The sequence below is a fragment of the Ipomoea triloba genome, chromosome 4 (assembly GCF_003576645.1).
Source record: "Ipomoea triloba cultivar NCNSP0323 chromosome 4, ASM357664v1".
NCBI classification, from domain to species: Eukaryota; Viridiplantae; Streptophyta; class Magnoliopsida; order Solanales; family Convolvulaceae; genus Ipomoea; species Ipomoea triloba.
The window spans coordinates 14,941,644-14,996,199 of record NC_044919.1 but is presented as its reverse complement, the minus strand read 5'-3'; the positions used below and the strand labels follow the sequence as shown (position 1 = coordinate 14,996,199).

Below are 54,556 nucleotides of genomic sequence, written 5' to 3'. Positions count from 1 at the left end.
TTTTTTTTTTTTTTTTTTTTTTTTTTTTTTTTTTTTTTTTTAAAGTAGAAAATTCGTGTGACTTGTTGTGACGTTGCAATTTGCACTTCGATTTATTTTTAATTAATTGACTAAAAAAATGTTAAACTTTACTTAGTTTAAAATATGTGAAATGTTTTACATAGCATCATTTTACTATATTTGAGAATATTGACTAAAAGTAAAATACTTTTTAAAGTTAAAGATTAAATGTAAAACAAATCAAGGACGAGACAAAAAAAATAAAAATATTAATGTAATTAGATATTTTAGAAAAAAAGCATTGATTAATTATTTAATTAAGGTTGCTCTCTATTAAAAAAATTGTCAATCACAAGTCACAACACCTCAAATCCTCATGTTCAATAATAGTTTAGTTTTTTTTTTTTTCTTTTTGTCCGCACGGGCTTAACTAACTGTTTTAGTAGACATTATTTGAAATTAAGACCAAAACTTGAAACTCGATGGCAGTGTGAGAATTATACCACAAGTGTTTAAAGTGGGCTGAACCTTTGTGTGCACTGACATTTGACACTGTCTGCTGAGCCACTAAATTATGATTTATATCTTTCTAAATGCTCTTTCATGCCAAAGACCTTGTGGTCTAGTGGCATTCGGTATCCCGTTAACACTCCCACATGGATGATGGGAGTGGGTGCTTCATTAGGTTGAGAAAGTAGCTATGAACATATACTACATTGTAACAGAATCAGTAGTACTAAAAAAAATCTCAGGTGTGTGGCCCTTGAGGTTCGTGATTCAATCTTTTGGAGAATAATAATATAGAGTAGTCTTTTTTTTTTTTTTTTTTTTTTTTTTATAAATTTGAAAAATAAACCAATAAGACAATAATTCAAACATTTCCCATGGCTTTTCGGTGTGGTGGGAAATGTATGTCTCAAAAAAATAATAACGTGGTAAAAACAGTGCTCATATAGTCATATTCATATGAGTTGTAAAAGTGACCACTCTCTCTCTGCTCTCTACTTCTCTAGTCTCTACTACCGGGCTGCCTATCCTGTAATGTGATGCTTTAGCTTCCTCTTGGCAAAGTTTGTGGCCTCTTTTATCTCTACTACTCAAAAGTAAAGTGGGGTTCTGCTCATTTCCTGCATTCTGCTTTAGATTCTGTCTTTTTCAGGGAATTCAAGCTTTCTCTCTCAACTTTCTGACTGACTGTGCTTACATTTTCCCCGTTTTGGGAACTTTTGTAGGGTTTTTCTTTTTGGAGCCTACCTGGGAATGATTTGAAGTGAGATCAGATACTCACTGTACAAGTAATGCATTTGGTTTAACTTATTTCTTGATCTTCTGTTTCTGGGTTTAGTGTTTAACAACTTTGCTGCTTCTGTAATGTGGATTCTACAAGTTGCCCAGTTATTGATTTGCTGTTTTACCTGATTCTGATGAGTGGTTCTTTTTATGTGGCTAGAATGTCAAGTTGATCTTTGTTTTGTTTTGAATTTTTATGTGAGCCTCAGTCCTTCAGTTGTTCCTTAATTTGGTTTTTGAAGTCTATTTGATGTTCTTGAAGCATTTCTGAGCAAAGTTACTTTCTTTGAGGATTAGAAGCAATGAATCTGAACCTACATTTTATAATTTTCTTGCAACTGATAACACTTTAGAATTAGACTTGAAAAGGTTTTGTGCTTGAATGCAAGAGAGGGGAGGTTTTAGGTTTGGCTAAAAAAATTGACATGCCTGTTGTATGATTATTCTCCATTATTAATAAATATCAAAATATTTTGTTAGTATTTTATTGAAAAATTGTAGTTCATAGAAAAAATTACTCATACCAACAAGCAACATAAGGATTGCCTATGACAATTAACTTAATAACCTAACTTTTCTCTTTGTGAAATACCATCCCGAGGATAAACTTTGCAACTTTCAAATACTTGAGTTGGATGAAAGATTTGACCTCAATGAAAAAAATCCATATGAGGTATTGAGGCGGACATGACTCCTCAGTCCTTACATGGCTCTTTTCCAGAGCCAAATAGCCAGAACTTGCAAAAGTACCGTCATTTATGTATGAATGATCAAGTGTTCTTTGAATTGCAGAATTGTAATGTTAAGTTTTTTATCTGTCACAATGTGCAGTTCTTTGGACATAGCTTTATAAATAAATATTCTAAAACACATCACCTGTAGAATTGGGAAACGTTTTAAAGCACTAGAAGTCTAGAAGTCTAGAAGTATACAGTATATCTACCAATATATTATTAGTCTAGAAGTCTTGAACTAAGCTTCAGCGTGCCTGATCAATGAACTTGAGCTCAAAACTTGAGTTTTTATTGAGTTCAAGTCGCTTCAAATGCTCTGCTTGGATGGATAACAACCCTAACTCTCAAGTGTATGAAAATTTCCATTATAAACATCGGCAATTTTACTTTGTTGCAGTTTTTATCTTTCTTGAACCATAACAGTAGATATTTTACTGATTGTTTTCATTATTCATCATGGCCATTTCTTAGTACTTGGTGACATCACATGCTGCTGCCTCTCTACTAATAATTCTAGACGTTCATTTATATTACTGTCCTTGTTAATCCATCCAATTGTTTGGCGGCTATTACTCAAGTAACTAACAACTAGTAATTTTGATTTTTGATACTTCCTACTCATTTTCATACAACCAGTGGCTATCTTACAGACTTACAGGGCTTTGAGAGTCCAGCCTAGCAAGAAGAAGAAACACGGGATATAGAGAGCTTGAATTTTCTTTGACAATTCAGGTTGAACAAAAGACGGTGCACTGGTTAAATTGAGGAGATACCAAATCAATTTCTTGTGCTTTGGTTGATGATGCTTAAACTATGGCCAGTAATTTCCCTGCTAATATGTGGGTTGTTGTCCAATATAGTAGGTAATGCAACTAAACTTTGTTGTCAATACTCATCGTATATGGAAAAAATGTTTAGTAGTAGATGGGATAACTAATTTCATTTAGCATTAGATTTCCGAGCTTCTAATTTGATGGTGTTATAAGAGTATTACCTGTCTTTTTAAAAATAAATTGTTAATATCTAATGATAATTTTTTCACCTTTTAGCAGTTTTAAAAAAATTATTTGGGGGGAGGAGGTGGTGATGACAGATTTTAACTTGTCTAGGTTTCTTTCAGGACATTTTTATTTAATTACTTTTATTACATAGTTTATCCTCAGTGGTTCAACTGGGGATGTTGAAGTTTACTTGAGTTGACTTTATTGTTCTTTATCAGTAGTATTCTTGTTCTTTTAGTAAAATGAATTGAAAGAGCTGCTCTGTGCTTTATTAAAACGTAGGTATTACGAGAAGCAACAATATTGTGTGCTTGTGGTTTTGGTTGTTCACGCGATATCGATGGATGTTGTTAAGAGTCCCACATAGAAAATATAAGAGAAAACACATGGGTTAGACTAGCTAATTGATTGGATTCAATCTTTTAGTGTGGTTTGGTCAAGATTGTAACATAGTATCAGTGTCACCATGAGTGACCTTGGCTCAATCTTAGATTACAACAGATGTCATAGCTAAATACCTAACACTATTTGGGACTACTTAAGAAAATAGAGGTGGGCAAAGTATTAAAAATAACAAAGGTGGCATAAATTTGGGGTCTTCAAATCTGATTTAAAGCCAAGGAAGTACATGTTTTGCAAGTTATTTTCTTATTGGGTATTCACTTACAGGTGCATTTGTGGGAATAAACATTGGGACTGATGTCTCAAACCCACCATCAGCATTGGATACGGTTGCACTCCTGAAAGCTCATCAGATAACGCATGTGCGCCTCTTTGATGCTGATGCTCATATGCTCAAAGCTCTATCAAATACTGGGATTGAAGTTATTGTTGGTGTCACGAATGATGAGGTGTTGGGGATCGGCGAATCCTCATCAACAGCAGCAGCTTGGGTGAACAATAACGTGGCTGCTTACATGCCATCAACTAATATTACAGCAATTGCGGTGGGAAGTGAAGTCCTAACTTCAATTCCAAATGCTGCATCGGTTCTAGTTCCTGCACTGAATTACCTGCATAAAGCCCTGGTTGCTGCTAACCTAAATGATCGAGTTAAAGTCTCAACGCCTCAATCAATGGACATAATTGCAAAGGCCTTTCCCCCATCCACCGCCGCTTTCAATTCGTCATGGAATTCCACGGTTTTTCAGATCCTTCAGTTTCTAAAAAGCACAAACTCGTACTATATGCTAAATGCTTATCCTTATTATGAGTATGTTCAGTCTGACGGTATCTTTCAGATTGATTATGCACTCTTCCAACCTCTTTCCCCAGTCAAACAAGTCGTTGATCCAAATACCCTTTTCCACTACAACAGCATGTTTGATGCCATGGTGGATGCTACATATAACGCTATTACGGCCTTCAACTTTTCAGATATCCCTGTCGTAGTGACAGAAACTGGTTGGCCATGGTTTGGCGGTACAAAAGAACCCGATGCTACTTTAGAAAATGCTGAAACTTTTATTAAAAATTTGGTTCAGCGTGTTTCAAATGATTCTGGACCGCCTAGTCAGCCTGGAATTCCCATTAATACTTATATATACGAGTTGTTTAATGAGGACAAAAGGCCTGGACCTGTCTCTGAGAGAAGCTGGGGTATATTTTTTCCAAATGGGAGTGCAGTTTATCCCCTAAATTTGGATGGTTCAGGCGACATTTCTGATAATTCTTCTGCAGTGTTCTGTATAGCAAAGCCTGGGGTGGAAACTAAGAAGCTGCAAAGTGGACTTAACTGGGCATGTGGGCAAGGGCATGCTAATTGCTCCGACATTCAACCAGGAAAAAGTTGTTATTTCCCCGATAGTTTGGAAAACCATGCTTCTTATGCCTACAATGACTATTATCAGAAAATGCATACTCTGGGAGGAACTTGTGACTTCGATGGCACAGCAACGACCACAACAAGGGATCCCAGTAAGTTTCTGTGATTATTTGATTTTTTATTTGATTTTTTTAATTTTTAATTTTTTTTACTTTGCACTTGCATGTTTGACGTTCTTTTGATGTTACCTGAACTCTGGAGAACACATTATTGCTGGCATTGCTCTTTATTTATTTATTTCATTATATTGACTTGAAACAATATTTGGAAGTCCAAAGTTCAAACCCTCTGCACATGTCTCTTAAAATTAGATGTCGTCTCCACTAGCTTGCTTCAAATGCCACTTTGAACATATTTCTTAGAGATATAAGGATTATGTCATAACTGAGAACAATTGTCATTAATTATTCTTTGAAATATGCCACTTAGAGAATTGCTACTCCGTTTTAAATAGGGATCACTACATATATTTCATTTAAATTTGTTACCTAATCTGTTAAAAAGTCTGATCATTTTCTTGTATGCGTTATGCTTATGCAGGTTATGGGTCTTGTAGCTTTACTGGAAGGTAAGAGGTTTTAGATGAAGTCTATTTGCATTGTGTTTTCTTGATCATGGATATAATTGTTGGGCAGAGGCCAGTGAAGAGCCAAGTCCAGCACCCTGCCTCTTGATAATGTGGTGGTAGTATGTAAGAAATAAAGTTGTACCTTCACTATGAGCTATAACCTATATGGTAAACGTTTATCCTAATAAATGGTATTAGAGCCAGGTCACAGACAGGTGCTGGGAAGGAAATTGTTGGGCAGAGGCCGGTGAAGGGCCAATTCCAACAATTGGTGGCTAGGGGAATTGTTGGGTGGAATGTTTTTGACGTAGTGGTAAGCGCTTGATCCTAACACTAATGTTGTCTTTTTTGGAACAGTTCAAATTCAAGTATAGTCGGTTTGTTCCCTTCCACTGCATTAGGGCCTGCAAGCCCAGTAACCGCTAAAGGTTGGAGGACTCTAGCTCCTGATCTCGGGAATATTTTGGCGATATTTCTTGCTGTGTTGTTGCTTGAGGTAAATGTAATGTCAAGATGTTGATTCCAATTGTGCTTTGGTATACTATCTTAGGGATTGATTTTAGATGATTGAAGTATTCTATTCTTTTGCCACTGAGTTTCTTTTCATTGAAATGGCTGTTTTGTGCACAGTTCCATCTTTGAAGATCATTAGCTTGCTTTGGTAGTTTGGTTGTGATTTCCATTTTCCTTTTTGTAATGGAGAAAAATCAAAATATTGTTCTTTAAATCTTCATTTAATCATTTCTTGCTGTCTGTTATTGAGTTTTGGGGAAGGGTTTCTGAGCCTTTGACATCAATTCCCATTATTTATTCCATCCCAAGATTATTATGATTCTTGTGCAATGGTTGTAAGGATTGTTGGGAATTACATATTTATCCATTAAAAGTGGACATCCACTTTTATTACAAAGCATACTTATTTTAAAATTAGAATGATTGTAATGAATCTTAAATAATATGCTCTACAATCCAGACTCCTCATTGAGTAATACTCCGCACTACATATATTCTCGCATTTTAAAAAATGTGAGTCACAATTTCTAGAGTTAATGCCATATAGGACCTTCTGAGTATAATAATTTTGTCACGTTTATTATTAAACTTTCAAATTGATCACTTGTGGTCATTCGACTTTCAAATTGTTACCATCCGTGTTCCTAGTTAACCACTTACGGTCCCCCAACTTTCAAAATGTGCCAATTGTGGTTCTCTTAGAAGGACCACGGTCGGTTAAAATTTGATAGTTGAATGATCATTGATGGTTAACTTGGACCACATGGTAACAATTTGAAAGTCGAAAGGTCACAAGTGGTACATTTGAAAATTTAGGACTAAACGTGTCAAAATCACCCTACTTGAAAGATTCAGATGATATTATTTCTATTTATTTCTTTTTATCCTTATCCAATAAAATCAAGATACATGGCGAGAGTTTTACTCCCTTAGAGTCCATTTATCATTTCCCTCATTTGATCCATTTATAAACATAAAAATATTATTTATATTTTCTAGCTAGAGTATATGCTTCCGCTTATTACACAATGTTTATTCCATACATGGCTACATACTCCCTTCCATCCAACTAGAGGTCCCTTGTCTTTGGTTGCAATTTTAAATTTAGTCTCATACTGTTATTTTTGTCATTTAATATCCCATACTATTGTTTTTTGGATACTTTTAGTCCTCATGACTTTTCCTATTTTTAGTAAAGGCATTTTTATCTTTTTATATTTTTCTTTTGTTATTTTTTCAGTTTCAACCGGTTTAATTGGTTTAGAACTTTAGATAACCTTTTATTTTAAGTAACCATATTTTTCAACCGGTTTTAGTAATGTTATTCCATTCCTTCCAATTGTTATCTTAACAATGAAAATTATGTTCACTGGAGTAGCATATTAACTTTTTTGGTTTGAGACGGTCAATTATAAGGATAATTTAGACTGGTTTACATAATTAGGGTCTTTTGGTAACTAATGTTATAAGGTAATGTTTACCTAGTGCACACTCAGTTGTTATGCCATGGACGCGGGTCCATATTCACAATTTAGAACTCTATGTTCATAATATTAGAACTCTGTATTCACAATATCGTAACTCTATATTCACAATTTCATAACTCTATATTCAACAGTATAACACAATTTTTAAATCTATATAACAAAATTGTAAACATAGAGTTCAAAAATTGTGAATATTGAGTAATGTAATTTTGTATATTAAGATATGAAATTGTGAATGCAGAGTTCTAAAATTGTGAAATAGTCAAATAGAGTTCTAAAATTGTAAATATGGACTCAGGTCGATAGCATAATTTGCCTTGCACACCCTCAGATAGTTGTTGCGGATTTCCCTCATCACAAATAAAGTAAAGAAAAAGAAAAAAAAATTATGTCAAGTATTTCATCAAAGATGCAGACAAATAAAGGATTCAACCTGAATAAGACTATATACTCTTAAAATGACCTTATCTATCAATGTAATATGAAGATCAATGTTTAGAGTTGTATTGGATTATACAATAATGGAAGTATTCCATTAAAAAGAAAACCGGTTGAGCATGTCTACTGTAATCTCTTCTCTGTCTTCCAGCGCTATTGTTTGGATTGAAGTGTTTATCTGGCCTTGGGTTTCCCATTTATGCTTTCTGAGACATATCATCAAACACTTGGTAACTGCGCTCGCTTATCTAACAAGTATTATGATCATTCTTTTCGTTTGATAATTATGACCGTTGGCAAATAGAGCCTTTGGTAAATTATTCGTGTTTGAAAAGTGTTTATTTTTATTCGTTTATTAAGGTAAATGAACATCAATGAATTTAGAACCCTTTAATAAATGAATGGAGTCTAAACATTGTATATATGCTCATTTGCTAATAGCCAATGAACGAGTTTGTTAGTGTTTGTTTAATAATGTTCATGAAAATACTCGCCTAATAATCATTTAATAATGTTCACGAATATGCTAGTTTAGTCTTCGTTTAAGATGATGGTTCACAAGCAGGCTCATTTAGGTACAATTTATTTTATTTTATTTTTATTTTTAATTTTAAAATACTACTTCAATTTAGGGTTATTATTTTTAATTTTAATTATATTTTTCCTACAACTCCTACAGTCCTACAATCCTACCAATTATTTTCTTCTCATTTAGTTTAGCCATTTAAGTTTTGATAAGTTATAATTCAGTCCCTAGAGAAAAAAGACCTAAAATCACTGCCAATGCCTAGTGCTCAAAACCTTCCAATCCACTGTCACTGACTCACCGTCGTTGCCATAGCTTCTCTGTCACCGTCTGATCGAGAATAGTCAACTAAATGAGGAACACTGCAGACATTCGTCATACTGGATGATAACTGTTGGGTTAGGGTAGCTCTCAGAAGTCAACGTTGAACGCAAAGATCGGAAGAATTGTTAATTTTTTTTTATTTAATATATATCATTTTATCTTCAATTGTTATATTTAATACAACAATATATGTCATTTACTGTACTTTACTGGAAATGTGAAGATGATATCACTAGATTAAACTTGGAGTTAAAGGTATTAAGTTTTGTGGGATGGAGAATCTAAATTTCTTATGTATTTATGTTTTTGGCTTCTAACGTGAACAAACAAATTTTTTTTTGGTACGTGGTATTTTGACTTTGATATTAGATGTTACTTTTGGGCTTATTTATATAATTTTTATAGTCGTTATTTTTATAGTTGTACTCAAGCAGACGCTAGGTGCCTTCTAAGCGCCCAATTTATATATATTTTTAACTTTTTGTTTTAAAGTTTGGTTGTCGTCCCTTCCCATTTTCCAAAACTCCAAAAGCAAAAAGCATTCTCAACTGACTTTTGACTACTGACTCACGTGATTCCATTTCTCAAGCAAAAACATTCTCCAAAAGTGATCGGACTACTGACTCCCATCCTCACATCTCTCTCTTCTTTTTGTTTTGAGACTTCCATAACACCCGGCCATGTCCCAAGTACCGGCCCAACAGAGAACCAAGACTCCCATAGCTCTAGGTTCTCTTAATACAACAGAGAACCAGATCTAGCTTGGGCGTGGCGGACGGCAGATGTGGAGGCGGAAGCGAACGGCGAAGGCGACCAGCGAAAGGGTTGAGACTGCTTTGGCGGTGGAGGCGGGCGTGGCGGACTGCAGATTGGCTGCTTCTAAATTCTGATGACTCATCTATATCTATATTATCATATATAATACTATATATAATTATATATACATCAATATCAGACTATTAGAGATGAGTTCACGAAAAGAAAAATAAAAAAAGAAAAAAAGGGGAGGGGGTTGAGACGGGGTGGCTGGCTAGGTAGTTTAGGCGCCGCCTTCCTCCTTCCTCGACGCGGCTGAGCGCCGCCTAGGCTGGATTTTTGTAACATTGATCAAAAGTCATTAACTATATAGCATAGGTCCATGTGTTTCTTAAAATGAAGTAATTGAATTTACAACTTGCAAGTACTTGCAAGGTTTTAAAAGGAAAAGACGTGTCTAAGTTGCATTTAATTAATAATTCTTTAATATAAATATGTGTTTTTATAATAATAATAATAATAATAATAATAATAATAATAATATATTTGTTAGAGAGATACATGGAGGTGGAGATATTCACTCCTAACCTAAGTTTTTTGAGCTTGAATATGTGGTTAACATCCCTCATTTTTCTATATAAATAGCTTAAGTAAATACAATTATATATTTTCACTGACAGTTCTCTCTTGTTAACACGCACGCACACACAAAAATATATATATATATATATATATATATATATATATATATATATATATATATAGGTTGAGAAATTATTATTATTATTATTATTATTTTTGGTATTATAGTACAAAAGCTATTCCCAAATACTTGGGAATAGCTAATACTAAGGGGTCCCAGGGATGGCTATTACCCCTACAAAGGGAATAACTCATTTCTGGAATGCTATTCCTAGCAATAGAATGACGAACCAAATAGTGGAACAGGTCTATTCCCGAGAATAGTATTCCATTCCCGACCTATTCTACGTACCAAACACGTTGTTAGACACTAGAAGCAAGGAAAATGTAGAGAGAAACACTGGTTTAAGACATACATAGGTACACAGAGGTTGTAGACATACATACACACACAGAGGCAAAAAGACGTTGTTTAGTAGTATGCCAAACCCGAATCCTAAATAATTTTTGATATTCGGGTGGATCGGATTTGAAAATATCCTCCCTCACCCAAAATTACAAAACCAACTATTTTAGGGCTGCAGGTCGGTTTTAGAAGCTCGGGTACGAATAAGTTTGGCCATGCTATGTTCGGATAGGTTTTTTGGGTGGGTCGAGTTTTGCACAATCCTAACCGTGGTTGATCTAAACTGAGTTTATCTCCTTGACTTGTTGATGGATTATCCTAGACTTTATTTTACTTTATTTGCACTTGAACTTATGTTACTTATTTTTCTTTTCTGTTTTTGTTTGTGTTATTTCTATTTTGACTCCTAGACTCATTGTTCTTATAGCCTGTAACAATTATTTAGTTCCTTACCTTATGCATTTTATGCATAACTCGTTGACTTGATGTATGTCTTTTAACTATAGTTTCATTTGACAATATATACTCAACATGTGAGACTTGTTATTTAGTTTCATTCTATATACACTGTAGTTTCATTACATCAACTCTATAGTATTAGTAGAAGTCAACTACAGTTTTATTTGACAATCTATACTAAAGTACTGCATAAATACAATATTTAACATACCTATCAAAAAGATCTTGTTCAATTCCACCATACGTTGTGGCATCTGGTTCTTGTTGTTCATTAGAAATGGTTCTTTCACTATCATATTCTCCTTCCTGTTCCAATTTTTTGTAGTAACCATTTTTACTTTCCTTTCATCAGAAACTGGTGATGCAACAGTCTGAGCTTATCACTACAAAAAATGTGGAAATACCGACGGATTTAGCGACGGATTGCTTTCGTTGCTAATTTAACGACGATCTAGCGACGAATTAGCGACATATTTATTTTTTTAAAAAAAATTGCCATTTAGCGACGGATTTGCGACGGATTCGTGACGAACATTGCGACAGAATAATTTTGTCGTTAAATACGTAGCTAATAGTAGCAGGAAAACGGCACGCAAAAAATTGAGACACTTTAGCGACGGATTAGCGACGAAAAATTCGCGGTTTTTTAAATTAATTTGAATAGCGACGGAAACTGTAATCTGTCGCTAGTTTGTCCAATGATGATTTTTTTTACAGACTAGAGACGGATTAGCGACGGAACGTAAAATCCGTCGCTAAATCTAAATTTGTCGCGTTTATTTTTCTCTAGAAAAAGAGGGCGGGATTATTTTTAGCGACGAAAATTTTGCCGCATTTATTTTGCTCTAGAGAAAGGGGTTTTAATTCAAATAAATAAATAATTTTTTTTTTTAAAAAAAATAGAATTAGCGACGGAAATATCCGTTGCTATTCCCTTTCAAATTCGCCACCAGATCTTCAAATTAGGAAATTAGCGACGGATTTTTTTAATCTAGCGACAGATTTTTTTGATCTAGCGACGGATTTTTTATCTAGTGACGGATTTTCCGTTGCTAGATTTAGCGACGGATTTTGTCGTCGTTATTCCCTCACTAATTTCATCATCAAATTCGTCTTTGGAAGAAATTTAGCGACGGATTTATTTTACTTAGCGACGGATATTTCCGTCGCTAAACCTTAGCGACAGACTAAAATTTTGTCGTTAAATTCTAACGAGGAGGGTTTTAGTGACGGACTGATTCCGTCGCTAAACCCGTTTAGCGACGGATTTTGCCCTTTTAGCGACGGATTTTGTCCGTTGCTAAAAACGCGTTTTTTTGTAATGTATGTAGGTGGTGGTGGTGCTGTTGCAATAGTTTGTGCTTGTGCAAGTGGTGGTGTTGGGGTAGTTGACAATCCAAGGTCAAAAGTAGGTGTTTGAATGATATATGGTGAACAACTTCTACAAGCTGGAGTTGGGTAGTTTTTAATTGTTCCGATGAAAGCTTGTTCAAGGGCTAAGACTACTTCAAAGAGCTTGGTTAGTTAAAAACATCATCATCCCTTAACAAGCTCTCATATTCTATAGGTTGGGAGGAGGATACCACATTGATCATCTCAACAATGTTCCCAAAGGTCTTCTTAATGATGTCCCCCCCCCCCCCTGTCCTTATGTTTCCAACATCGGCCACAACCTCTCCAAATTCCACCACTGTTGCTGCCATCTTTTTTTAGCACCATGGTTACCTTGGTCAGTGATTCTCTTAACAATTCAATGTCTTCAACACCGTGATTCTTTTCTATTTCATCTTGTGCAGGCTTTATAGTCTTTATATCACATTTCTCCGACCAAAATTGTTGAACACAACCTCTACTCTGATTTTTTTTTTTTTTACTTCTTCAGTCCATGCAGGGAGTTTCCTTTCAATCCTCTCTCTCCCTTGTATTCTAGTCTATTAAGGCATGTTAACTATTTTTCAAAATAATTATAATAATAATCAGTTATAGGATCATATTTATTAGCAGTGTTGCAAAAATCCCGCCTAGGCGCCGATTAATCTCCGCCTAGGCGCTAGGCGCTGGTGGACCGCCTAGCGTATCACATTAAATGGTGGTCTAGGCGGCTGGCCGGCTAAGCGACCGCCTAGGCCGCCAAACCACCGCCTAGGCCGCTTAGGCGCTGACCGCCTAGGCGTCTACTAGACCGACTAGGCCTTCTAGTCGGTCGATTAACTGTTGTTCCTTTTTTTAATGGGTTATTTCACTCAATACAACATCGTTTTGAGTGAAATAATTTTAAATTGTACAAACTTTAGATATTTTTTAGATTAATATTTAATATTTTAGTAATAACTATTAAAGTATTATATAATTTATAATTATTAGTCTTTAAAAAAATAAAAAATACTTAAACAAATTTTTAAAAAATAAAAAATAAAATAAAAAATACACTGGCGCCTAGGCGCCGATTAATCCCCGGCTAGGCGTCCTAGGCACTAGGCGCTCCCCGAACGCCTAGGGAGCGCCTAGCGATTTTTTCAACCATGTTTATTAGAATACATTTCCAATTTAACTTTAAATTTTTTTTTTTATAACTTAGGGATGGGGATGAGGGGATTTTTCTCTTCCCCGACGGGGATGGGGAATGGGGAAGAAAGTCGGGGGCGGGGATGGGGTGTGTCCCCAGTCCCCACCCCGCTCCGTTGACATTCCTAAACTGGTGTACTATCTGGAGAAGTCAGCTCCACTTTATATTAGTACAAGTTGTGTTAATTAAAATCCAGGTTAGTTATAGTTTGTTTAATTGGTAGAATTAGTTCAAACTGTATTTGTAAACAAGTAATTTTATGAGGTTAATGTTTAAATAGGTGGTAGACCTAGTTTTGCAATTCGTTGAACCTTGTAATTGTAAAAACCAGAGGGTTGATCTAAAGTGAAAAAGTTTTTGGGCGTGACCTCGCAGATTAGGAGGTGTTCTCCAACTGCGTTATCAAATTCAACTGTGTACTTATTGAAAGATTGTGAATCTTGAATGCAGGTGATATCCTACTTGGTTCCTACTTTGTTTTTAAAACAAATTAATCGACTGTATTTATCACTGTATTAGAAATAATAAATAATAAAAACAGTGCAGGAAATATAAATGAACCAGGATATGTTCACGTAGTTCGGAGCACCTTCTCCTACGTCTGCGGGGCCACACAAAGCTGAAACCCAACTCCACTAGATGATCAAAGAAGTTACAAGGTTCACCAGATATCCATCCTCCATGATGGCCTAATCTATTACACCTACAAACATCACCATCTCCTGAGTTGGTAGTGTGTCAACTTCTTCAGCTTTCCCGGGCCAATCAACAAGTCTTCCACTTGATGTAGTAAACAGGACAACAGCACAAAACTAGTCTAAGAAGCCATATTACAATGATCTTGAGTCTGTATTAGTGTAACAGACTTTACATATTAAAACAGTAGGCTAAGACTAATACAGTAGTGCTTAATATTAAAACAACAGGGAACTTGGCGATCTTTTTCACGAAATCAGCTCATCAAACTCTGAAGCCTCAGCTCTATTTATACTTGAACTCCTGAGCTCCTTCCCTGTATTTGATCTCCTCAATTCAAGGTAACTCACTCAATTACATCTTGCCTTGATTTTCTCATCTCTGACATATTTTGTTTGAATAAATATAAACCACTCATCCCATGCAAACCAACAGCTCTAAAAACTATACCTTAGGCATAATTAATTAGACCACTTAATTAACAAATAAATTGCCAATTAAAAACTATACATTAATTTCCCTAACACTTATTTTGGTGCTTCTTTTATTGTTTCATATTGTGTTACATATTTGCATTACATAATTTCATATAATATAAGAGATAAAAGTTGGACATTAAAGAATGGATGGGAAGAAAGATCTTTATGTTGTGCAAGGGAGGCCCTTACTAAAGCAGTGGCACAAGCAATTCCAACATAACATATGGCATGTTTTTCCTTTCTAAATTCGATCACTCATTAAAGAATTGGAGCAATGCTGGCATGCTTCTGGCGGAAAAACAATGCAGAAGGTTATAGGACTCAGTTGTATCTTGGAATAGGATGAAAGACAGTAAGTTGGATGCTGCTTAAGATTTAAGGGTCTCAAATCTTTTAGCTAAGCATTATTAGCAAAGTAAAGCTGGTGCATAGAAAGTAATCCATATCCCTCATAACTGTACTCCTAGTTCTGGTTCTCAAAGTTAAATATTATCCATTCTTAACTTGGAAACTAATTTGGGAGTAAGACCATTCTTTTCTTGGAAAAGTCCACAGGAAGTGAGAAATGTTGTTAAGGGATAAGCAAGGTGGATGATTGGAAAAGGTGACAAAGAAGAAATTTGGGGAAGCCTTTGGATTTCAAGACCCTATACTTTTAGGCTACTAATGCCTCCCAAATCTCTAATAATACCAAACAAGGTCTAGAAATTTACTCACCAGCACAAGTGAGGTCAAGAACTGATTCAAATAGACTTTCGTAATGAAGACACTAACTTGGAGAAAGAGGACAAGGTCTAAGTGGAACTGTCGCGGAAACTACTAGCGTTTTTTTTTTTTTTTTCAAATCGTGACTGTTTTACTTAGAAATGGTCGAGGATTCTTATTTTATAAATTACAATTTTGCTACCGCGAGTTATTTTTTAAGAATACACCATCCTTTTTTAATTTTTAGAACAGTTGCGAAAAGTCAGTCTCCTTTGTTCATCTTTGTACTAGTGAAGAGTGCATACTGCTGGAGCATTATCCATCGAACCTTACATAAAGATTATATGTCAAATCCCTACTTCAATTCAAGCAACTTGAACAGGAAATCATATATGGAAAATCTAGTGGGGGCTTAACATTACATTGAAAATAAAAATCTTTTAATAGAGAGCTAAACATGTTGCCCTTCAAATTGGAGATAGATTGACTAAAAGAATGACAAATATAAGTATATTTGTTTATAATCAACTACACACCGATCATATGTGATTATGCTTATTTTAGGCAAGTTTGGGCATGGACAAATATAGGAGTTGATAGAAGGGTTTTTTTTTTTTTTTTTTTTTCTTAATCTTAATTGCGACCTTCGAATTATACATCAACTTTCGAGAAGTTATGATGAAAGTGTTACTAAATATGTTTTTTACGATTCGGTGGTTGTGGAAGATAAGAAGACAATTTTTTTTTAATGATTATCTCTTGATTCCTTTACAGCTTATTGGAAGAATTTGGAGCATGATAGATGACTATAATAAAGCAAATAATGGTTGTCTATATGGTCAAAGTTGAATGCATGAGTGAATAGTTTTGACAATGAGATAATTGGAACAAGTCTCAAGATATTTTGGTGCTTTGAATTATAACGTAACTCTGCATTCTCTTGTTTAGAAGCTATTTGACGGTAATAATAGTTACCGGATGTTTTTGAGTATTATTTGTGTAATGTTGAGTACAGTGTTTTGAGTACAGTATTAGTTCAGTGTGTGTTTTTGTCTCGTAAGAAGTGTTGTCTTTCTACAAGTGTTGTGAGCCTTTTTATCTTCCCCAGCGTAGTAATAGAGCGTTAATGCTAGGGGCATTGAGCATTAACGCTGAGGAGTTTTGAGGAACCGTTTGAGCATTGATGCTGAGGAGCTGAGGACCGTTGAACATTAATGCTGAGGAGCCGTTGAGCGTTAATGCTGAGGAGTCGTTGGAGTGAAGTGCTGAACGGCTGACCATCCATTCATTGCCTTCGGGTCAGTGCTGAACTGCTGATGATTTGGGTCAGTACTGATGCCCAATTATACTATAACTATTTTATTTTCTTTTTTCTCCTTTTCAATTTTCTACTAATTCTTTTTGTTCATCTGTTAATGTATAGGCAAATATGATTTCTTGTTTTTTGTGCTGGCTAAATTCCTTTATACTAAATTATCGGTTGGTCTCAATGTATTGAACAGTTTCTCATATTAATATATTTTCATCATTTCGATTAAAAAATAAATAAATGCAAAATAATTTGTTGTAGAAATTGTAGTGGTGCGATCTTTTTGTGGATCAAAGAGACTTGAAGAAGAAGTTTAAACATTATTATTATTTCATCTACAAGAGTACAACAATGCAATATCTGTTCATGACTACTTAACTACCTAACTACTTTCTCAACATATTGAAGCACAAGAGTTAATATTGCCTCCACTAAAGACTCGAACCCACCACCTCCCATATAAAGGAAAGGGTTTGATGCCATTGGACTACAAGGTCCTTGGCAACTTGACTTATATTTTACACTTAAAAAAAGTCTTAAAACAATAAAATATAGAAGGAAAATTTGCACTTTTCGTCTATAAGTTATAGGGTAATTGTGAAATTCGTCCCTAAGTGTTGGTCATACTCACTTTTTGTCCCTAAGTTATCATTAACGTTGCACTTTTCGCCCTTTATTAATAAAACATTAGGGACAAAATTGTAATTTTAGAATAACTTAAGGATGAAAAGTGAACATGACTAATACGCAAGAAAAAATTTTACAATTTAGGGATGAAAAGTGTAATTTTTCTAATATAGAAAGAATATCAATTCAAACAAAAAGACTGCCCTAACAAATTACATAAATGTCAACCCTTCAATTCTTGACTGGCTTCCTTTTCATACTGAACTTCATCAGCCTGTGTTGGCAAATTCACCAACCCCTAGTCTCAAAAACCAAAATGTGGTAGTTGAACACCAAATTTGGGATCCAACTACTTTGTTACTTTGCCCAAATCAATTTAAATCTAATAATTATTCGTTTACAAGCCAATGCCAATGTTATAATATTAATTTGATTCGACAATATACTGTCAACTCATGTCGGTAATCATTTTCCCCTTAATTGGTGCATGTAATGAGTATCATATAGAAAATCCTTGATTGATAATGGGAAACAAAACAAATTAAGGAAAATGCTCTCAAAATTTTTAGCTATATATATATATTTTGAGTGATGTGAAAACTTGCTGTCACTAGCTTAGCTATTGGTGCATGTAATAAGTATCATATAGAAAATCCTTGATTGATAATGGGAAACAAAACAAATTAAGGAAAATGCTCTCAAAATTTTTAGCTATATATATATATTTTGAGTGATGTGAAAACTTGCTGTCACTAGCTTAGCTATTTGAGGGTGTGAACATTATACACTCCTTGTGATATTAGCTGATGATCACAAAAAAATAAATTAGTCTAAGTTACTCATAACTGATCAGTTCAAATAAAAAATGTCAAAAAAATATTTTCATTGAAAGCGAACTTATAATCTTGTAGTTACCAAGTTATCTGTCTGACCAACTTCAATAAATATTTTCTCTAGTAAATGATGAGTAATATATGTCACAATTATTTCATATTCATTAATTACATATAAATTAAATTGGTATATTTATTTAGTAAATTTTAATTTAATTTGTTCCTTATAACGTGATCAATCCATGAATAAAAATACGGTCTAATATCCACTGTTTCTGATTTTTACCAATGTCCTCTAGTCTAGACCGTCATACATGTTTTTCATAGTGTGGTTTAAATTTCTTGTGTATTTTGTGAGTTATTACACATGAATGAGATTTATCTAATGTACACTTTCGAATATATATTGACTATTACGAGTTTCCCTGGTCACAAAAAAAAATGTCTATCCCTTTATATTCTTAACAACAATATAGTATTTACGCTTAATAAACATTAGAATTACAAAAAAAAAAAAAAGCATTAAAATTACAATGTTGATATTCATTTTAATGTCACCAAATATTATAAAAATATAGAATAATTATATGTAACGAATTGAACACAAAATAACACACATGGGTATATATATTATGAGATCGAAACAGAATGGATGGGATTATGGGAATCCATGGTGGCGATATAATATGCAAAATAAGGGAAGAATTACTACCTTAGCTTGTTGAATTGCAGGCAAGCATTCAACATATATTATGGAATATATATGTATGTTGGATCTGATCTGTGCGGCATTTGAATATATACATAGGCGTCGGTTTCCATGCAAAGCTTGGCAAATTACCAGTCCTTGCTTCTTATACCTCACATTCGTTGTCACTTCGACCTTTAAATCATGTTCTCCTTTTCGCACTAACACTATATATAAAAATATATATATATATATGCTCACTAGACTATACTATATTCTTATTTTGCACAACATATCAATATATATATAGGCTAATGCTCTAGTGAAGCAACATCTTCCTGTGAAACTGCGAGAGAATGCACAAAGTCTACTAGAGAAATGTACACAGACTAGATTGTGTGCACTCATGTGGGACACCCTCAGATGATGGTTGCGGGTTTCTCTGATCTCAGTCACCCCAAAACATATATATCAGGCCGGCCGGTTTCAAGTTACGAATTAAACTTGTATGATATGATGATGATACATACGATAAAAGTAGAGTGTTTGGTACCAACTACCAGTCCATAATTAACTAAAGCTAATTAAGATGGTTACTGTATACATGTATGTAAGAAGAAGAAGAAGCAGTAGGGTTTTGGAGAACACAGTGTAGTTTCAAATTAAAGGTCGAACAGACAACGAAAGAAAGGTAGACAGCAAAAAGACTGCTCACTTGACAAGCATAGCACGGAAGCCACTCACCGGAGAATAGACTCTCTCATCCATACCGATAAACAAGATCAGTAGATGTGAGAACAATTTCTCATATATTGTCTCTGCCAAAATCAAACAAAAATAATGTCAAAATATAATTAATCTCCGATCCGATAAAGAAATTAATTATTAAACTAGCAAGAATCGAAGAAGAGTAGTAGTATTTCACCTTCTCTTTGTTGATAGAGAGGTAGCTAAATTGTGGTGTGGCTTCTGCTCTTCATCGCCCATATATTTATGGGAGGGGGAAGTGTGAAGTTGGTGTGGTTGTTGTGTTACACGTGAGAACACCTATGACTCTTCGCTAACCTACACCCACTCCACACGAAAACTATACTATTCGCTCCTTCACTTAAATTTATTTTAGTACGTAGCTACAAAAAAAAATAAATAGAAATATAAAATTTTAGCCATTTTTAAAAAAGAAATTAATTGGTGTACACTACCGTAGCAACGTGTTAAATTAAAATAAAAAATAACGAGTAAATCTAATATTACTCATCAGCTTTTATGATGAATTTTAGTTCTATATATATAAAGAAATTATTATATATAGGCAAAAACTTGTGTGAGACCGTCTCACCATGATACGGGTCGGGTCGGGTCAGATCAAGATGCAAATGTAGCACTTATATACACAAATGTCATACTTATTAGGATAAATGTAATACTTTTAAAGGAAAATACAATACTTTTACATTTCGATTTAAAAGTATTACATTTTTCCTCAAAAGTATTATATTTGCCCTTATAAGTGAGAGACACTTGTCAACATTACTTATTATGAAAAATGTATTACTTTTTCTCTTATAAGTAACAAAAATTGTATTTTTGATTAGTGTTATATTTGAGCATATAAGTGTGAGATTTGCACATATAAGTATGACATTTGCATGGTGCTTTGACTCGACCCGACCCGTCTCACGAATAAGGATCCTTGAGAAGGTCTCACACAAGTGTGACCCTTATATATATAGTTGTATTTTTCACTTTGTCAAAAAAAAAAGAGAAACAAAAGGTAAAATAATTCTAAATAAAAATGTTTTTTTTTTCATTTAAAGCACAATCCACAGAAAATTCCATATGTAAAAAAAAAAAAAAAGAAAAAAAAAGGTATGATACTCATTTTCACCACAGAATATGTTACGTTTTTTAAAGTAAAAGTAAAAGTGAACATTAAAATAGAATGTACACTAATATGTAAGTCAGAGTTAATTACCGATTTGGTCCTTCGACTATGAGGATTTCACCATTTTGGTCCTTGACTTTTAAAATTGTCCAATTGTATCCTCAACTATGTAATTTTTTTCCGAAATAGTCCTCGTTCCAAACAACCGTTTATTATACGTTAAAACTAAGGATAAAAATGTAATTTCAATTTTTTTTTTGTTTTTTACTTGCCAAAAACCTTCAGAGACGTAATTAAGCTAAAGAATAGACTCCAATTGCATAAGAACTAAGTTCATACTCTAAAGACTCTTAAACATACGAAAACAAACTACTCCAATTTTGTTCTTTGGAATTTATTGAACAATCCTACTCGGATATTTGTATCATCTATCGGCGCTTCCTCTTTAACGTCCTCATTCTCTTCTTTTTCCACTTGGCTCTCATGGTGACAGAAGCAGAGACGCAACCCCAGTAGCTTTGAGAAAGAACCCTAGCAACACCAAAATGAAATTGGCCAGACCTCAGCCCGAATCCGGCCTCGACAAGCTCCGCAAAACCCTTTCCGTTCAAACAAGTGTAGAAGCTGGGGAAGGATCGAGCAGCGAGTACCAAAAGTCGATGACGATGCCGGTGAGCCCCACAATGCCGACGACTCCGATCCTGCGAAGCTCTCACCTTTGAAAATGAATTTGGCTGCAAAGAACCTTCTCAGTTCATCCAAGGAAGGTCTCCCCCAGGAGAACTTCCCAATTAATTAGCAGGTAGTCCTCAATTTTGTTTAGTTGATTAACCTCTTCCTCCCCACCGTAGTGAACAGAGATGCGAAATCTCGGCCACTGGTTCTTTGAGACCATCCAACATTTTGCCCCTGATTTCTCGAACCACTAGGGTTCCCTTCTCGAACCATACCACCAGCTCTTCCACCATTTGGGTTTTTTTTCCCTTATCAGCATTTTCACAAACAGCTTGGCCACTAGGCTATTTTTGAATTTCTTTGGCCGGCAGTCTCGCTTCTTGAGACTGAGACTCCCCCATTTACCCAATATTATCCCTATTCTTAGAGGTAGACGGATCCTTACCCGGTGGAGCCAAGACATTCTCTGCAAACGTTATCCCCATTTACGGAGGTTGATGCAGTGGGAACAAAGACGACAGATCAAAGATTCAAAGATTTGTTGAAACTCCGAAGATGACTGCTGATTTATTGAGTGTTTTATTAGGGAAGAAGATGATGAGGATTTGATTTTCCTATTTTACCCTTGAAAATAGACGGAAAAACAGACTGAGGACCATTTTGATTAACGTTTGCATAGTCGAGGATGCAATCGGACAATTTTGAAAGTCAAGGACCAAATTGGTGAAATCACCATAGTCAAGGGACCAAATCGGTAATTAACTCACGTAAGTCATTAAGTACACATACTATACAATGTATCATCATGGATGTACTAGAATAGAAACATCACCTGTACTTAGGAGCCTACTTTACCTGAATTTCTGTAAAAATTCATGGACAATTTACTGAACAACCAGACAAATTTTAATAGGAAAAAAAGAAGAGAAAAAATGTATATGGTTTTAGAATAGATGTAATTTGCGCGCAGAAGAATTATTTATTGTCGCAATCATTCCTTTCTACATCCCTCTCTAAAATCAAAAGTACATTTGTGAAACAATTTTATATATGGATTAATTGTAAGACTTTTCCCAATACAATATATTATATATATTGTGGGCCTTAATAATGTGGTGCAAGTGGACTAGGCCCATTAAGCTATAGGTTAGATTGGACATCTAGGTTTAGTCCAATCCACCATATGCCTATATAAGCCTGCATTGATGGGATGCAGGATAGACAATCATATAGACACCTACAGACATGGTATTCACATTGCTCAGAAAATATCAAGACACCATCTAGGGTTCTGAGTCAAGTGTGAGACAAAACGACTAAGACAGGCAACACAACAAGGCATCAACTATGGCTGGAGATCAACGATCTATGCTTCCGCTATTACAAGGTTAGGTTACTCGTAAACTCATTCTGTATATGTTTAGATAAGATTTATGATCTTACATTAATTTGTTAAAATGCTATGTATGTATATTTGATTATATAAATATATATTTATTTTACATATGTTTTTATTATTATATAATGATTAGTTAACAAATTAAAGGACAAATTTGAAATATTTTAAGGTAATCTTATACTACCTCAGGAAACAGAGATAATAAGATTACTTGAAATATTATCACCCCATCAATTTTGGGTAATATAACATTATAAGTAATCTCATCACTTGAACCTAATAACAAGATAATATAACATTACCATACTCATATTAGCTAGGTAATGTTGTATTACCTGAACCAAACATGAAACACCCCTTTATATGGCCCACTAATTAAAAAGTTCATGCAATGTGTAGTCGTATTGCATCCTTTACTCTTTTTATTTTATTTTTTCTTTTAAAATTTATTTTTGATTTCACAAAGAGCTCCTCGTAGCACTAGCCAAGGCAAGAGAGATGCGAAAGATTTTGTGTGGTAGGAGAAGGGGCCAAGTATATGTTGCGCACAATATATTATGATGGATACTATCATATCATCACTATTATTACTTTTGTTTTACACCGAGCATGTGTGACATTATTATTATTATTATTATTATTATTATTATTATGGATGACAAAGAAATTAGCTCAATCACTGCCCAAAATTACACACTAAATAAACTTTGTTTCTGTGTAATAGTTCGCAAACTACGAAAACACCAGACAAACTCAAACAAAGAGAGTGTTAGCGAAATTCAAACTGGTGACCTTCAAATATGATAATTGTATTCTACCCAATTGATAGATAGTCATCCCTTTTTGACGCATAATGGAAGACATTATTATATTATTGTGTGGAGATTTTCTAAGTGCATCTCCATTTACGATTTTTTAAGCTTTTTAGCATATTGAGAGTGGAGAGAGAAGAAAAATATTACTACAAATGTGAATTTTTCGTGGGATTCACAATCTGCACTAGGCGCACCCAATGGACACGTAAATTATTGTTTTTTTTTTTTTAAAAAAATTCTTGACAATTTTTTTTCTCTCTCTTCCTTTCATTCTTATGTGTCACTGCCAAAAGCATAAAAAAAAAAAAAAACCATAAGTTAATACATAAAGAATCAACTTAAACATATTTTCAGTTTGGACCGCAGGTTTTTGGTTGTACGACATGTATGGTCGATAAAGAACATGAGTGACTGTGAGAAAGAGTGAGGCGGGCTGGCTTATTAGCTGTGCCTTGTGCGGTTGTGAAGAGATGACTTTACACTTGCTAATAAAACAATAAAATAAATTTTTTATAACCAATTTTTAATTTTTTTTAATCACATGTACCCATGTGTTCCATCTAACTTTTTCTTTAGCTTGATCCAATGACCAAATACTCCCACCTTCCTCGGCACGAACCCTTGCATTCCCAACAACCCCCTTCTTTTTTTTTTTTTTTTCTTTTTCTTTTCTTTTTTCTTTTCTTCTTCTTAATTGGAAAATTTAAAAACAAAAGGAGAAAAATGCACAAAAAGTCATAATGTACTTTAATTTTTGTACATTATGACTTTTTTTGTGCATTTTCCTTTTATATTTTATTTTTTCTATTTAAACTTTAATAATTTTACTTAATTTTAATTAGTTTTGTCCTTACATTAAAAATATTAGAGTGTGTTTGATTCATGGTTAGACACAAAAAATAGATATAATGAAAGTCATACACATTGGTTAACAATTTTTAAAAATAGACGTATAGAATTTGAGTATCCCCATAATTACAAAACTCATACCTAATTTAAATTATGTATCATTCCATTAATTCAACATTATCCCTCCTCATATCGTCACCTCGTTACTTAATTGACTTCCTCACTGAATTGCTTACTAACTTCATCATCACACTTAAGATCAATTGACTTGATCTTTTATTTTTTGTATTTTAAAACATTTATTTCGATTATATTATAGGGTCATAAATAACAAAACATCAATATTGGTAATCATTCCAATTCCACCATACTACATAATGGAACCATGGGAACCTAGGGCCCATTTTATTGGATAAGCCTTGGCCAAAGTAGGGGTGGTGAAAGAGGGTAAAGAGGTTGGCCCAAACCTTTTTGGGATAGAGTAGTGAAAGAGGTTAAAGATGTTGGCCCAAACCTTGTTGGGCTAGAAGAGAAGGTGGAGTGGCGGCTAAGGAAGGATGGGGAATAGATATGGATGGAGGAGTGGCGGCTATAGAAGGAGGAGTGTCGGCTAAGGAAGGAAGGGGATGGATATGGAAGAAGGGGGATGGATATGAAAGGAGGAGTGATGACTAAGGAATGAAGGGGTATGGATATGGAAGGAGGAATGGCGGCTATGGAAGGGGGAGTGGCGGCTAAGGAAGGAGGGGGAATGGATATGGAAGGAGGAGTAGCGGCTAAGGAAAGAGGGGTGCAAAGCAGAAGACCCATCAGTGCAAATGGAAAAGGGGGGCGCAGCGTCGTCGCCGATGCGCTAGAGGGTGCGCCGGTAGGCACGCTGGCCGCCCAAGGCCGAGGCGCCACGGGGGCGCTAGTCCCGCACCTTAGTTGCCTGCCCAGTCGCCCAGGGTGGCGTGCTGGGCACGGCATGCACGCCCGACGCGCTTGGAGTGTGCTGTGTCTAGGCCGCCGGCGTGTCTCTCGCTGTGTTCCTCGACCTGTTCGCGGGAAATTCGGGAACGTGGCAAGTGTAGGCCGGATGGGGTGGTTGAGTTCGTTATACGACATGACTGCGTGAGACGCGTGTTTGGAGGAGGATGACATTCCTTCGATGGCGGATGGCGGACACTTGGGTGGATCGGTTTGGATGGTAGATAGTATAAAAAGAGGGGGCACCTAGTCTTCAAGGGATATCTTAGGCTATGAAGACTTTCTCTAGTCTAATGGTCTAGCTTCTTCCCTCTTACTGGTATGCTTTGGTTCAAGTTCTAGTGGTAACTTCATTGGGTTATTTTATTCTATTTATTTAATACTCCCTAAGTTCCTTATTTATTGGATTTATTCTCTCTAAGTTCCTTATTTATTGTATTTATTCACCAGTCCCCCTATTATTTATTTATTTATTTATTATTTGGGTCGCCATTTATTGGGCTGGTATCCTTAGGCTTTGTATGTATTCTATCGGACCTCACGCCCCAATCAATAATATTATTATTTTCCTATTTCGCTCGATATTGTTATATCTGATTTATTGTGGGCCTGGTCTCGATAAAACCGTCATTGTCGCCATCTGTGGGGAACGCTGCAAAAAGCGCACGTTCCTAGTCTCTATCAGTTCTTGTACGAACCCATGTACGCTAAAATGGCCAAGTCGCAAAGCGTTAACTCACCTCGTAGGGTCAATGGGGAAATGCAAGGCGTTGCTAGGCAAGCTCCTCCCTTCAGAGGCAGAGACAGCCTCGTTAGAATGGCCCGCAGGAGCCAAAAGAGGAATTAAGAGAGTCTACTCTACCCCAGCGGAGGTGGAGGCTGCCCATGTACGTCACGGAGTCGCCAACACCGTGAATGGACCTCAAAGACGAATCTGCATGGCCCTATGTCTCGGTAACCTCGGGGGTAGGCCTAACTTACACCAGGCTGGGCATAGCGCAAGGATAAGCGTCCAGGCTTCCCTCGATCGAGAGTCTGAGTGGGGAAATGAGATTCCCAAGAAGATTCCCCAACCCGTTGAAGATTCAGAAGGTGAAAGCACGTATCGCATCCTAACGGCAGAAGGGGCTTGCAGTGGATTCGCAGGCCCCTCCCAGACGAAAGTGGCCCCACCTAAGGGCTAGGCAAAGAGGGTAGACGCCAAGATCTCCGAATTACTCCTGTGGAAGGAAGATGGTGACCTCCCGGAGGTACCTAAGATCACGGTAGCCCCACCGTTCACCCAAAGGATAATGATGGAGCCCCTCCCTCTTAACTTCAAACCTCCGAGCGTCAAGCGTTTCGATGGCTTCGAAGACCCTCAAGAGCATATCATGGCCTACCAAGTCACCATGGTGGTAGTAGGATCCTCCGAAGTGGCGATGTGTAGGGCCTTTTTTCTCTACCCTAGCGGGGCAGGCTCTACAGTGGTTCACTAACATGAAGGCTAATTCTATTGATTCTTTTCATGACCTAGTGGTGAAGTTCATTTCTCATTTCGTGAGAGGAAAAAAGGGTCGAAAGCACTTTACGCGCCTCACTACCGTGAAGCAAGGGGCAGAAGAATCTCTAACCAAATTCCTAGTTCGCTGGCGAGCGGAGGAGGCAGACGTAGAAAACATAGACGATAAATATGCTATTATGATGTTTATAGATGCTTTAAAGGCATGACAACTCTATAAGAATTTGAGGCGTAAGACTCCATGTACATATGTTGCCCTCATGGTAAAGGCAAACAGATACGTAGAGGCTGAAGAAGCAAACTGACTCAAAGGAGGTGGGAAGGATAACCTCGCGAGTAAACCCCAAGTGGAGGAACCCGTCAAGAAAAAAAGGGACAAGTCCGCCAGTGAAATAGAATCCCTCGAGTAAAGGGAAGGTTGTACCAGGTGGCGGCTCCTAGGGAATCCAAAGGGTGCCGCCCCCTTGGGCTCCTCGTCCTCTCGCAAAGGCTCCGTTTGCAACCCCTCTCACCCCCCTTAAAGCATGCCCTAGCGAGATATTGGCATATGCGGAGGAATGCCAAGTTGTGAAAGATTTTGATCAGGGTTATGTGACAGTCCCTGATCAGGGAAAGTACTGCCGATACCACCGGCGATATGGGTATAACACGGATGAGTGTCAGGCTTGGCAAAAGAAAATAGAAACACTTATCCAATTAGGCCAGCTGGGAAACTTCATAGACTAGAATAAGATGCATCATGGGAGTGTGTGGAAGAAGGAGTCGACCGAGCGCCATCACTACCCTACTCCACCCGAAGATAAATCTACTAAGGAGTCCACAGATAAGGGCAAGCGCCCAGTCATAAATGTGATTTTCAGGGGATGGTCTCTTGAAGTGGGTGAAGAAGAATATGTAGGATCGGTGGAGGAACATCCTGTCTCTAGGGAGAAACGATAGGAGAGTATTACTGGATGGCGACCTCCCGGGTAAGGGAGTCTCGTCTCGCAACGCCTTGGTCGTCTCGATGGGAATAAACGGAAATGAGGTGAGACGAGTCTTAAAGGATTACGATGTCTTCGTGGAGTTAGGGTTTGCGCAGGAACAACTTCGACCAGTCAAAACTCCACTCACTGGATTTACTGGGGACATTATTGAAACCGAAGGATCCATAGGGTTGCTTGTAGAGTTAGGAATCCCCCCAAACATACGGGAAATAGAGATGGATTTTGTTGTCGTCTGAATAACCTGCGCCTACAACATCATCTTGGGGAGGCCAGGACTGACAGATGTCAAGGGAATCATATCGATGAAACACCTGTTGCCTGAAATTCCACACTCCCAAAAGGATCAGAGTGGTACGAGGGGACCAACAAATGGCTCATGAATGCTACCGAAAGTCTTGTCAAAGAATAGGGGAAAAACAACTACCAGTAGGGAACAAGTAAGGAACAGTTCGGAACCAGACAAACGTGGCATAAGGCCGAGATAAATTGGAGCAAGTGAGAAATATTTTGCAAGAATAAGCCTTCGAGGTATTTATATACGACCGATATATATGTTCTCTGTATGTTATTTAATAAAAACTCATATATGCTTTCACGACTATAACTTTCTAACTACTAACTTGGCATCAGGCCAAAACCTCCAAAAAAAATGAGAGAGAGAAGGTGTGTAGCGCTAGCATGACGCAGCAGGCAGTCCACAACCCTTAAAAGGAGGTGTTTTCGAGCTTATGGGACGTGATCCCTTAAACTTAGCTAATACCCCAATGCAACTAGGCATGTAAGGAAGGGTATGAAACCCAGTGTGCAATCACAAAAAAAAAAAAAAGGTGTATGGCTCTAGCATGAGGCAGTAGGCAGCCCACTAGCCTTAAAAGGTGATGTTTCTGAGCCTACAGGACGTGATCCCTAAAACTCGGCGAATACCCCAACGCACCTAGGCATTCAAGGAAAGGTACGCAACCCAGCGTGCAACCTAAAAAAAAAGGTATCTCGGCCTTGAAAGAGGTACGTGGTGCTAGCATGAGGCAGTGCAGCAGGTGGTACACAAACTTAGAAATTCCATACAGGGTACAAGAAGAAAGAAGGAGGGAGCAATTGGAACACAAGCAAGACGAAATAGCAGTTTATCTTGCTTCTAATCAGTCGACATATCATCTATCCCACTTCTCAACGGTTGACTTATCATCTATCTCGCTTCTCAGCGGTTGACAAATTATCTATCCCGCTTCTCAACGGTCGACATGTATTTATCCTGCCCCTTAGTGGGCAACATATCTTATTCCACTTTGTGGCAACCGATATCAGCAGCTCAGCGGCCGCTATACCCCATTCCTCGATGCACCATTGAGTCACCCCTTGCAGTATGTCTTCTAAATAAGCCCGCGCGAGGGAAGGCTGCGAGTATCTTTGTCATTTTCTTGCAGGGTATGTAGGAGAGTTGAATCATCCTGACAGACATCATATGTGGGAGACTGTAGAAACTGAGTACTGAGGTGTCCAGAAGAAATGAAGAATTTCCAAACAAGGGATCGAGACGGTTGAGGCGCGACGAAGGGATAGAGTATCTATACTTTCCTTGCCCGTCAAAGACGACCAAAGAAAGTGGAGGACTTGTGATAGAGCCATGGGACCCCAGGACTCATTTTATTGGATAAGCCTTAGCCCAAGTAGGGGTGGTGAAAGAGGTTGGCCCAAACCTTGTTAGGTTAGAAGGGAAGGTGGATTGGCGGCTAGAAAAGGAGGGGGATGGATATGGTAGGAGGAATGGTGGCTATAGAATGAGGAGTAGCGGTTAAGGAAGGATAGGGGATGGATATAGAAAGAGGGGGATGGATATGGAAGGAGGAGTGGCAGCTAAGGAAAGAGGGAGGATGGATATGGAAGGAGGAGTGGCTGCTATGGAAGGAGGAGTGACGGCTAAGGAAGGAGGGGGGATGGATATGGAAGGAAGAGTGGCAGCGAAGGAAGGAGGGGGGATAAATATGGAAAGAGGAGGGATGGATATGGAAGGAGGAGTGACAGCTAAGGAAGGAAGCGGGGTGGATATGGAAGGAGGAGTGACGGCTAAGGAAGGAGCTGAGGTGGGATGGATATGGAAGGAGGAGTGGCTGGCAGGTAAAGAGGGGTGCAAAGCATGGAAAGCGTGCCAAGCGGAAGACCCATCGGTGCAAAGTAGAGAAAGGGGGCCGGGCCGTCAATGCGACAGAGGGGGTGCCGACAGGCACGCTAGCCACCCAAGGCCGAGGCGCCCAGGGGCGCTGGCCGCGCCCCATGGTGCCCTAGTGGCGTGCCCAGTCGCCTGGGTGGTGGCTGGTTGTGCCATCACCCGGGCGCGCTGGGCGTGTGTGGTGTTTGGCCCACCTGCGTGTCTCTCGCTGTGCTCCTCGGGCTGTTCGTGGGAAGTTCGAGCACGTGGCAGGTGGAGGTTGGATGGGGTGGTTGAGGTAGTTGCACGACATGACTGTGAGTGATGCGTGTCTGGAGGAGGATGGCATTCCTTGGATGGCGGACACGTGGGTGGATCATGTTGGATGGTAGATAATATAAAAGGAGGGGGGTATGGTCTTCAAAGGACATCTCTAGCCACGAAAGCTTGTTTGTTCTAATAGTTTAGCCTCTTCCCTCATGCTAGCATCCCTGGGTTCAAGTTTCGGTAGTAACTTCATTCGGTTATTTTATTCTATTTATTTATTAGTCATTAAGATTTATTTATTTATTATTTGGGCCACTATTTCTTGGGCCGGTATCTTTGGGCTTTGTACGTATTATATTGGTTCTCCGTCCCAATCAATAATATTATTATTTTCCTATTCCGCTTGATATATTTATACCCGATTTATGGTGGACCTAGTCCCGATAAAACCATCACTACCAAACATGAAAATATTTTTTTTAACCAAACCATTTTAATTCGAATACCCAATTTGAATATGCAACGAATCATTTAATTGGTTTGTCTTTGTTAGATAAAAAATGAAATGTGAATGATGATTTTTAATGAAAAGACTAAACCAAACCGTTTCACTTTGTTTATTGTACAAGTGGCACATCAGTAACTACTTTAATTTAAGAATATAATCGAGTCAAAAAATAAGCATAGAGCAAAATTGATAGAATCTAAATAATTTTGGAAGTCATCAATTAAAATCAATGTGAACTTATTCTCTTTAGTAATTAAAATTAATATGTAGCGAATAGGGGGTGGGGGTGGGGGGGGGTGGGGGGCGAATGTAAATGTAGTAGTAGCAAATGTAAAATTAGGATTAGCAATTAAATTATCGTGTATCCTCATAAAAATTTTGTATAATCGTATTGTTAGAACAATGCTCAAGAACCATATATACAGAGAAGGAGATGGGGAAGGAGAAGAAGAGGAAGATTGAACTCATTAACTCCCTAACCCATTTTATTAGATAACCATTTATATATATACATATACATTTTGCACATTGTTAATGCAAAATGTTAATACTAAATGTGTAAATCTAGAAAAGTCTAAGAATTGCAGATTTTAGTGTTCAAGTTTGCATAGTCAAGTTGATGATAATTACGAAAATGTTACCGCATTTTTAAAAAAATAATTTGATTTGAATCGTCTAATTTTAATTATTTCCATATGTAAACCTAATCTAAATTCCTAAAGAACAAACTAGCCACACATTGTCAAAAGCAATTGGAAGCTATCCATAAAGTATCCATATGTTCTTGCTTTATAATTAGCTCAATCATTCAAAAGCAATTGGAAGCAATTGGACTCCAAATAAAGTATAAAATGTCTACCAAATACTCCATAGAACATAACATATTTGTCACTTATCATGGAATAAAGATTTGATTCAAATAGAGTTTTATAATGAATATATTAACTTAATCTTCAAAATACGTATTGGAAAAAGAGGACAAAAAGACAAATTGATATGACATTTTGGACAATGAGGGGAATTTAGTGTGAAGAGTGCATATATACCGGAGCATTATCCATCAAAACTTACAAAAAGATTACATGCCAAATCCCTCAACTTCAAGCAACTTAAACAAGAAATCATGGAAAATCGTGTGGGGTTTAACATTTCATTGAAAATAAAAATCTTTTAATTTAGATTTATGCCGATGACCGTGTGGTCTAGTGGCACCCGGTTGAACTCCCATGTGGGAGGAGTGGGTTCGAACTTCTGTGGAGGTGATGCTGACTCTTTGTACTTCAGTAGGTTGGGAAAGTAGTTATGAACAAATACTACATTGTAACCGAGTTAGTAGTACTCAACTACACATCTTATGTGATTGTGCTTACTTTAGGCAAGTTTCGAGTTTCAACATTGACAAATATAGAGGTTGATAGAAGTATCTTTTTTTATTAGCAGTTGTAACCTTTGAATTTTTTTATATTTTTTTATTAGCAGTTGTAACCTTTGAATTACACATCAACTTTAGAGAAGTGAGGATGAAATTGTTACTTAAATATGATTTTACGAATTGGCGGTTGTGGAAGATAAGAAAACAAAGTTTTTTTAATGATTGATTCTCTCTTGACTCCATTACAGCTTATTGGAAGGATTTGGAGCATGATATAGAGAGGACTATACTAAAACAAATAATAGTTGTCTATTGCCAAAGTGAATGCATGAGTTAATAGTTTTGACAATGAGATAATTGGAAGAAGTCTCAAGATATTTTGGTGCTTTTTGATTTGTGCTTTGAAGATTAGGGTCCTGTTTGGTAAATGGCTGTTAGCTGATTGGGTTGGCTGTTTGGGTTAGAAGGTATTATTTGTTGATAACATTGGCTGATTGTAGAAAGTTGTTTGATAAATTAGCTGTTAACTGATGGCTATTTGGTATAATTTCTTTTCTCAAAAAGCTAATTGAAAAGGCTGATTTGAGTAGCCTTTTGAATTTTAGCATTTTGGAGTTGCAAAAAGCTTATTATTTACCAACTAATAGTGGTCAAATAAGTCAAAATTAGCTGATAGGCTGATTATTTACCAAATAGGCCTACCTCTGCATATTCTCGTTTAGAAGCTATTTTCTTTTCTTTTCTTTTTTAAATTTTCTACTAATACTTTTGTTCATCTGGTAATGTATAGGCAAATATGTTTACTTGTTTTTTTGTGCTGGCTAAATTCTTTTATAATATATTTATCTGTTGCTCTCAATGTGTAGAACATTTTCTCATATTAATATATTTTCATCATTTTGATTAAAAAAAACAAAAGCAAATGCAAAATGATTTGTTGTAGAAACTGTGTAGTGGTGCGACATTTTTGCAGTCGTTATACTGTGGACCATTGATTTGTTGTAGAAACTGTGTAGTGGTGCGATATTTTTGCAGTCGTTATACTGTGGGCTATGGGTCATGATTGATACTGCAGTTGTGTTGAACTGATACTGCAGTTATGTTGAAAGGATACTACAGTTCTGTTGAAAGAGAACTGCAGTTATGTTGTGTCATCCATCTGGAATTGTAGTTTTGTTGAACGGATACTGTAGTTATGTTGAGTCATCCATCTGGAATTGTAGTTTTGTTGAACGGATACTGTAGTTATGTTGAAAAGATACTGCAGTTATGTTGAACGGATACTGCAGTTGCGTTGAACAGATGAATGACCTCTGTTCTGTGCAATAGTAGTTTCCTTTCAACACAACTGCAGTATCTTTTCAACACAACTACAGTATCCGTTCAACACAACTGCAGTATCAGTTATTATCATAGTCCACAATGCATTGTGGACCATGGTCAACAATATAATTTGCGATATTTTTGTGGATCGAAGACACTTGAAGAAGAAGTTTAATTTAAACGTTGTTGTTATATCATTTCATCCACAAGAATACAACAAAGTAAAATCGAGAAACTTCATTTGTAATCAGAAATATTTATGTTTTACACTAAAAAAGAAATTCTTAAAATAATGAAATATAGAAAGAATATCAATTCAAACAAAAGACTATTCTAACAAATTATATGAAAGTCAACCCTTCAATTCTTGACTGGCTTCCTTTTCATACTGAACTTCATGTCTTCATCAGTCTCAAAAACCACAATTTGGTAGTTGAACACCAATTTGGGATCCAACTAATTTGTTACTTTGCCCAAATCAAATTAAATTAAATCTAACAATTATTCGTTCAAAGCCAATGCCAATGTTATAATATTTGATTCAACAATACTGTCAACTCATGAAGGTAATCATTTCCCCCTTAATTGGTGCATGTAATGAGTATCATAGAAAAACCTTGATTGATGCTCAGAAACAAAACAAAGGCAAGAACTTGTGTGAGACCATTTCATGGGTCTCAATCTGTGAGGCGGGTCAAATCTTTTATTAATAAGGTTAAAGATCAGATTCGTCTCAGGGATTGAAACTCGTGAGACGGTGTTACACAAGTGTTACCCTTGAACAAATTAAAGAATATGCTCTACTCAAAATTTTTCACTAATTTTTTTTTGGAGTGATGATGAAACCCACAATCATTACTTGAAGGGTATGCATTAAGTAAACCCCTTGTATCCTAGTCGGTAAAGAACCATGCACAAACAGATAAACCGGCCTCGGTTATCCATAGCTAACCAGTTCAAACCAAAAATGTCAATAGACCACTTTCATTGAAACTTATAACATTATGGTTACCAAGTCAATTGTCTGACCAATCTCACTAAATAGTTTACTCTGTATATAGTAAATGAGTAGTGTATGTCACAATAATTTCATATTCATTAATTACATATTTACATAAAAATTAAATTCGTCATTCTTATTATCTATTAATTATCTAAAATTAAATCAAATAAAAATAAAAAAATTTATTTAGTAAAAAAGATTTTGTTCCATATATATAGCATGATGGATCCATGAACAAAATACGTGAACAATATTTTTGATTTTTGACAATACATTTTTAATTGAAACCGTTGTATATGATTATATTTTTCTAGTGCTATTTACATTTTGTGTATTTTTCGAATTATTACACATGAATAAGAGCTATCCATGCACATTCTTGAAATCTCGGGTAGTGACTATAAATTTTTCTCGTCACAAAACAACAACAATAATAATAATAAGTGTCTATCCCTTTGTGTTCCCTTTGTATTCATAACAACAATACGATTGAGAAACATTTTCTGTTGAAGTAGTACACTTGTGTATGAAAAGTCAAATATAAGTATTAACACTTAATAAGCATTAGGATTACAAAGTTTTTTTTTTTTGAATTACTATTGACCCTGTGACATGTAGTCTCTGTCCATATACTTTCTCAACCTACTGAAGTCCCCACTGAGGCTCAAACTCATAACCTCCCACTTGAAAGAATCACTTCATGCCGCTTGACCACAAGGCCTTTGGTAGAATTACAAAGTTGATTCATTTAAAATTAAAGTCACCAAATATTATAATACTCCGTAATATACAATAACTATAGGTAACGAATTGAACCAAAATCACATACATGGGAATATATATTTATGAGAAACAGAATGGATGGGAAAACATGCATGTTGAATTGCAGTGTATGTACTCCCATCCATTCTGCTATATCACATATGCTAGCGATATAGTGTGCAAAATAAGGGAAGAATTACCTTGTTGAATTGCAGTCATTCAACATATATATATTATGTTGGATCTGATCTGTGCGGCATCATATCATTTGAATATATACATTGGCGTCGGATTCCATGCAAAGCTTGGCAAATTAGCAGTCTTTGCTTGTTATACCTCACATTCGTTGTCACTTCGACCTTTAAATCATGTTCTCCTTTTTGACACTAACACTATATATATATGCTCACTATACTATACTCTTATTTTGCACAACATATCATTCATATATATATATATAAGAATATTTTATTTATTGGATAATGGACTATGGTTATTGAAATTGTAAAATTATTACAAACAAATTTATAGGAATTGATTGCAAGTGATATCACCTAAATGATTGAGTGCAATGTAACCAAAATTTGGACCCTCCCTCCAGCCACAATGGATCCATCAATCAAAAATATCAAGTTTCTAGGTAACTCTAGCCAATATGGCTAAGGATACCCATAAAGTCATGAGTTTGAATCCCAGTCTGATCTTGGTTCAAGCTGGTCAGCTATAAGCAATCTAGGCTGATTTACTTCTTATGAACCTTTGATAGTTAGTATCATAAGGCGTGATTTATCCAGTGGGGGTGGCTGCGGATTTCCCTCGTCACCCCAAAAAAATATATCAGAATCAAACTTGTATGATATATAGGATGATGATACGATAAAAGTAGAGTGTTTGGTACCAACTACCAGTCCATCCCAAAATAACATAAAGCTAAGATAGTTACTACTGTATGTATATAGAATTAAATAAACGGAATAGAAATTGGAGAAAGAAACAGAAGTGGGTAGTTAGTTGCATGTAAGATTAGAAGCAGTAGGGTTTATAAAGCGGAACACAGTTTAGTTTCAAATTAAAGGTCGAACAGACAACGAAAGAAAGGTGGACAGCAAAAAGACTGCTCATTTGACAAGCATAGCACGGATCGGAAGCCACTCACCGGAGGATCGGATTCTCTCATCCATACATACATCATATATGGATCTACTTTATCGATGAACAACAATTTCTCATATATTGTCTCTGCCAAAATCAAACAAAAATGTCAAAATATAATTAATCTCCAATCCGATAAAGAGAAATTAATTATTAAACTAGCAAGAATTGAAGAAGAGTAGTACTATTTTACCTGGCTGGCCTTCTCTTTCGTGATAGAGGGGTTTAGGTAGCTAGCTAAAATAGGTGCTTAATTGTGGTGTAGTGGCTTCTGATCTGCTCTTCATTTGCCATATATTTATGGAGGGGGAAAGTGTGAAGTTGGTGTGGTTGTTGTGTTGCACGTGAGAACACCTTTGACACTTCGCTAACCTACACCCACTCCATGGGAAAACTATACTACTCGCCCCTTCAGTTAAGTAACTAGGAAAAAAAATAATAAAGAGTAGTTACTATCCGATTTGGTCCTACTACTATTAAGATTTCACCACTTTAGTTCTTGACTTTCAAATTTACTCAATTTTCATCACCAATTATGCAATTGTTAACCAAAATGGTCTTGATCATAACTATTTTAATTTGGTTTAGACAAATGACTATTTTATGTAAAAATTGTATAGTTTAGATGAAATTGAATAAGTTTTTAAGTCGAGGATCAAAGTGGTCAATTTTGAATAGTGGAAGGACCAAATCAAGTATTAACTATAATAAAAAAATTTTAGTGACTCAGTGACTTTTCTGTGAGATTAATTGTCTCATAGATCCTTATCCGTGAAGTGATTCGGGTCAATATGAAAATATAATGCTTATACTGAAAAATGTAATATTTCTTCTTATAAGTAACAAACACTTTATTCTTGATTACTATTACATTTTTCAGTATAAGTATTACATTTTTATCTTGACTAGAACCGTCTCATGGATCTTCACAGTTCACACAAGTTTTTGTCAAAAATTTAGAGTGCTTTTATGTAATATTAGAGCAACTACATCAGCGGTTATTTCACAGTTTTTTAGGGAATGAAAGCTACTTGGACGAGAGAGAAGATAAGAGAGAGAGGATTGGGGTGCTCTTGCAAGAATAGGGTTATTTAGGTTTTCAAGAAAAATAAAATTTAATAATTGGTCACACTGACTTTATTTATTTATTCTTTAAAGAAATTATATTTGTTTTATTTATTTTTTCTTCCCATCTCATTCTCTCTTTCCTAATCACACTCACAAAAACTTTTAAAAAACCGTGAAATAACTCCACTACTAACGAATGCTCTTATATATGCTCTTCATATATTCTTTCAAATATTTTATTAGTTGAGGAAAAAATAAAAATATAAAATTTTGGCCATTTTTAAAAAAGAAATTAATTGGTGTACACTACATTAGTTACCTGTAAAATTAAAATTAAAAAAAAAACAAGTAAATCTAATATTACTCACCAGCTTTTATGATGAATTTTAGTTCTAAAGAAATTATTATTATATATATAGTTGTATTGTTCACTTTGTCAAAACAGAAAGAAAGAAAAGGTAAAGTAATAAGTAAAAAAAGGGCATTTTCATTTAAAGCACAATCCACAGAAAATTCCATATGTCAAAAAAAAAAAAAAAGAAGTGTATGTGATACTCATTTTCACCAGAGAATATGTTAGGATATTTTATACTAAAGTAAAAGTAGAACTGAACACTAAAATAGAATGTACACTAATATGCAAGCCATTAATTAAGTACACAAACTACCATACAAAGTACCATCATGGATGTACTAGAATAGAAACATCACCTGTACTTAGAAGCCTACTTTACCTAAATAATTTCTGAAAGAAAATCATGGACAAATTGCTGAACAACCAGACAAATTTTAATAGGAAAAAAGAAGAGAGAAAAGATGTATATGGTTTTAGAATAGTTGTAATTTGCAGAAGAATTATTTATTGTCGCAATCATTCCTTTCTATATCCCTCTCTAAAATCAAAAGTACGTTTGTAAAACAATTCTATACTTTAGGTGGTGAACCGTAAGATTACATTAGGTAATAACCTCTTAAAAGGCAATGTTAAATTATTTTTTATGTTTTGTTTGAATGGTAAGAATATAATATTATTTTGTTTGGTTAAAAGTTATATTTTAGGTGTTATATATATATATATATATATATAACCCTAATCATATGATAACTACTCTCAGGTGAGAATTTGTGGACAAATCCAAACTATTGATCTGTAAGATACGATGGATGAAAAACCAAGTAAAAAATGAGTCGGTCATTTTCATAAACATTACAAACTTTTAAAATGAGCAAGAGTCATTTTCATAAATATTACAAAGCTTTGTTTATTTTAAACTATTAGATCTACTCGATCAATGGTTTGAATTTATCCACTAGTTCTCACATGGGGTATGGTTCTCACTTGATTATGGAGGTCGATTACTGCACCTGATATGTATAAACACACACATACATATACATACGTGCATATACAAATGCATTTATATTTGATTATATAATCATATATTTATTATATATGTATTGTTGTTATATAATGATTAGTTAACAAAGGGTAAATTTGAAATACTTCAAGATAATCTTATATTACCTTAAAAAAACAAAAACATAGATAATCAGATTACTTTGAAATATTACTGCCACATCGATCAACTTTAGGTAATATAACATTATATTACTAGGTAATCTCATAGCTTGAGCCAAGTAAGATAATATGAATACCATTAGCATACTCACCCACATTACAGGTTAAAATAACATAATACACTTGTACGCTTAAAAGATAATTTTACATGTAGCTATGAGCTAATTAAGAACTAATCTACCAATTCAAACATATTTCTACAACCAGGTAATATTATAAACTAGTCAAACCCACTAACTCAATACCAATAAATATCAATTAAGTTAATCTGCTATCAGCTATCAATTAACAACTATTTACCAAACACTTCATTTTCAGTTTCGACCCCATGTTTTTGTTCTTGCGGCATGTAAGGTTGATAAAGAATATGCGTGACTGTGACTCTGTGAGCAAGAGTGAGGCGGGTTGGCTTATTAGCTATGCCTTGTGCGGTTGTGAAAAGATCACTTTACACTTGCCAATAAAATAAAATTTTTATAACCAAATTTTTTATTTTTATTTTTAAATCACATGTCATTACCCATGTGTTCCATCTAACTTTTTTCTTTAGCTTCCCACCTTCCTCCGCACGAACCCTTGCATTTCCAACAACCCCCTTTCTTTTTTTCCCTTCTTAATTCGAAAATAAAAACATGAAGAGAAAAATGCACAAAATGTGAGGGATGTTTGGTAATAATTATTAGCTGATTGAGTTAGTAAATTTGACTAATTGATAGCATTAGCTTATTGTAAAAATATGTTTAATAAATTAGATGTTAGCTGATAGCTGATTACATGCAAAAATGACTTTATCAAAACCCTGATCGAAAAAAACTGTTTTGAGTAGCTTTTTAAATTATAGAATTTTGAAGCAATAAGATGTTACAAAAACGTAATTACTCAAATACTTATATTGGTTGTTTAACCAAGCCAAACAGCTAATAGTAATCAAATAAACTAAATTAGTTGATAAGTTAACTATATATGTTACCAAACATGGCTATAATGTACTTTAATTTTTTGTACATTATGACCTTTAATTTTGTGCATTTTCCCTTTATATTTTATTTTTTTCTGTTTAAATTTTAATAATTTTGCTTAATTTTATTTAGGTTTGTCCTTACATTAAAAATAATAGTTATACATATTTTTGTTGTTAAATATGATTGAATCAAATACTAACCCGTCACTTGTACAGTATACACTAAAAGATTATCTCTAAAAGTATTATGTTTTATTAATGTTAAATATGTGACAAATTATTTAGTTGGTTTGTCTTTGTTAGATAAAAAATGAAATGCTAATGATGATTTTTAATGGAAAGACTAAACGAAACAGTTTTACTATGTTTCTTTCCGAAAGGTTGACGCCATGCTCCGGTCCAACTGAGCATCTGAGAGTTTACTTTCACATTGTCGCTAGTGAAACTCAGTCGTTGGTCTTTTTTTCCAAATTCCACACATGTGACCAACTGATGAATGGCCTATGTGAGCAACAGTTTTACTATGTTTATTGTACATGTGGCACGTCAGTAACTATTTTATTAGTAAGATTGAGCCAAAATAAATAAACATAGAGCAAAATTGATAGAATCTACATAATTTAGGAAGTAAAATGAAAATGATTTTTAATTTGTTCTCTTTAGTGATTAATATGCATGGGGAAAGGGGGCGAATGTGAAAGTAGTACTTATAGGATAGAATCTAGTATTAGCAATTTTGGTCCACATAATAGGATAGGTTGGAACGGAATAGTATTTACTAAAGTATTATATTTTTCTAAATACAAAACTAGATTTTACGTCATTAGTTAACTAACACTTTTTAGTTTTTTTTTTTCTTCTGATTGAATTATTATTATTACATAGTTAGGTAATCTCAACTTAACGAATAGCGCAATCAGCCGCCCACTAGTTAGACCCTGTTCTTCATGTGTGTACAAAGGATTTAATCAATACCTTCCATAGTTCTAGACCTTTCTTCCATTAATGTTTTCGATGGGATTCAAACCTGCACATTGTCACCTTCAGTTGTGACATCAAGTTAGACTACAAACCATTAAGCTAGCTAAGTCCCTAGGGCTTGTGGATGAATTATTTTGTTCACAAGGAGTGAAGGAACGTTTCAATGAGGGAGTCCATTACATTTATTGTGTCATTAGTTACCACATTTTATTTTTAGAAATGAGTTATTTTACTTATAAGAAGAATAATTCTTTTCGGTGAAGAAGAATTATATATGTTGGGGCAAACATATATAAGAAGAATTATTTTTAGAAATGTACATATATGTCCATATTTTTTTATAGAGGTATGCTCACTTGAACCCATCCCTATATATAATATTTATGCATGTATAGTTGTGCAATGTACCTCAATGATGATTGTAAAAGAAAGAAAAAAAGAAAACATTTTGAAGGCATTGGGCGTGCATCCCAATTGCAAGGGGATGGATGGCATTTGCGGTGGATCCAAGAAATTGATTTGTTTTTGGTGTATTAGATTTGAAGAGGGCATTGTTTATTTGGTCATATTCCATGGTCCCTTTTTTTCCATTTCTAACCCATCATGACTCAGTTGGTTTTTAGTGATAGCAATAGACTCTGCTAATTAAGTCTCGTTTATTTATATATAAATATATGATGAGATTTGAGAATATAATGTGCATTTTATATATATGGCCTTCCTCTTCCTCGTCCTCGTGCACCAACCAACTACGCAACTGAAGCAGAATAGCCCAACAACCACAGCAATGCCACTTCTCCCAACAACCCCCTCTTGTGTGCGTGGCAATGTGGCATGCATGTTTGCCCCATCATTTTGGAGGATTCCTTTCCAATGAATATGCGTCACAACAATATTTTAACAAATATGGCAAAACTATTAATTAATTAATCCCCCCCCCCTCCGCAACCCCACCCCCTTGTAATTTCTTTTCATGCCTTTTTAGTCAAAAGTTTCATAATTAGTTGGCCTGGTTTTGATTATTTAATTTTGTTCGTACATTGTATAATTGTAAAGTCTCTCTCCTCCCTAAATTATATGGTAATTGTAGAATTGGTCCCTAAGTGTTGATTATACTCACTTTTGGTCCCTAAGTTATCATTGACGCTATGCTTTTTATCCTTTTACTAATAAAACATTAGGGGCGAAAGTTACAATTTTAGTATAACTTAGGGACGAAAAGTGAGCATGACCAACACTTAGGGATGAATTCTATAATTACCCTATAACTTAGAGACGAAAAGTGTAATTTTCACTTTGTTTAATAAGTGTTAATTCCATTGTGGGTCTTAGGTTTGTAGGTGGCAATCCACTTTTAGTCTTTTTTTTTTCTTCTGAAAATATCAACTTTTGGTCCTAGTATTATTGTGGTATGACCATTTTTGTCCTCTATCAACAAAATAGTTTAAATTTTGTTAAATAAAAGGGCATTTAAGTATTCAATTATGAATTTTTTCAAAAAAATAAGCATAAAAAATATAGAGTGCCAACCTACTTTGTATATAAAAAAAAAGTGTCATTGTATTTAATGGCACTTGAACAATTTTGTTGACGGGGGTTAAAAAATGGTCATGCCACAAATCATAATAATACTAGCGCCAAATGAAAATGTTCTGATAAAAAAAAGACTAAAAGTGGACTACCACCTATAAATCTAGGGCCAAAATGAAATTAACTCGTTTAATAATGTATAAATAATGAGTTAATAGTAGGGATGACAATTTCAATCATCCGTCCCGCGAATATCCACCCGAATCCACCCCGCATGGATCGGGTTTTTTGGGTGATAGTGAGTGGTAGGTCGGGGTGGGTCTTAAAAAAGTAAACCCACGGTGGGTCAGGTTGGATTCGGGTCCTATGTACAAAACCTGCCTAGAACACCACCCGACCCACCATGTGTGTGTATATATATAAAACTAGTTTTATACGCGCATTGCGTGAATGAGTTAATGCACAATGTTTATATTTAAATAAATATTTGAAAGTATATCAATGCAAGATTATATAGGAGAAGTTTATACATGGGTAATTGAATGTCGAATTTTTTTATTTAAATATCTAACTCAAAGTATATGAATCCAAGATAATATAGAAAATTCATTATAATTATTACTAAAATAAATGTTTGCAACCTTGTAAAATCGATAGTCTAAAAATGTTAGTCTAAATAAATACTACTTTTAATTTGAATTTTTCTAAGTGTTCTTAATCCTATTTGAGTAACATTGTCATTGTCTTGATCTTTACTATTTGTTCTTTTCCTTTTTGTTGGTAGTGTGTTATTTGCAATTCGGTTATTGTTGGTAGCATAGATGATAACGTCATGCAATGAGATTATGATATAGGAGTTATGGACTTTCCTTTAGATGTTCTGCTTGGGGTTCATTTGGTTTAACCATTATTGTTGAATAAGTTATTGTGGATAAAGAAATTCCTAGTTTAAGAAGAAAGATTAAATAAATTAATAAAAATTTGAAATTTTAAAATATTATGTATTCTAAAGATATTAAAAGGTAGTTTCTCGCTTCAATTTGCTGGGTAATGGGTTATTTGAGTACTTTCATTATCAACAAATCTCCCAAGTAGTTAATATGATTGTTTTCAAACTATTCTTTTTTATTTCTTTCATGGTATTAAAGAAATACATATGTATCATTTTTGGTGTAACTACTAATTTATTTAATTGAATAAGAGTAAAATAGAGTGATTCCGCTTCAATTTGTTGGGTTATTATTTGAGTACTCTCTTTGTCAACCAATCCCCAAGTAGTTAATATAATTAGCTTCAAATTATTTTAAATTTTCTTTTCATAGTATTAATAAAATACTTGGTAAATAAATATATAACATTATTTTGTACTATAACTTTGATATTTAATTACAAGATATTGTAAAAATAAGATAATGGACAATGTAATGAATATCAATTGATAAATTTGAATGTAAAGAATCTTTGCATGAGAGAAAATAAAGACAATATAGCTAATGAAATTATTTCTTTTATTTAATTTAATTTTTTGATAATGAATAATTTTTTTAAATAAAGGTATTGTATACACATAATTCTAAATTAAAGAAATACATATGTATCATTTTTTGTTGTATCTACTAATTTATTTAATTTAATAAGAGTAAAATAGAGTGAGAAACTTAATTATGTCAAATTTGAGTGAGATGAGGTTCGAACCTAAGACCTGTCTTATAGAAATTAATGGGTAAGTTAAAAGTTAATGAAATATTAACGGAGAAGAGAATATTTAACGGAAAACTTAACGGATAATCATAAAAGTAAGGTTAAATTAAGTAATCTCTATTAATAATATTAATTTGAATTATCTTAACCATCTATTTGATTAAATAATTCATCTGAACCATAATCCATTTGATTAAATAATTTGACCGCCATTTTTTCTACCCATTTTAGTCCTAACTCTCTTTGGCTCTTATTAGTATAGTAGATAGTAAAATAAGTAGTACTAGTATATAGTTAATTATAAAAGTTTCAATAACTTTGGTTAACTTTTTACTATTTTTATATCTAAGCTACTAAGTTTATTTTTTAAAATTAACAATTTAGTTATTATATTGGAATATTTCTATTATGAGTAAATTCCATTTTTGGTCCTAGATTTATAGGTGGCATTCCACTTTTAGTCCTCTTTTATCAAAACATCCACACTTGGTCATAGTATTACTGTGGCATGGTCATTTTTTATCCTCCGTCAACAAAATTGTATAAATGTTGTTAAATACAATGGCATTTCTGTTTTCAATTACAGATTTTTCAAAAAAAAAATAAACATAAAAATATAGTCGGATCAACTTACTTTGTATAAAAATGATTGAAAAACCATTGTATTTTTACGACATTTCAACAATTTTGTTGACGGAGGACCAAAAATGGCCATGCCACAATATTACTAGGACCAAATGTGAATATTTTGATAAAAAATGACTACAAGTGGAATGACACCTATAAATCTAGGACAAAAAATGGAATTAACTCTTATATTATTTTATGTTTTAGTATAACTAATGAATTTTATTATTTTATTATGCGTAAGTAATTTAAATATTTTTTGAAAAAAATAATAAGTTGATAAGTAGTGGGTACCCAAACCCAGTGAAAGTGGGGGTGGGTTTTGAAAAAGTTCACCAGATGCGGGTTGGGGGTGGGGGTAGGTGGAGAAAATGTAAGGTGGGTCGGCTGATGGATGTTGCCCTCCCCGATCCATTGCCATCCCTAGTTAATAGCTAAGTTGTTTAGCTCAAATAAATTAAATAGTTGAAGGTTTTTTTTTTCTTTATAGCATAAGAATATAGTAGTTGAATTGTTTGTATATGGTCAAAAGTACTCAGTTTGTCTCATTTTACTTATTTTATTTAGTATTTATTTGTCAAACTAAAATTTTATCTTCTTTCCCTATACTAAAGTAAATATTATGAAAAATAAAATTCTAACGAACTTGAATTAAGTTTCATAATCAGACATATAAAATGCAACGAATGGAGTATTTACCTCACTCACCGATAAGAAAAATGAAAAAATTATTACTTTTCCCCTTATGGTATACTTTCTTTTGTTAATTTTTGTAGATATTGTTCAATAATTCAACACATGTTGTAGTCAAAAGTTTTAATAATTTAGCATGTTTTTTTTTTTGGGGAAAAAAATTAACCTTTACATTAAAAAAAAAAAAAAAAGAAGAAGTTAAGAGGTTTAATAAAAAAACATGATCTAAATAACCACTAGCTGTCTTAGATAATATGAAAAACCTATTAGCTTATTTGTATTGTGATGCTTTTTTCTTTTTCTTTTTTTTTTAAACCAAAGAGTCGCTGAAACCTATAAGTGTAAATTCATGTTATACCCTTAGTTTTTGTTTGTGATTTGATTATATATATATTGGTGCGTGGCGATTTCAAATTTAATATCAGACTATAATTTTTGTCATTTAACAACCTAGATTACCATATTTTGAACACTTTTTATCATTATGATGACTTTTTCAGTCAAATCCTATTTTAAGGAAAGTATTTTCGTTTCTTTAATTTTTTCCCTAATTAGCTAATTCTAGCGTAAGTCTCTTGTCTTTTGTAGCGATTTCAAATTTTGTTAAGGGTAGGTCCTGAAAGCCAATGCAGATGTAAACTGTGAATCGCGCAATCAACCCATCCACCAATCAAATCTTAGCTTCATATGCGCATATAAAATCCAATCCAAATCTTTCATTATCCTTGGGCCTTTTTCCCTACCTCCAAAACCAAAAAAGAACCCATTACTTGCTCTTGCTCTTAAATGCAAGAGAATACTAGTAAAAATTATAGTACTATTCTACTCCATAGATGTGACGATTTAACCTTCAGGATTGACTCAATAAGAAAAGTACTTAGTAGACTCTCAATTTTTACTTCTATTATAAATTTTTGATGTAAACACATATTGGTAGATTCACATAATAAAAATAATTTATCTTTATTTGCCACATTAATAAATAAAAATAAGGAAGTAAAATTTGATAACATGCATACTACAACTCCTAAAACAAATACTCCCTCTGTCCCGTAATGTTTATCCGATTTACATTTGGCACGGAGTTTAAGAAAGTTAATCAAACCAGACTTTCTTTCCGCTTATGCCCTTCTACAATTATACTTACTGACAGTTTTGCTTGCTACAGGGGATTTCTTATTTTCTTCCTCACTCTTCATTTCTTTAGACATTTTCTGCAACAAACCCATTTCGTCAAAAAACCCATTTCTTCATCATTCTCCAACAAATCCTTCATAGCTCTCTATCTTTTATTCTTCTTTTTAGTTCTTTATACACCAGTGATTATACAAAAATAAATGAACTTAATACTTGAAAACATATAAAAACGAAAAAAAAAAAAACCAAAAGACAAAAAATAAGTGGTGTTTAAAAATAGATGGGTTATAAAAATCTGAAACTTCATGAAATTGATGGGATGACAACGCCGATTTGAGATATCATAAAAATTGCTACACTAGTGAAGGTGGCTAATGTTTTTGTGGAGTTCATACTAGTTTAGCCTCTTCGCAAAGCACCGTGAAAAAGAATAATATCTAGGATCTCATCAAGATCTCAAAATGGGCGTTGGTGGCAACAGTGGCGGCGTTACTGTTACAGCTCGTCTGCTCTTGCTGCCGATGGTACTACCCTGTTGTTGCTTCTCCGGTGACTAAGGAAAAAAATAAAGAACAAAAAGTTGTTTTGATAGATTTTTGTTTCTGGTTCCGTTCAAGTTTTGAAGTGAATGGTTTACTTTGCACAGAGTATTAAGAATATGTGGACTATGCCTAATCTTAAGTGGATGATAGCTGTGAGGACTATGTACCATTATAATAAAAGGGCAAAGTTGGAAAATAAAAATATAATGTTTATTTTTAGAAAGTGGACAATATTTTGAGACAGACGAAAAAGGAAAGTAAGACAGATAAAATGGGACGGAGGGAGTATTTATTTGCAAAAAAGAAAAAAAAAACCAAATATTTGTCGTAGTGTATTGTTTACGCTTGTTCAATTGTTTACTTCTGACAGACTGAACCAAGGATGTGCCTTTTGTCTGATCAGCTATTCCCTCAATTTCCTCTGTTTTGCAGCTTTTCCTAATGAGTCATGAAGCATGAAAAATATTACTTCAACTCTCAATTTTTCTTACAGGGTATATTTTTATTCTTTCATTTAAAATTTTGATGTTGATATTATTTTAGAATTCACAAAACAAAAATAATTTATTATCTCTTACCACATCAAAAATTTAAAATAAAAAAAAAATAAAGATTGAAAGTTCATGTAGTAGAATTCCATAATATTTTCATGACAAATAAGTTGAGTCGAGTTCAAATTTAGTATGCTTGAATTCAAATTTGAAATAGTTAAAATAGTTTAATTTGAGTTTGAAAATTCATCCATAAGTTTGGCTTGTTAACGTATGTAAGACTCAAACTTGATTTGATTGGCTCAAAATGAACTTGAGTTTGGATTATTTTTTTTTGTTTTTGTTTTTGTTTTGTACACAAGAAGTTTTCATCACTTTTAATCAATCTGTCGCTGGAGCAAGATTTTCAGGGTGATTCTTGAATCATTGAGTTAAACTACGTGAGGCAATTTGAGTTATATATATATATATATATATATATATATATATATATATATATATATATATATATATATATATATAATATATATATATAGTCCCCATCAGATGCGACCAGTCTCCCTGTGCGGCTGTGTGGCCTTATTTGCACCATTAGATCCCATGAGCTAAGGCTTCATATTAATCCAAACAATATAGGCGCCGATCTTTAGCTACGCGAACGGGAAGGATAATGTTGGCAATTCACTACAATTTCAAAACCAGATCAAATCAGACGACGACGAAAACTTGAAGTCGACGAGCATTGAGCAACAAACACCAGACGAGCGTAGAAGGGATTCCATCACCAGCAACGAGCGCTCCGTTCTGAACAAAACGCATAGGTCGACTCCAACAGAGAAACGAGAATGGAGTAATTCGCAATACTCTGTGCATTATCAACATTAATCTGGTTCATATTTGAGATAATATTGCTGTAATTCGCAATAGTATGTGTATTTGGTGTGTGGTGGTTAAGTGGTGTGTTTTAATCTGAAAATTGGTGCATTTTATAACGTATAATGGTGTGTTTTAATTTTGTTGGTGCATTTGAATTGAGTGGTGTGTTTCGGTATGGTGGGGAATGGTGTGTTTTAATTTGTCAAGTGGTGCATTTTATAACGTAGAATGGTGTGTTTTAATTTTGTTGGTGCATTTGAATTGAGTGGTGTGTTTCGGTATGATGGGGAATGGTGTGTTTTAATTTGTCCAGTGGTGGATTTTATAACGTATAATGGTGTTGTTAGGACTCCTATTGATATACACTTCTATAGCTAGTATGAGTCTGTAGTTTAGTATATAGTTATTCTATGTATTCATGGACGATAATTATTCAGAAATACAAACACTAATCTGGTATCAATCGCCGGGTTCTTCTCCATGGCTGATGCCGATTCTGCGGTTGTGTCGTCTTCCTGAACAGTCTCGGATGTGGCGGCTCCTTCACTGTCGAATTCTCTGTCTTCGGCACATCACTATGTAAGCATCAAGCTTACTTCGCGTAATTTTCTTTTTTGGCGGGCGCAATTGGTTCCTTTTCTCCATGGTCAGAACCTTATGCGGTACGTTGATGGTTCGTTTCCAACACCGCTCCCGTTCCTTCCTTCTCCAGCTGGTGCCACTGCCGCGACTCCGGTAGTGAACCCGGCGTATGCGCCGTGGTTCCAGCAAGACCAGGCAATACTTTCAATGATTATAGCCTCATTATCTGAAGAAGTCATCCCGTTGATTTTTGGTAAACAGACTTCAATGGCCACCTGGAACGCTATTGAGCTTGCACTTGCTTCCACGTCTCGGGCTCGCGCTGTTCACCTCCTTAGTCAATTACAGTCGTTGCAGCAAGGTGAGGCGTCCATTGCTGATTATCTCGGTCGCATCAAAGTGCTGCTCGAAGACTTGGTTCTCGCTGGTCGCCCTGTATCTGATGATGAGATGAATATATATGTCTTTCGTGGCCTGCGGCAAAACTTCCGTTCGTTTGCTGCCTCACTGTCGTCGCGACCGGTGCCGCTCACACTGGAGGAGATGGCCGATCAGTTGGGTGCTCAAGAGTTTGCTCATGCTGCTGAGTTTCCGCAGGTCGCTGGTTCGCCGTCGGTGGCGCATGTTGCTCGTCGCGGTTCTGGTCGCGGTGGTCGCCGGGGTTCGCAGCAATGGCGCGGTGGTATGTCGCGACCTGGCTCTGGTTTCTCACAACAGTCGCCCTCGCAACAATGGCGCGGAGCTGGTTCGCAGCAGTTTGGACAGCAGAGAGGGCGCGGGCAGCAGCAGCAGTCCGGTTGGCGCGGCGGTCGTGCCGGTTCGCAATCGGGCTCTCGCTGTCAGATTTGTGATCTGCCCGGTCACACCGCGGTGACGTGTTATCGTCGTTATTCGGATGGCTCGCAGGCCCATATGGTGTATCAGGATCCTCCGGACTTCGGGATGTCTTTTGCTCAGACCTAGTTCCCTGACACTGGGGCCACGGATCACTAGATAATCGTGGTTTCACTACTTCTGAGGACTACACTGGCGCTGACACCCTTCGGGTTGGTAACGGTAAGGCCTTGCCTATCTCTAGTGTTGGTTCTACATCTATTACTACCCCGTCTTGTTCTTTTCATATGTCTCGTGTATTGCATGTTCCTGGTTTGTCTGCCTCGTTACTTTCTGTTCAAAAATTTACGTCTGAGAATCATGTCTTTTTGAATTTTACCCCTCGTATTTTGTTGTGAAGGATATCCGCACCAAAGCGGTGCTCCTCCGGGGTAGAAGTTCGGGTGGCCTGTACTCTTTACCAGTGCCTCTTTCGTCTGCTTTTCTTTCGGCTCGGGCGTCGTCTTCTGTGTGGCATGGGCGCCTTGGTCATCCTCACCATCGTGTTCAGAGTCACATTTTGAAGTCTAGTTTAGTTAGTTTTTCTAGTCGTTCAGATTCTTTATGTACTGCTTGTCAAATGGGGAAATCTGCGCGTTTCCCTTTATCTAGTGTTTCGTCTTCTAGTTCGCATGTCTTAGATTTAATATACACCGACATTTGGGGCCCCTGCTCCTGTTACTTCTGTTAATGGTTATCGTTATTTCGTAATCTTTGTTGATGATTTCACGCGATTTACTTGGCATTATCCTATGCGCTTAAAATCTGTTTTGTATGTTATTTTTACGCAATTCCGTGCTTTAGTTGAGCGTTCTTATGGCTGTCGCATTAAATCTGTTCAGTCTGATCTTGGTGCTGAGTATAAGAAGCTTCATTCTAAGTTTCTTAGACTTGGTATTTTTCACAGACAGTCGTGTGCTTACACGCACGAGCAGAATGACCGTGTTGAGCGTAAGCACCGCCATATTGTTGAGACGGGTCTCACTCTGCTTGCTCATGCGTCTGTTCCATCCCGATTTTGGGAGTATGCCTTTGAATCTGCTGTTTATCTGATTAATCGCATGCCCACGTCTGTCTTATCTAATAAAAGTCCTCACTATATGTTGCATTGGTCTCCACCTTCTTACTCTTTCCTCTGTGTATTTGGTTGCATGTGTTTCCCTCATCTCCGTCCATACAATCGTCATAAAATGAGTTTCCGGTCTGCCCCGTGTGTTTTTCTTGGTTATCCTGAGTCTTTTCGGGGGTATAGATGTATGGACTTGAACACTAACAAGGTCTTTATTTGTAGGCATGTTCGTTTCGATGAGCATGTTTTCCCTTTTGCTGCTAAGTCTGATGTGCAGGCTCCTGTTGCTTCTCTGTTACCACCTTGGGGTGTTGCTCGACTGCCTATTTCCACTATGCGACCGGTGGTGCAGCCTACTCGTGTCAGCCGGCGTGTGGTGGTTCCTCGAGGTCGTCGTACTACTGCTACTACTACTCATCTGCCTCCCAGAGAGCATGGTCCTATGACTCGTAGTCGGGCTCGGACTGAGGGGGCTGTGTTGGTTGCTTTGTCTGCGGAGGTGTGTCCTCCTGAGCCTACCTGTTATACTCAGGCGGTGAGGTTTCCTGAATGGAGGGAGGCCATGGATGCTGAGTTTAATGCTTTGTTGCAGAATCAGACTTGGAGGCTAGTGCCGATTCGTGAGGGTATGAATGTTGTTGGTTGTAAGTGGGTCTTTCGCACCAAGCGGAAGGCGGATGGTTCCATTGAGAGGCATAAGGCCAGGTTGGTGGCAAAGGGCTTCAATCAAGTTGTGGGCCAGGACTTCTTTGATACGTTTTCGCCCGTTGTTAAGCCCACGACAGTTCGCATTCTCCTGTCTTTGGCCTTGTCTTCCGGTTGGGTTGTGTGGCAGCTGGATGTGCACAATGCTTTCTTAAACGGGTCTTTGGAGGAAACTGTCTACATGAGTCAGCCGCCTGGTTATGCTGATTCAGAGTTCCCAGATCATGTTTGTTTGCTTCAGCGGTCCCTATATGGTCTTAAGCAAGCCCCGCATGCGTGGTTCACGCGTCTGCATACTTTTCTCTTGTATGTGGGGTTTCGGGCCTCTAAGACAGATGTCTCTTTGTTTATCTATGCTCAGGGGGAGTCACGTGTTTATTTGCTTGTGTACGTGGATGACATTTTGGTTATGGGAAGTGATGCTGCGTTGGTGTCCTTGCTTATTTCGAAATTGTCGGTAGCCTTCAAGATTCGTGATCTTGGTGGCCCTTCGTTTTTTCTGGGGATTGAGACCGTTTCTACTATTGATGGTTTGCTGCTTTCTCAGAAGCGCTATATGTTTGACATCCTGAAGCGAGCAGGTATGACTGATTGTAAGCCCCTGGCTACGCCTATTCCGGTGTCTCGGACTTCGACTGCTTCCTCTGAGCCGTATGCTGATCCTACTCGATACAGGAGTCTTGCGGGTGCTTTGCAGTATCTTACTGTGACTCGTCCGGATCTGTCCTTTGCGGTTAACTTGTTGTGTCAACATATGCATGCTCCCGCTGAGGATAATTGGGCTCAACTTAAGAGAGTTCTTCGCTATGTCAAGGGTACTACGCATCTAGGTCTGTTGCTGAGTAAGTCCTCTAACTCTGTTATTCATGCCTATTGTGACTCAGACTGGGCTGGTTGTCCCACCGATCGGAAGTCCACATCTGGTTTTGCTGTATTTCTAGGGTCAAACCTTGTGTCCTAGGTGTGTCGGAAACAACGCACTGTTGCTCGGTCCTCCACTGAAGCTGAATATAAAGCCATTGCGGATGTCTGTGCTGAGGTTACCTGGATTGTTTCTTTGCTACGTGAACTTGGTGTGCCTCCAGATTCTCCTCCGAAGCTGTGGTGTGATAATCGTGGGGCTACGTATATGTGTGCTAATCCCGTATTTCATGCTCGCACAAAGCACATCGAGATTGATTATCATTTCATTCGTGACAAGGTGGATGCAGGCGAGCTACAGGTTAATTTCATTTCCACTAAAGATCAATTGGCTGATATTCTTACCAAACCTCTACCTGCTCCTCGATTTGCGGTTCTTCGTGGCAAGCTACAGGTCGCTGCGTCTTCCTGTGCTTGAGGGGGAGTGTTAGGACTCCTATTGATATACACTTCTATAGCTAGTATGAGTCTGTAGTTTAGTATATAGTTATTCTATGTATTCATGTACGATAATTATTCAGAAATACAAACACTAATCGGTGTGTTTTAATTTTGTTGGTGTATTTGAATTGAGTGGTGTATTTCGGTATGGTGGGGAATGGTATGTTTTAATTTGTCCAGTGGTGCATTTTATAACGTAGAATGGTGTGTTTTAATACACATGGTGGTGATTTTTACGAGAGTAGTTGCATTTGGTGTGTGGTGGTTAAGTGGTGTGTTTTAATCTAAGAACTAGTGCATTTTAGTATGTTGAATGGTGTGTTTTAATAATACGTTTGTTGGTGTTTTCTGTACTCTAAAATTACCTTCCCAATTAACGAACCGAACATAAACGAACGGAGGCTGTTCGTGTTCGTTTGTTAAGGATTTTGGGGTGTTAGTGTTCGTGTTCGTTTGCTAAGGTTTTTGAAAATCCTGTTCGTGTTCATTTGTTATGCGTTCGTTAATGTTCATTAACGTTCGCGAACACGTTCACGAACGTGTTCGTTAACGTTAACAAACACGTTCACGAATGTGCTCGCAAACGTTAACAAACATGTTCGTGAACATGTTCATTTACGTTCGTGAACACGTTCGTGAACACTTAATAACCAAACACGTGCACATGTTCATGAGCATAATTTGTTCGTGAAAAATAAATATATGTTTGTAAACATGTTTGCGAACATTATTAAACGAACACTAAACGAGTTTGTTCGTGACACTACTAAACGAACACAAACGACCTTATTCACGAACACTACTAAAGGAACACAAATGAGCTTGTTCGCGAACACTTAGCAAACGAGTTCACCACTGTTCAGACTTTGTTCGTTTATTAATCGAGCTCTAAATTTTATTTGTTAATGTTCGTTTACCTTAATAAACGAACATAAACGAACGCTTACCGAGCTCAAACACGAGTAGTTTATCAAAAGCTCTGTTCACTAACAGCCCTAGTGCGAATGGTGATTAAGTGTGTGCGGACGGTGATTAAATGTGTGCAAACGGTTATTAAATGTGTGCGAACAGTGATTGATGTACAAGATTTGATCTCAAAATTTTTTAATGGTCTAGATTGATTAAGATTCTAAGTTGAAGTGTGTGAGAACGGTGATTAAATGTGTTCGAACAAAGTGACAATCAATCTAGACCATTAAAAAGTATTACATGCACAAGATATATATATATATATATATATATATATATATATATATATATATATATATATATATATATATATATATATATATATA

At 35.7% G+C, this 54,556-nt stretch overlaps 1 protein-coding gene and 1 long non-coding RNA gene across 4 annotated transcripts; one reads left to right on the top strand and one right to left on the bottom strand.

Moving 5' to 3' along the window:
- Positions 1 to 977: 977 nt before the first annotated feature.
- On the top strand, positions 978 to 6,171 carry LOC116014908 (glucan endo-1,3-beta-glucosidase 4-like). 2 transcript variants are annotated; one of them, XM_031254867.1, is made up of 6 exons: positions 978 to 1,103; positions 1,233 to 1,295; positions 2,683 to 2,887; positions 3,695 to 4,942; positions 5,391 to 5,418; positions 5,776 to 6,171. In XM_031254867.1, the coding sequence occupies exons 3-6, from the start codon at positions 2,824 to 2,826 to the stop codon at positions 5,936 to 5,938; spliced, it is 1,503 nt and encodes a 500-aa protein (XP_031110727.1). In that variant the 5' UTR covers positions 978 to 1,103; positions 1,233 to 1,295; positions 2,683 to 2,823; the 3' UTR covers positions 5,939 to 6,171. The 2 variants fall into 2 exon arrangements, with proteins under 2 accessions (XP_031110727.1, XP_031110726.1); XM_031254866.1 differs by having other exon boundaries at positions 2,675 to 2,887.
- A 28,830-nt stretch (positions 6,172 to 35,001) lies between these two features.
- LOC116017531 lies at positions 35,002 to 36,756 on the bottom strand. Of its 2 annotated transcripts, XR_004097926.1 has the most exons (3): positions 36,678 to 36,756; positions 35,533 to 36,571; positions 35,002 to 35,290 (listed from the first exon to the last, which is right to left on the bottom strand). It is a non-coding gene; the product is annotated as an uncharacterized LOC116017531 (long non-coding RNA). The 2 variants fall into 2 exon arrangements; XR_004097925.1 differs by having other exon boundaries at positions 35,002 to 36,571.
- Between the last annotated feature and the right edge of the window lie 17,800 nt (positions 36,757 to 54,556).

Excerpts from the sequence above, each read along its gene's own strand:
- LOC116014908 (XM_031254867.1), top strand. The coding sequence starts at position 2,824 with ATGATGCTTAAACTATGGCCAGTAATTTCCCTGCTAATATGTGGGTTG. Across the intron at positions 2,888-3,694 it reads GTTGTTGTCCAATATAGTAG|GTGCATTTGTGGGAATAAAC; the intron begins GTAATGCAACTA and ends ATTCACTTACAG. Across the intron at positions 5,419-5,775 it reads TCTTGTAGCTTTACTGGAAG|TTCAAATTCAAGTATAGTCG; the intron begins GTAAGAGGTTTT and ends TTTTTGGAACAG.